The following is a 72,089-nucleotide window of genomic DNA, read 5'->3' on the forward strand; positions in this document are numbered from 1 at the left end:
GGTTGATTGTAATACTCCCATTTATGGTGTACATAAGCTTGTGTGTGTGTGTGTGTGTGTGTGTGTCTTGATAAAGATCATTTAATATTATAGAATGTAACTATTTCCTCAAAACCCTTTCAGTGGCTTTTCATATAGTGCTAAATTATATGAAAAGTCTTTGCCATGTGTACAAAATCCTACGCAGGGTAGGCCTCCATTATTACTTTGACCTCGTCTCCCACCTTATGGCACCAATTATCCCTACTCAGCTCTTTTCTCCTAATTCTGGCTCCTTTATTTGCCCCAGAGTCTTTGCTCATTCTTCCCCACTTCTTGGCATGCTTTTGACTAATATATGACTTAGTCTCTTACTTCCTTCAAATCCTTGTCTCAATGTCATCATTTCTCTAAAAACCATTATACACATACACACATACACACTCCTCTAGTCTATTTTACCTATCCTACCTTTGTATGTTTGTTTGTTTTTGTAGTGCCCCTGACACATTTGTATGCCTATTTTATGTCTTTCATCTATAGAAAGTATGTTTTACTAGGGAGAAATTTTATTTTTTCAGTTGTTGTATAACCAATGCCTAATGCAGTGTCTGGCACTCAGTAGTTGTTAAATTGTTTTTTTGGTTTTTGGATAAATAAATGGATGAACAAATGAAGGAAATCAATTTTTTAAAAAGATTTATTTATTTATTTTAGAGAGAGAGGGAGAGCAAGCCATGAGTGGGAGGGACAGAGGGAGAAGGAGAGAGAATCTCAAGCAAACTCTGCTCTGAGCATGGAGACTGATGCAGGGCTCGATTTCACGACCCTGAGATCAGGACCTGAGCTTATCAACTGAGTCACCCAGGCTCCCCGAATGAAATCAATTTTTATTTATTTTTATTTTTTTTGTTTTTTAAGATTTTATTTATTTATTTGAAGAGAGAGTCACAGCGAGAGAGGGAACACAAGCAGGGGGAGTGGCAGAGGGAGAAGCAGGCTTCCCGCCAAGCAGGGAGCCCGACGCGGGGCTCGATCCCAGGACCCTGGGATCATGACCTGAGCTGAAGGCAGACGCTTAACGACTGAGCCACCCAGGCACCCCTGAAATCAATTTTTAAAATCAAACACAAATATTATTTTTTGTGCTTGGTGTTAATGACATAAAAATCTGCTTTATTTTTTCTTAAAAGTCTTCAATTCACCTACAATTATTTTTTTTTTTTTACCATAGATTTTGTTTATAGCTCTAATAAGGTAATAATACCAGTCTGTAAAGCACAAAAACCATGCCCATACATGGTAACTAATTTAAATATCAACACATAGACCAAAACAAGAAACAAGAACTTTGGAAATCATTTCATAGGCTACAGTTACTCTCCCTAGTGACTCCTCTCCTTCCAAACCATAACAGAAAGGAAGGAAAGAAGGAAAGAAGGAAGGAAGGAAATTACATGAACTTTTAAACTGGACCTGTAGTTTAAAGGCTAACATTTTTTGGATCCCTACATCTGTCTAGGGTCTCTAGTTTGTATCACTCAATCTTAGATTGATTGTGTAGAAGCATTCAAAAAGCAATTCAGTGAATATGCAATCTTTCAGTATGTGACCCTTATAAATGAAGGCAATAATCACTAGTTATGGGAAATCCAGCCACTCTGCAATGACTGAACACAGTAATCAATTCCTTTCCAGGAATGCGATCTTGTGTAAGAAACATTACTCTTCAGTATGCACAAAATTTAGTTTATATTTCTAATAGTTTTCTTAGTCATTTGATTTTTACTTATTTGTTTCAGTACTTCCAATAATATCATATGTCACTCTCATGTATGATAAAATGGAATCTAATTAAAACACATGCTCTAATTATATCCCTTGCAAACTTGTACTTTACTTAAGGTCTATTACATAACAAAACTTTAACACCTAATGGCATATTATATAATAAAACTTCAGCACGTGAAGTTTATCTTCCAATGGACATCTGAGAATCTGTATTGGTAGATAAAATAGGGAGGGAGGGATACAGGATGATATCACCAAAACTGATGATCGAAAGATAGACCTAGTGTGTGGTATCTAGACAGCCGATGTGGTATCTAGACACCCAAGAGTGGGCATTAAGAGAACAACATTATCTGTATTTGGACCCAAGTCACCAAATATCCCAATATGGTTTATTATTTCTAGAAAATAGGCACATGACTTAATAGAGTAATAAGTAAACAATTATTAGTTGTAATAAAGGCCATGAAAAGGGATTGTTGCTGAGAAAATGAGCAGAGTGAGAATGGGAATGAGGACCGATTTCAGGGTGTATGATCAGGGATGGCCTCTCTGAAAAGGTAATGTGTAGATTGAGACCAGAAAGATTCAGTGGAGTCAGTCAGAAGAGATACAGGGGCAAGAGTTGCCCAGGCAGAGAAAAAATATGGGCGAAGTTCCCTAGCCTGGGAAGAACTTAGCATATCTGTAGAAGTAACAGTAGCTCAGAATATCAGGAGCACAATGAGCAAGAAGGAAAGAGGGCAAGGCAGGCAGAGATTTGACATTCAGTCCTCCTTACACTATGACAAGGCATTTGGGCATGATTCTGAGTCCAAAAGAGAACACCATGAGTTGTTAAAAGCAGAAGGCCATGAACAAATCTATGTTTTAAGAGTGTCACCCTGACTACTCTATGGAGAACTGATTGGAGAGGACCAACAGTACACGCGAGCCTGCTGCAGTACTCCCCCAGGGGAGAGGGTATTGGTCGCCGTGAAGGGATGTTACTTTGCAAAGTTTAAGAAAGATGGCTGCATGGAGACATATCTGGGAGGAAGAATTGATATGCTGAGTTGATAGATTCGATATGAGGTGTGTAAAAGATCGAAGTTGCTAAGCATAAAGGAAATGCTTAAAATGTGTTACTTACATATATGAATATATGATGGGGTCTCTCAGCATTCACTAAGCTTTTTGAGGCATCATACTCTATTCTTTAGATGTATTTTCTCATTTAATTCTTATAATAAGTCTTTAAGTTCTTAGATATGAAAATAGGCTCAGAGAAATTGGTACATAACTCTATCAGAAAGTAAGCTAGTAAGTCATAGAGTTTGGATTTATACCCATCTTAATCCAGAGCCCATACTTGTAATTGCTACATTATTCTATTGAATTTTTTTAGTATTAAAATTACCTTTCAAGACTTTAGATTAAACATGGCAGATCAAGCAATTTTTTTTTGCTGCCTTCCCAAACCACATTAATGTGACATCAAAATAATTTTTAAAAAGACAAACTCTCAAAGGCCCAGGTAAAGGGAGAATTGATGGTAGCAATATAGAGATGTCAACAAAATTTTAGGAAACTGAAAGCAGATGGTCCAGTTGCTAGTGTCTTGGCAGGCAGGAGGAAGTGGAAACGTAATTTCTTACAGAGGAAACAACATAAAGCAAAAGGATTTGTATTTCTAGAGAACTACAAAGGCTCAGGATATCTTTACACTGGAGAGCAGCGATCAGTTAAAAGTCTATATAGGAAGTGGTTAGGCTCTCAGGTTTCCTACCTAGTCCAAGTGTTTTAGGTATTTAATCTTCTTGACCTTGCCAGGGGTTTATATTTGGGGGATACTAAGCCCAAAGTGTTGCATAATCAAGGACATGAAAATCTCTGGAAGTGGAGGGGAGGCATTATTTAGAGAGTGATGGTAAACAATGGTGAAACCATAACTCCTGCACTTACTCAACTACCAGAATGCCATCAGCCACTCTACACATCCATGAAGAAGTCAAAGGATTGGTCCAATTAAGATTTTGTAGTGCAGTCTCCCAAATAAGCAAGTGAGGTTTGATCTGATCATCCAGTGAGGAATACCCATGGGCAGCCCATTCCCTTCACCTCTAACCTTATGCATATGTAAAAACTCCAAAGGATTGGGAATCAGAATAGATTGAAAATTAGATTATCACTGGGCTTCATAGAAACCACTAGAAGCTAGAAGACAAATAAGAAAATGTTTTTGAATATCTGAACAAAAATTATTTTCAGTCTCGAATTCGATACTCTCCTGAGCTCTCAAGTAAGTATAAGAGATAATAAAGATGGATTACATGCTACATTCGACAATGCTGAGATGACATTTATTTCTGTGGAAAGTTTGGGGCCAAATTATTGCTAGGTACATATAAAAAAATAAGTAGAAAGCAATGACTAAACTAATAGAAAAATGTTCAACAGGAAAGGAATTGATTTACTGGAATCAATAATTGTGATATAATCAGTAATGCTATTTAGCCAAACTAATAGATTTTATTATATAAATATATAATCAGACTGGGCAAGAAAGTGTCTTATCATGCATTTGGCACTTGCTTTTGTGAGAGGCAAGTCGTTGAGAAGTGCAGATAGTTTGGGAGTGTGTCTGATGAAATTTTGAAGTCCCAGATTGTTACGACATTGTATGTAAGCAGTTTAAGAAATTTATTTGTATTACTGTAATTTTGCTCTGCACAGAACAGTTCTATCTGGACATATAAGAAGTTTGAGTTAACACTGTTAAAACAGAAATAAGCTCCAAGCTAGCCATCACTCTGATAGCAAGTTCAGGATCTCAGACTTAACTAAGAAAAATATTTTATTTTATTATTATTTTTAAAAGATTTATTTATTTATTTTAGAAATAGAGAGCTAGAGTGAGCATGCAAGTGGGGGGAGGGGCAGAGGGAGAGGGAGAGAGAGAGAATCTCAAGTGGACTCCACTCTGAGCACACAGCCTGATATAGGCTTGATCTCACAACTCTGAAATCATGACATGACCCAAAATCAAGAGTCAGACGCTTAACCGACTGAGCCACCTAGGCAGTCCAAGAAAAATATTTTAAAACACCATGAGAATAATGCTTATTTGAAAAACAATAAACTTATGCCATAAATTATTTTTAGGCTTAGAGTTAGGTTGAGTTTAACATAAACAAAAAACCGATGAAAGTAGAAAACTCAGTTAATGCTAGAGTTGAATATTTGGTCACCTTAACATCTGGTCACAAGTAATACCTCTTTCCCACTCTGCATCTGCAAATGCCTAGATTAGCTTTTGAGGTATATGGAAGAGATTGCAGATATGAAAATTTTATTATTTATTAGTTTGGGAATCCATAGAAGACAGGTAATCAAAACTTATCACATATGTTCATTGCATATAGGTAAATAGTATATTTATAGTCAACAAGAAGGAAAGGAATTCAAGTAAACAGAGAGAACTATTCTTTCATTAATGTAGTTAGGGTAAAAGACTTGAATGACACATTTCTTTTTCTATTTCAGAGAAAAGTTTTAGAGAAACTAAAACTTGAAAACATTATTTCTTTTTGATTCTTTTATATCTATAAATCATTAATTATTTATGCTCCAGATAGTTTGGTGGTGAATGTGTGATTGAAAGATAAATGTTTGTATATTTTGTTATACAAAAATGTAAAGGGTGAAAATAAGGTGGATGATAATAGCTGCTTTTTATTGCCACTATTGAATATACCTATTTAATTCAGTGTGACAAGTATTTGTTGAGCTCCTACTATATGTGGGATGCTGTACTGGATGTTATTAGAGATGCAGAGATGAATATGTAATGTTGAGGGATAGAACACAGGAGAAAACTGTGATACACAAGTGACTGTAATTGAAGGCACAATATTAGAGAGAAGCAATGTGCTACATACTGTAGGGCACATAGATTTCTAAGCTGTACTCCTAAGGTTTTTGATTCAGTAAGTCTTGAGGTAGGACCCAAGAATTTGCATTTCTAACAAGTTCTCAGATGATGCTGATGTTGCTGAACCATGAACCACAGGTGAAACATCAAATTTGGTTTTCAGGGTCATGAATATCTTTTCTGAGGTGTTATTTGAAGTGTCCAACGTGATTTAATGGTTAGAATTCCTTGGCTTCAAGCCAGCCACATGATTCTGCTTATTTTCTTAAAAATAGTTGCTATTAAAACCAGGATGATTTACAGAAATGAAGGAAATGTTGAAAAGATAACTTTCAAAAGACAGGAACTAGAATAGTTCACCTATCTAAAAATCAGGAATCAATGAGCCATGATTTCGTGAAGTTTTCCTAGTGATGTCTGATATCCAACAAATTTCAATCCTGGTGTAATTCTAAGAGTAGAGCATCTCTCCAGCCTAGCTTGGAGCACTCAGGGTCTCCCTAGCTAGGGTAAGACAAGGCAGAGATCAACAGCCTTTCAAGATTCTGTCCTGGGGGGTAGAAGTAGTTCTGCAAAGTACATTTGGGATGCCATGAATAGAAAAAGGGGGAATGTATGCCAGATAAATAGTGGATGTCATTAAAATAGGTCATATTTTAATAGGCAAACCACTAGAGGATATGTTACTTCTAGACAAAGAGAATTATAGGCATGAAGGAGAGTAAGAACAGAATGTTTGGGATGTATGGAATAGTCCTTTATTTTGAAGTATAAAGAACAATTTTTTAAGTAGTGGGAAATAAGGAAAGCACATGTAGGTTGGGGATACTTGTGAAGGGTGTTGAATTCAGGGAAAAAAAAACACTGTTGATTAGTGTTGGAGAAGGTCATCCAAAATTTTTTCCACTATGTCTCTCTTACTGAGATGCCCACCCACCCCACTTAACAGCCTTTTCTTCCTCTATTGATTTTAGGTTCTGAGATTCTTTATTTAAATTTCACTCTTACCAGATTCTCCATTCTCTTGCTCTGTTCTTGTTGGAGAAGGTCATCATTATGACCAAACTGCTGTTTGACCTGGAGGCTAGATCATGCCATCAGAGGCTCCTCACCCCCCACCCCAGCCTTGAAATGTACTTGCTGCCCACCATTCCCACAGTGGGAGCTGTATCACGGATGGAGCCTTGAGAATATCTGGATGGTACACATGACTAAACCCAGTTAAAGCCTCTATCTAAACTTAATTATAAGAGTCTGGCTGGTGGCATGGAACGTACTCATCTTGCTGCCACCAAAGACAGGCCTTGTGTATAAGTTCCCTTGCTAATTAAACCTACCACCTACCCATCTGCAGTGGCCTGCCTCTTTCTTGGTCTTTCCCTGCCCTCTAAGGTTAGGGGCCAGTTTCAGATTTTACTTGGGGAACTTCTAAGGTCAAGACCCAACAATTAATGGGGCATTTTTTAGCAGATCAGTGGGAGATGTTCAGAAAGCAGGAATGTGATTCTTTCAGGGACAAAATGCAAAGCAGGAACCAACGTGGAGACTATTCCCAGATTCAGAAATCAGGTGAAAGATCTTAACTTAGGGCATTAACAACTGAAAGGGAAAAAAAAAAGGAAGATATATACTTTTAAGATAGAATCTACAGGATGGATTGGCTGTGGGGTTGAAAGAAGAGGAGGCATTAAACCTGAAGCCTATCTTAGAGAACATCAAATACTGAGTGAGTGGTTCAGTGGTTTCTAAAGTACCTTTAACCCCATCATTTTAGGAGCTTATGATTGCCATGTCTGCCAGAAGACATCTGGAGCTCTGGAGTTCTTACTGGGAAATAGTCCATTCTCACTTTTCTAATGTTTTTATGGTTATGGAAATATTTGTTGTCTCAGCATTTAATTATGGTTTTAAAGGTGCTAGTATTTGATTAATGATTTTTTTTTATTTATTTGTTTGGTTACGCTTCCTTGATCATTAATAAAAATGTACATTTTATTTTAGGCTGAAATATTATAAGCAAAGACAGTCTTTGCATGCAATTATATACATGGGTACCAAGTACAAATGCATATGATAATATTTTTGTTAAAGTTGCATAGAGGTATTATTAAAACACGAGGCTGATTGATTTATTTTGCATGATTATGGAATAGAATTTGTCTTAAGTGACCATTTTATGACACACTTTTGAATTTTTAAAAAGTATTTTCCAACATATGTAAGTGTGATTATGCAGCCTTTTATTGTAGAAGTATGTGCCTGAGAACACTGAATTAATATATTTTGTTTAATCTAGTGAAAAAAAGGCATTTGCTCTTGAGGTAATATTTGGACCCAGACTATATATAACATTGTTGTTAAATTATTTATTTCAGAGGACAGATTTTAATGTTAGAATGAAGGCAGATTAAGCAGATATTCCCAAATGTCTCAGGTATATTTGAGGATCTAAAACCAAAGCACAGGAGCTGATGTTTATCATACTGTTTTAGGTACAGAAATGTTAGGGCTGATAATATTAACTGTTTTATCAAGTCACTTAACCTTTCTGTACTGCTTTTGTTATCTGTGATACAGTAATACATGTGCCTGTAATACATGAAGAAGTCAAAACAGAGAAACAAGAAACTTCTGCATCATGAGATAGCATTCATTATAATTGTAATTAGATTTACAGTTTTTGAGGTAAAGTCCTCAGTCACAAGAGTATTATGCTGTGAAACTAAAATTCTGTGCTTAAAAATTATTAGCAGAATATTGCTATTGGCATTTGTTTTTTCAGGAAAAGCAAAAACCAATGAAGGAAAAGTCTCCTGAAAGTCAGCCAGCTGCTCGTGATATGGGTTTATAAAGTAGTCAGTTCATATTTCTTAGTTACAAATCAAGGGCAAGCTTTCGAAAGAAGTACAAAAAACTCAAGGAGCTGATACATCAGAGTTTAATCAAGTCTTTGATGCAGCATTTCTTTGAAGCTTTATGGAAGTTATTTCATCTCAGTATGATTTGTTTTTCTCTAATTCTAAACTGAGGTAGATGCAGCTTATGTTGGTGTTCTACCTGTTCTCAGGCTGGTTGTACTAAGCAGGGTGCAGTGAAAGTGGTCCTTTAGGGAAAACCTGGAAAAGACTCTCTGCATCCTTCCCACCTATTAGTTGCTGTCTCTGGACCAGATATTTCATTTCTCTGTGCTTCAGTTTCCTGACTTACATGATTTGAGATTATCTACCTCAAGGCTTTGTTGTAAAAAGGAAATATAAAGATTGAGTACAGTGCTTGTAAAATAGGAAGTGGTACATTAGAATTCACATGTGGAAATGTAGACAATGGGGAATGCACATCAAAAACTAGGCATTGGTTTGCTAATTCCCTGGAGTTTTACCCTAGTGTAATTAATAATAATAACCCAGGCAATGGGAGTGCTCTAAATTCATTATCTAATCTAATTCTCAAAGCGATTCTATGACACTGATATGGTATCTTTACTTCATTAATAAATAAACTGATTTGAGACACTAAATATTTGTCCAAACTTACTGCATTAAATGGTGGGATTGGGCTTCAAATTCATGTACTCTTAGAGATCTAGGGAGTAAGTATTGTGCTATGCAAAATCTAAGAAATCTAAGAAAATCTAATAAAAATTACCAGGGAAAATGAGTGAGGTTTGTCAGATGATAGATAAAATGAGTTAGTAAATGAAACAACTATTTGTGTGCTACTGTTTCTCTTGAGTGTGAGGCTGCAGTCTTGGTCTTTCTGATCCTTTCTTCAAGAGCTTCCTCAAATGGGAGGTGGTTTTGAAAATACATTTGTGAGCACATCATTCTTAGCAAAACACTTAATTTTCATTTCCAGGTATGAAAACTCAAAACTATCAAGTAATCCTCCTACATCTGTCAGAAGCTAATAAGTAATAAAAGAGTTCATTTTTACTTCTCTGAAAAATATGTCCCCCCCCCCCCCCGCCCCAAGAATGGAATGCATGTTACTTGAAAAGTAGTTTTCATGGAATTTTACCAGTCTTCATGTTATCATTTGAATTCCATCATCTGGCTGCACCTTCAAGATCATAAGACTTTGAAACAGTGAAAGGGACTTCTTCTGTATTAGGAAGAAAAAATGAGCTGCCTTTATCACCCTCAGCAGGAAACTGAGTTAAACTGACACTGATGATCATTTCTATTCTAGGAAAAGTCTAAATGCCTACCTAAGTATACTTGTTACTCATAAATATGGCAGATTAAAACAATAAAATCCACACATTTACATGGCACAAAGAAGCAATTATGGAAAATCATTTCAAACTCCCTTTGTTCCTTTAAATTTTATTCTAATATTCCTCTAATTCTAACCACCAGTTTAACTTTTGTCACAAGAATATTGTTTTATCTATTTTCTTTTCCTTTTTGTTATAAGGAATATACATTGCTACATCCAATCTGTTGGGAGTGGAAGGAACTAGAATAGTTTGGACAAGGTGGTAAATCTGGGCAAAAAACTGTAACTGGTGATTAGGAGGTTGTCCTGAATCAATTAATCCCATAAGTAGTTTTGGGGCACCAACCATGTGCCAGTTACAGTTGTAGGTGCTAGGGACCCAAGAATAAAAGTGTGGTACCTGCCTTATGGATTTCATAATCTAGCAATTATAGGCAACTGATTATAAAGTAAGGTGGTAAGTGATAAAGTGGGAGTGGGGATTAAGAAGGACAAGGACAATTACCATGTACTATTTAGTGCTGGTCACTGTGCTAGGTCCTAATATATGTTATTTAATATATGTTATTTAATTCATTAAGTTAGACTTAAGAGAAAACGAGGAGTTGAGGATGTTTAGATCTATGACTAGAACTCAAATCTCTCATCTTCTAAAGCATTTGCTTTTTATACCATAGCAGTGTTTACGAAACACTTCTGACTATAACAAACAGCTGGAGAATTTCTTAAAATACAGATTTATAGCCCTAGTACCAGAGGTACTGAATCAGACACTTTAGGACAGGGGCTCGAGAATCTGCGTTTTTAACAAGTACGTGTCAAGGTTTTGTTTTTCTTTTAAAAAATTATTTGTTTTTAATCAAGGAAGTTTTAGAAGCTCTAATTATCAGCCTGCTACATTCTATGTTTATTATGAAGGATAAAGAGATCATACTTGGATGAAGAAGAGAGGAATGTACATGAATGCTTTGGAAAATATATATATATATATATATTTATGTTTGGCTTTGATAGGAATTTGCTAAATGGCAAAGGGAGAACTTCTGGTAATGATTTGATTCAGAGTAGTATTTTACAGCTTGCTGTTGGTAAAGATAAAATAGATTTCCTGTCTCCCTGGGTTACCTGATCTTTAATTCACCATGATATGTCATGGATAGACAGATGGTAGATACATGGATAGATACATACTAGGTAGATAAACAGATGCATACATACATACACACTTACACATTCAACAAAATTTCTCATGATTAGCAATGTGTATATAGATGGATATATATAGATGTGTATTTTTCAAAACCATATCTGAAACTTGAACAGGATACAGCAAATGTAGATGAATATACTTTAATACAAAAATAGGTAAATTAAAATATTTCTTTTAAGTAGCAAATTTCACAAACACATTCACTTTATAGAAGTTTATTTATTATCTGTTTAAATTAAAAAATATAGTAAATGACTATAGAAAGTTTGAACATTAGGAACTTACCTATATTCTACTTATATTCATATATATTCATATATCTATATGTGTATAACTATATTCCTACCACCTTAATATAAAAATGAAATCTGAAGTATTTTCTCTTATCTATCTTTATATGTATATATTTACATTTACATTTTTTTTTGTATCCTGCTGTTAAAAATTATTATTTTTTTCTTTGTCGACTAATAAACACAGAGTGAAAGCCATCAAACAGTACCAGTAGGCTTAAAATGAGACAGCTTTATTTTTCAACCATTCTCCATATCACAAGACCAGCTTCTCAGAGACCACCACTTTCCGCTCTTGTAGCTGCTTCTTTTGTTACTTGCTGCTATATTTCCAAATAATAGGCTTACATTTCTGTGGTGGATGCTGTGATATGCTGTGCAGGTCCCCCTTCTTAAATAAAGGATTTGTTATTCAGATGTTGCACATGCCACGGGCAGACAGCCCTCAGTCAGCAGCCTTTTCCAGGAATTGCCTCAGTTAAGAGAGCTACCTCCCCTAAGATCCCAACCTCTTCCTTCATTAGTCTGCATCCACTGATTAATCTACAGGGTGGGGCCAGGAGGATAGATGGATATAGAGGTCTCATTCTCTCCACTCCTCATCTCTAACTCAGGACTGTTCCAAAGGATCATGCTACCTCCAGACTGCTCTGAATGGTCATCCCATCTACAGAGCAGAGTCAGCTGAGATGTTTGATTGTAAGTGCATTGCTGCTTAATTTTTCCCTTTGCCCAGTCCTCTTCTCGTTCCTTCCTTTCTATAGATGTTAAGCCCAAGAGCGATCCTTAGTGAGCTACAAGCTAATTTCCATCTCAAAGTCAGCTTCCCAGGGAACTCAACCTCCACCATTACTACTGATTTATTTCTATATTTTAGAAATTATGTACTGACTTGTGGCTATGATTCAGAGATACTTACTTCTTATATCATAGAAACTGCCTACCCTATGTTCTTAATTACTTTTATTCTCACGAAATTGCTATATTAGAATTCTTTTTTTTTAAGATTTTATTTATTTATTTGAGAGAGAGAGAGAGTGTGCATGTGAGAGAGAGGGCACGAGCAGGGGGGAGGGGCAGAAGGAGAGGGAGGGAGAGAGCCCAGGGAGCCCAACACGGGACTGGATCCCAGGACCCTGGAATCATGACCTGAGCCATAGGCGGACACTTAACCGACTGAGCCACCCAGGCACCCTATATTAGAATTTTCAATTGAAGATTAGGCTATATATTATTGTAACTAGGAAAGTATTGCTCACAGTTTAATCAAGCAGTATATTATAATTGATTTTTTAAATCATACAACTTTAAGAGTTAATAATTGCCTAACGTTTTCATTTATTTTTCTAATTCTTCTCAAATAATAATACAGATCTTCTCAGAGATCTGTAATCATTCAGTACTATTTTCTAAAAGCCCAAACACATCACATGATTGATCTTTTCCCTTTTAGAACACTTCAATCCAAAACACCCTACTGTTTGGACCAACTTTTTTCTGTCCAGGCCTGTTACATGTTTATTATTCTGGGGTTTCTCTTCATTATCATCTACATTTATAGGATCCCACATCTCCCTTTTTGTTTACATACGCATTTTGTTGGAGCACATCCTTCAGTAGTTTTCCTAGGAATAAGTGAAAGGGAGCTCTTTTTTCTGTCTATCCCTTTATTATCTTTTCTTTATCCTTTGTGCTCTGCATTTCTGTGATTATAAGTATTGGTCTAGATTTTTTAAATTTCTATTTATTATGCTAGACGATTTAGGAGATATTTTTTCTTTTGTCTGTTGTTTTCATACATAATTTCTTGTTTTCTACTTTATGTCTTATTAGATAACAGTAAATTATTAGTAATTTGATGTATAGTGTTATTTAGATATGGGGCTTTCTGTAGGGACTTTTTAACTTCCTAATTTTCTTTTTTCAATATCTGTATTGTTTTGTTTTATATTTTATTTTTTTGGAGATTTTCCTGACTGTTCCAAACTTGCCATTAATTTTTCAATTGACATATTTTCAGTTTCCAAGTTATTTATTATTCCTGATATTTCCCTGTATAGTAAATTGTTCTTGTTTTAGAAACAAAATTTTCCTCAATAATAGTAATTATAGTTCCTTATTAAGTTTTATTCTGCTTCCTGCATTTTCTGTTTCCTCTTATTTCTCTTTGCTTTTCATCTATTTGCTCATGTGGCTTGCCCCTTCTACCTAGTGATTTCTTTGTTGTTCATTTAAATTTAAAAGTGAGATTTAAAAAAAAAACTGCATAAAAGTTTCATGTGCCTGGCAGGGCTTATCTGCTCATGGGTTTCACTGTATGATTATGTGACTAAGTGCTCGCTTCGGCAGCACATATACTAAAAAGATTATGTGACTAAGCCTGCCTTTTGGGTGGGAATACTAAACTTTTGGCATATTTTGGTTTATGCTTTTTCCAAAGAAGAATCTTGGGATCTCTAGCCTGGCGGGGGTGGGGGGGGGGGGGGGGGGGGGGAGGGAAAGGCATGTATATTTGGCTAATAACATTCTGAGACCATAATCTTGGGGTCCGCTATTTCTTATTTGCTAATATTTTATTTAGTATTTTTTTTTCTCAATTTTATTCATGGGAGAGATTGTCCTCTAATTTTTCTTTCTTTTAATGCTCTTTTCAAGTTTGGATGTTAAAGTTGTTCTGGATTGATAGAACAACTTGTAATTTTTTTCTTTTTCTTTTTTTTATCTTTGGAATATTTTATATTAAACTATTTTTTTCCCTTCAATCACTTAAAAAATTCACTACTGAAACCATCTGGGTCTAAAGTGTTTTTGTGGAAGAGCTACTTACAGAATAAGATATAATAGATATAAGACTTAAGATTTCTGTTTTTCTTTTTGTGTCAGTTTTGGTAGGTTCATCTAAAATATGGTCAGTTCATCTAAATTTTCTTAATTTTGGTGTAAGTCATTTTAATGTTTTATTATAATTTTTTTTTTTACCGTTTCTTGGCTTGTCTCCTTTCTCACTCCTGATATTCCTGCTTTATTTCCTCTTTTTTAGTTTAACTAGATAATTTATCAGATTTATTAGTCTCTTCAGAAAACCAAATTTTGCCTTTTTGTTTCCCTATTGTGTTTGTTTTTTATTTTATTAAATTCTGTTTTTATCTTCATTATTTCTGTCCTTCAACATTCTTTGCATGTATTTTTTGAAATGAGTCCATATTCTGTATATTTTAATATCAGATAATACACTTAATTTTGGAAATTAAATAATATTCTAAATTCTGTTCTAAATAATATTCTAAATTCTCCTAGTCATGTTTATCAAAGAAGACATCCAATGGAAGGAGGTTAAGCAAATAATTTGAACTGAAAGATGAAAAAGAAATATGAGAGTTATTTCCACTTCTGGTTGAGTTTTCAAAATTCTCAAGATTCTGTCACTCTTAGCCTAAGAACTAAACAAGCTAGATAAACTATAAAATCATTAAAAAATTCTTCTGAGAGTTGAAAACACAAAGAAACTTAACTGGTCAGAATTCCAGAAAGTGGTAAGGACTACATAAGAGAGAGACATCCGCACTTCTCATTTCAGGTGGAATGATGGACAGAAAAGAATCTGTCCTAGATAAGGTTAAAGAGTAATCTGCCAAATCTTAAAAGAAGTTTTAAAGCCACAGGAAGGCTACATGACAGATTAGAATTATGGGGGGCTTCAACCACAGACTAAATCTGTACTCACTTTCTAAATTTTTCCTATCAATTCTCCCAAAGACTTGGGAGTAATATACCAAAGGCTGGGAACAAAGCAAGAGAGCTGAGATATATGTTCTTAGCCATGCAGAGATTCTTTGAGATCCAAAGCAGCTTCCCTTTGAAGGTGAGGGCATAGTAGGCATGCTGAGAGAAATTCATCCAAGGAAGTCTGGGCTCTTGGATTGAAGGCATGTCAAGAGAGCTGAGAGAAATCCATGTGAGATGCTCCAGAATTTCAGCTATGAAAGACTCAAAGTGAGGAAGGATAAATGAGAGAAACTGCACTTGAGGCAATCTGGGTCTTCACTGAATGTAAAGCATCCACATTTCCAAGGCTAGAGACAGGATAGCAGAGCAGAGAGAAATCTCCCCAAATGCAGAAAACCAAGGTGTGGACATAGAGAAAAGAGAAAAACACTGATGTAAAGGTTGGAAGACAGGCTCTAAAGGAGACAGATACCACAATATGGAAGCTAGTGGCTTAGATGTAAAGCTACAAGAGATCTCTTCAATCTCAACAGTGTTAGAGACTCCCCAAACTTTGCTGAAGGGAAAATCATGGGCTGGCTTTCAAAACATTTGAAGACAGTGTTAAATTGATTCAAGATGAAAGAGTTTGTTCTGTAATGTTCCTTTCTTTTAATGTACTTCACAGGTTTTGGTGCCAACATACAGAATGTGTTTTTAATCCTTAAAATTTGTTGAGACTTCCCTTATGGCCTAGCATAAGGTCAAGTTTTATAAACGCTCTACAAGTATCTGAAAAGAATATATATATTCTGCAGTGTTATTTTAGTGTTCTATAGTCAATTTTGTTAATTGTGTTATTAAAACCTTCTATATTTCTCTTGATATTTTGTTTGCTGGTTCTAGCAGTTACTGAGAGAAATGACTAAAAGACTCCTAACATGATCGTTCTTTCCATTTTCCTTGTATTTTTGTCAATATTGGCTTCATATATTTTGAGATAACATTACAAGGTACTTACAGATTTGGAATTGTTTTATTCCTTATGGACTGACAACTTTATCATTATGAAATGTCCTTTTTTAAAAATCTCTAATAGTGCCTCCTGTCTATTTTGTTTCACAGTAGTATGAAAACACCCGGTATCATTTATTTAGTGCTTGTATGGTTTTTCCCTTGTCTTATTTTCAACCTCTTTGTGTTCTTATATTTAAATTCTTTTGTAAGCAGCATATATTTGAGTTTACATTAGTTATCTTAGTGTTTATTTTCTGTTCATCTCATGTGTTCTTTTTTCTTTTTCTTGTTTTATTTTTTTTTAACTTTCTTTTGGATTAACCTCCATTTTCTATAATTCCATTTACCTTCTATTAGCTTGTAGGTTAGAACTTCTTTTACTATACTTTTTCCATCTGCCGCAACCTGGAAGTGGATGTTGAATTTTGAGTCATGTGATAGTTTTTTTTTTTAAAGATTTTATTTATTTATTTGACAGAGAGAGACACAGCGAGAGAGGGAACACAAGCAGGGGGAGCGGGAGAGGGAGAAGCAGGCTCTCCACGGAGCAGGGAGCCCCATGTGGGACTCAACCCCAGGACCCTGGGACCATGACCTGAACCGAAGGCAGACACTTAACGACTGAGCCACCCAGGCACCCATGTGATAGTTTTTAAGGTGTTGGTTAGGCACCCCGCCTTGGAATGTCATTATTGATAGTATTTTGGATACTCAGGTGAGATGTCAAATTTAATATCATTTGCAATAGGACTTGACAGACATGTTGTCGGAGTGCTGACAGTACTGACTCCATCTTGGCCCTCTATCTTGTTCTCCCCTCTGGTGCACAGATGGTACCACTCTGGATAACTCGTAGAGATCCTCTGGTGCTTAGATGGTGCTACTTTAGATAACTACCCTGTGACCTCACCACCATGCCCCTCGCTCTAGAAAAGCTGTGGGTTGAAGTCCAGGCTTCGCAGAGAGTGGGAGGATGATAGCTGTGGAGGATAGCTGTGTAGTGCCCTTGATCATCAATCTGCCCGCCCACCCGCCCACCCTACAACCCTTGTCAGTAAGTTACCCTGGATAAAACTGGGCGTAAATGTAGAGTGGCTTGCTTCATTTTTTGGTGTTAAAACGCCCTCTCCATCTAGAGGATATGTTACTGACCATCCTCCATCTTCTAACATGTGCTTTGCATTTTAAAGCTACAAAAGCCCCAGAATTGTTATACTAAAGTTTTGTGTCAAATTATTTAGAAAAGGGGGAAGGAAGTGAGCTAGGAAACGGTTCCTGAGGTTTCATTGTATTGCAAGGATGATATTTAGATGTAAATGGAATTTTTTTATGTTGTGTGAATTGTGGATTGTTGGTGAAAATGCAGGGAGGCGGTTAAATTCGACCATCCCCAGCTCCTTCTTTAACACCACCAATATGTCCTTGTTTAGAGTTAATCATCATTTGCTTGTGGAAATTGACCTTCAGTTCTCTCAGGTTTACAACAATCACCACAGAAGTTCTGGGGTCGTTACTTGCTGAATCAAGTCCCCAGAATAGTTGAGAGGAGCAGTACCATCAGTATCAGAGTGTGTGTGTGGGGTCTTGCAAGCAGGGAAGCTTGTCTTTCCACCTGGCAGTGCTGCGGAGTATCGGACTCTAGTGGCTTTCTGTGTGGAGTTATCTTTCACTTGCATTAAAGTAACTAATTTCTTTTTACTTTGATAGTATTTCTCAGTTAATCACATCACTGTCAGGTTGTAATAACAACCACATATTTTATTATGTGGTTTCAATCGTAACACTTCATTTTTTTAAAAACACTTCCCCCTCGTTCTCGGAGTTACTCTTGATACTTCTTACAATTCAGTCATAGCTTATTTTCATCTCTAATCTCGCTCCTCTCTCTATGCATGTAGCCATGGAAACCACCACAAAATGCCTGCATTTTACCAATCATGGTATAAATTACAGGCCATTACAATTGTTATGTTACTGTTCTGGTAAGAGTGCTGCATTTTCACCTATGAAAAGGGTTATGACTGCTATTAATTCTAAGAGGATTTTTGGTAGTTTGTGTGAGAGTAGGTCAGGAATGCTGTGGTCTTCCTTTCAATCAGTGTCACAATGAGATAAGTCATTACTGGATAGTTTTAATAGCTGCTTTTAAGGTTACCGTGAATGACTATGTCCCTAATTATGATTCTTGATTCCATTCTGATTTTCCATTAAATAACCTCACAAAACTCCCTTTAGAAATGGGATTCCACATATTTGTGAGACATTTACTTTGTGCTAGGCACTGTGCCAGGTGTTACAGGCACTAATTTCAAAGAGTAATAGAATGAAACAAATATGCAAATAAGCATAAGAGCAGAATATAGAGTATTAATTAGTCAGGGACCAATGAGGAAAATAGAAAACACTCAACGTATTTAAGATAAGGAATTTAGTACCGGGAATTGGTTTCCAGTTAATGAAAGAGAGGACAGTGAAGCCACCCAGCAACTGGGAAGAACAAACGGTGCTACCAGCCCACAGCTGGAGAGACAAAAACAAGAGGCAGTATTACTGGAGCCTAGAGACTCAGATCATTGGGTCACTGAGTGGCAGATAAGATCCAGGAGAGCCTGTGTGGCAGGTGCTAAAGCCAAGGGAAAGACACAGCAGCTGTCAGAGACAGCAGTAGCATAGAAGGAGAGGGCAGACATCTGACTTTTCTCTTCCTCCCCAGCCCCAATCTCTCACCATTGCTTTCAACTGGTCAAACCCAGTTGAGGGTCTTCTGACAGATAGCCTGGTGAATGCAAACTGCAAGGATCCCCTCTCACTAGGACAGAGAGCAAGAGAAGGTCAGGCAATGGATCCAAAGGCAAATAGACCCAGGACTGATAGTGAATGCCACAGAAGTTTCAGCAGGGGGATAGTTGAGATGAGATTACCGCAGAGTTCTTTTCACATGCTAAAATTGGTTCTCTTCTGTATTTGAATGGCATCGTCAAACACAATGATCAATTTCCACTTCATTGGAAAGGCAAAGTTTGAAAATAGGTAACAACTGCTGTAAGAGGTTGGCTTGTGAATTCGGTCTCAATCCCTTTCTGCAGACATGTTCTTCATCTTTAATCCTAGTCCCTGGGTGAAAACTGAACAGAACAAGACCTAACCATGCTCCAACTACCTCCCATACCACAACAGTTTCTTTAAGTTGGTAAAGGTAATTTGTAATATCAGGAATTGCTTCTGTTCAAAACAACAGAAAGTTGTAAAACACACACACACACACACACACACACACACACACACACACACCCAGAGTTGATCATAGGTAATTTTATAAATTTCCGTGGTTAGGTAAGTTATTTTGCATGATATGGGACTATTTATGTTAAAGAATATACTAAACTATATAATGTAAACTCTTATCAATACAAATGTAAGGACATCTATGCCCATGAGGATAGAAGCGAACAATTTGGAATATTTTTAGAAAAGATAATTACACACACCAATACATACTCAAATATGAACAACAGTCTACACTTAGATGATAGGACAACAAAATTTAATAGTTTTGGGAAGCCAGAGTCCCCAAATTTCCTAAAACTTCTTACGTTATTGTAAAATAAAAATGTTAAGATTTGCTGAACCCCAGATTCACTTCTGTTTGATACTTTAGTTTTTTTCTACTTTTTGCTTTTCCTTTCATTCATTCCTTCCCAATTATTCTAAATTAAGAGTGTATCCATTATTTGTATTTAGTTCTTTACTTTGTACCTCCTGGCCATGCCATTCTTCAGAGATTTCATCCTCTGCTGTGGATTTAATTATCATATTTGTGCTGATACTTTTCCAAGTATACATTTTTAGTTCTGAATTCACTCCTTTGTTTCTGTGCAGTGTCTCCAATGAAATGCTGCCATCTCACTCTTGGGATATTCTGCCATCATGTGGAACAAAACACTTCAGTATCAGTAAGGGTCCAGGCAGGAAACAGGTGGCATACTCAAAGGGTTAATTGAAGAGATTAAGTGAATAAACTATTTACAGTGATGTGGGCAGGAGTAAGAGAATATTTTTTTTTTTTTTTAAAGATATGTTGATACATCCAGGGACTGGCAGTAGCAAGAAATTCACCACCTCTAAGCTTGAATGTCCGGAGAGGAGTGGTTACTGGAACTTGGAGGGAACTGAAGCTAAGACAGATGTCCTGAGAAATGCTGTGGCCATGAGAGAGAAATGCAGCCCCTGATAAAACTTTGGTCCCACTTTCAGGAAGCAGTACATGGCCTCTATTTTCTCCCGTCCTCTTATTTCTGGTCCTCTCATTGGTCAAACCCAACAGGAATTCAAAGGACAAGGGAACAGAAGTGATATATATATATATATATATATATAAATATAAGATATATAAAAATATAAATAAAAACTCATGCTGATCAGTCTTGGGGAGGACAGACCAGGCCAGAGAAGAGCAGAGAGTAGGTATGGAAGCATGAATAGAAAATAATCAGCCTGAAATCTAAAACCCAACTCATTATCTTTCCCAAATCAGCCTCCTTTTCAAATTTTCTTAATTTTACTAATGTTATGCTGGAGGTGGTGGTGTGTGTGTGTGTGTGTGTTTGTTTTGTTTTGTTTTGTTTTCAACCAAAGGGAGACCCATCAAGACATCAAGCTTTTCAGATAATCTTGGATGGCAACTTCCAAGGCTACCCATCTGGTTTCCTTCTGTCTAGGTCTCCAGTAATGAGGATGAAATCTCAGGAATCACCAGCATTAGGAGACACTATAGAAAGATGAACAAAGCCTAGAGACAGAATATATAGGAGAATCAAATGCTATAGAGAGTCAAATCAAACAAAGCCTGTAGAATGTTTATTGCTCGTCTGTTTTCTGTTCACAGGGATACAGAGAATCTGATGAGCTCATGTCACATCAGATTCAGGGAATTCAGCTGGTACAGGCGGTGGGTTAACAAGACTGAGCAAGGCAATCAAAAGATGCACATGAATGGAGCCTGCAGTCATGGTTATAGGAATGGTACAAAGCATTAGACGAGAGGGGACCTTGTGAATTTTTTCACAGGAAACAAGGCAGAAACAGAGAGAACAGGGATTAGAGAGTATAAGCAGGTTGAAGTGAAGTGATCTGAACACAGAAATTGGAACATCATGCATGAAGCATCCTAGAAAGCTACTATAGAAAAACACAATTATGTGTATTCTTGGTACCATAAATGTGTGGGTTTTGAACTTACCTGGATCCTGAAATGTGTTTGACAATCCTTTCATGTCTCTCTAGGAGAGCTACTTGCAAGACTATTTCTAAAACTTTACTATTCTCTTCAGACTCCCTACTTCATCTGTGATCTTCAGTCTTTTTATCAGGGGACATTTTCTCCAAGCTCCACACTCACACAAAGCAGACTCTCAACTTGGAATTTATTCAACTCTCTAACCTGAGAGGTTATCTAATTTTTTAATATTGTCTTTTCCTCTAGTCTATAAAATAAGAGGTATTCCTTCTTGACTGACACCTCTGATCTCATTTCTTACCACCTTTTCTGATACTTTGATCCACCAATTGATGATTTTTTTCTCTCCTTTACAGTCAGCATTTACCTTCGTATTATCTTCTCATTAGCCGTGTTTAAAAATCAGCCATGTTAAAAGGATTTCACAGACCCCCACCTCTCTCTTTAGCTATCATTTTATCTTTCATTTTCTCTAGTGCCAATCTTCTTGAAAAGGTGTATTATTTTTATTGCCACCTATTTGTCACCTCAAATCCATCCCCTTATCTGCTTCAATTTGGCAATAATTATTCCACTGAATATGTTTTGCCAGAGCTCATGGTTGAATTCTGGTCTGTGACTTTAACCAGCACATCAGTCTCATGGCACCCCACTCAATGCCTTTAATGAACAACTGTCTTACTCTCTTCTCCATAGTTTGTCTTCTTTCATTAAACAGCATCTTTAATATCACAAATACATAAATTTTTTTTAAGAACAGTGCTTAGGTATCTAAACACTAGACTGGTGAATAAAGACAATTTGTAGGTACAAAGAAAGGATGAACATGTGGGTAGTTGAAAGTACTGGTGGAAAAGTAGTTTACCTCATCAGCCATGGGGTTCAGGCTGGCTAGGGAAGAAAATGGGAACAGAGGATGCTGAAAAAAGTTGGAGAAATTAGGTTGTGTGAGAGGGATGGAGGTTAGGAATTGGTCTGGATGCTTTTCATAGAAGAAAAGTTGTATTGACATAGACTATGGTAGCAGAGAGGTATGTAAACCTACCATAGGTAACCTACATACCTATGGTAGGTTTACAAATGTACCAGGAAGCAGTAGTGGGTAATGATAAACTCTAGACTGGGTACCAGGGGATTTGGTGGAAATTAAGGTGAAGAGTTTTAGTTTGAAACAGTTAAAAAATTGTGAACTTACGCATTTAGATATTGAATGGGTAGAACCTGAGGACTTTGTATTAGTCTTTGGTGATGAGAAACAAACATGAGAAAAATGGAGCAACTAAAATATAGAAGCCTGTCAACAAATACTAGTAGAGAGAAAAATTTGACAAGAATTAAAGGATTCATGATGAAACTTCTTTCTTGCCACCAACTCACAATCAGTTCTTCATTCTTTTTTACTGACATTTATCTCTACACAATTCTTTTAGCAGCTACCCACAGTACTCTTACTTGATACCTCTTTCATGTATGCTTGTTATTTCATCTTACAAATAGACTGCGATCAGGGTGCCTGGGTGCCTCAGTTGGTTAAGTGTCTGGCTTGGGTTCAGGTCATGATCTCAGGGTCCTGGGATTGAGCCCTGTGTGGGGCTCCCTCTTTGCTCCTCAGGGAGCCTGCTTCTCCCTCTCCCTCTGCCCCTTCCCACTGCTCGTGCTCTCTCTCTCTCTCAAATAAATAAAAATAAAATACTAAAAAAAAAAACCCACAAAAACCAAATAGACTGTGATCTTTTATTTAGGTGGGAAATTTGTATATTATGATTTTTTTTCAAACTCTTATGTGCCTAGGACAGTGTCCTGATCACTGTGCTGTGTTTTCCTTTAAATATTTGTTGACCAGTTCATTAAAGATGATATACTTAAATAGTCTTATCTTTGAGTAGAACTTTCTTGATTATTTAGAAAATGTTTGACAAAATATTTACTTAAGAGCAATGCCATCTCCTTTGTCTAACAAATTTAAATCATTTTTATCAGTGATGCTAATTAAACAAAATCTTTCTCAGGTAATCTATTAATTGATATATATTTATTGATGAGTTAAAATAATTGAGAAAAACAGTTTTAAATTTCACATTTGTAAGTTTTGTTTGAATTGTCACCAAAATTTTGATAAGTTTTTTTTTTTTTTGGTTATGATAGTCATGAGTCTTTGCGAAGGAAACAGCTGCAAGTGTTATGGGATGGAGGAAGGGTTTAAGAGTATATTCGGTTTCCTCTCTGGAACAAAAGGGAGAGAAATCTGTTAGCTCAGCAGAGGAAGGTTGTTTTGCAACTTGAAAAGCTTTTGATTCTCTTTTTTTTTTATTCTTTTTTTTGGGGGAAACAGCTGAAAGGCTATACTAGCAGAAATTGTGGAACCAGAGAAAGTCAAGTTTTTAAAGGTAGACTAGAAACACAACCAGGTTGGAGCCAGGCACAGGGACATTTCCAGCAGAGCAAACTGTGTACATACACACAAAATTCTGACCCCTTAATGGGCTGTCCTAGGATTCTCATCCCAGGAAGCTCTGCAAAGGAAGGATCATAGTCTTATAATTTATTGCATTTGGTCCTGAACCCAGAAATCACTCAAGCTTAGAAAGACATTTAAAAATATCTATACACAGTATTCTTTTTCATCCAGCATTTAAAAATACTAATGCGTAAATGAGCCCACATCTGCCTTAACTGCATTTTCATTTTTTTAAAGTGCTTTGTTTTGAGGATGTGAAAAATAAGACTGATTTTTAAATCCTTAGGGAGAAAATTGCTTCAAAAAGCCCATTTCATTCTTCAAGACTATTATTACGGACCAAAACATTAAAATGCCAGAGAGCTGGTGGAACAATAAAGTAAAGGTCAGTCGGCATGATACTAACTTAGTCAAAGAAAGTACTTTCCAGGTAAAAGCATTTCTGCTTTTTTTAAAAAAATGAAAATGGTAAAGAAAACAATTCATTCACATGAGGTTCATTTGATTTTCTCTAAGAAATATAGTTTATTTTTGCTGCCTGAGCTAGGAAGCCTGGAGAAATCATGGTGAGCTGCTATTTGCATTTCACAGGTTGACTGATTGACTGACTAATAGCCACGTCTTGCTCTGTAGGGGGAGAAGAAGGGGAAAAAAAGAAAAAAAAATGTAAGTGTGCCTGTGTGTCTGTGTGTGTATGTGTGTGTTTCCATGCAAGCACATGCTTGTGCAAGATCCTGTTTGTAGCAAGCCTTGTTAAAAGATTTAAAAGATAGATTTGGAAAATAAGGAATGGGCTCTGTTAGCAAGATTATGAGGCTCTGCATTTTAAATGAAACAGTGAGCATAACTTTTCACTTATTCATGCTGCAAATATTCATTAAACAACTGCTTCGTGCTTGGTAATATGCTCTGTGCTGAAGATAGAGATGAGGAAGGAGATTCTCGGTCTTCAAATTGCTTACAAGTGTGTTTTGTGTAAATATTTGGAAATTTTTTCAAGGTACTTTGGGAAGCAGGGTTAAAGGGCAGGGAAGGTTTAAATCCCCAGGATGATGGTAGCTGGAAGGCAACGTAGGGCCAGAAAGATGAGTAGAGATAGAACATGGGGAGTCTTGTAACATATGGTGAGTGATTTGGAAGTCCAAAGCATGGATTCATACAATCACTTTTCCCCCCCTTTTAAAACCTCTTTGTCTTTGCCTCTCTCAAAGTAGTGCGTTTACTTGTAATACTAAACATGACATTTTACAAAAGAAAACTGAAATATGAAACAATTCCAATTAAGATGTTTACAATTGAATCTGACACCATCAAAATAATACATTAAGCAGCACATAGGCTTTAGAAAAACATTTTAAATTGGCTATTTCTTTTGGGGTCTGAGTATTACCCAAAGTTCAGTTACTGGTACAGTGGAATGAATTTGTCTTGAAATGCATACATCTAAGAGGGAGACATAGTTGATCTATGCTTTATCAAAACCTAGAAGCTACTATGCTTCTATTAGTCACTTCCTGAAGCATGCATTTGTTTACTTAAATATATTTATTTGCATATTTTAGACTTCTACACTATTTCACATTAATAAGAACATTATAAACCATGTATTCTATGCCCTGCTTTGGAGCTTCTAGCAGGCAATACCACATCTAGCAGACACACATCTTCTTTGTTCCTTATCATTGTTCCATAATGTCTTGATTATGAGTTGTAAGGGCTGTTTCTTTGGTTAGTACATGTTACTTTCAGCAATATTTATATGCTTATATGTTTGTGTGCGTGTGTGTGTGTTTGCATGTGTATGCATGTGTATTTTGCTTTTTTACTTTTGCTTTTCCCCTAAGGGCCATTTTAATTTTTTTATTCATTTTTGCAAGAGAGAGGGAGAGCGAGCTCGAGAGCACACACGAGCAGGGGGAGCAGCAGAAGGAGAGGGAGAAGCAGACTCCCTGCTAGGAGTCTGATGCGGGACTTGATTCCAGGACCCCGGGATCATGACCTGAACTGAAGGCAGACGCTTAACTGACTGAGCCACACAGGTGCCCCCAAGGGCCATTTTAAAAAAGTATTGTGGCAGAAAGCAATTAACAAAGTAGCATGCATGTGACAATGCAGGATATTCCTTATAACTAAGGATTCTCAGCCTGACTCTCAGAGATGTCTGGGTAACCTTTGTTTTCTATCTCCTCACTGAATGCAGAAAGATCCTCAAGCTTTGTTAGCAAAGAAAATCTAATGGAAGAACATGCTTATTTCTGAGTGTCCTGCATTCTCTGTTCTTGGGTGCCATGCTCTGTATGTAACCTCAAGATTTGTGAGGATCACCTGGTCCAGATGAGGTGTCCCCCCTCAACCCACACACATGCGCAGAAAGCATACATGCATTTGGTCTCATATGTACTGTACATACAACAAGGAAAACAGTTTTCAGAAGGCTGGTTTTTAGAATGATCATGTAATACACCATCCAAGCAGGACACTTTTGAGAGACAAGGGAAACACAAGTCACAATTCTGTAGGGATATAGTTTTAAACCAGGACTGTCCTGTGTGAGCTGCAGTATCCATTTATGTTAGACTCTGATGCAAGCCTCATTCGCGATTCATTCTCCGCTATATGTTCCGTGGTGAGCATTTTGGGCTGAATGTTTGCATCTCTGCCTTTCTTGAGAAATGCTGATTTCTCATTTTATATCCTTACTAGTTGGCTTATTTCTATATCCTTTAAATAATAAACTTTGTATCTGCTTTTTCTTCTGTCAGGAGAAGCCTGCCATTGATATTTCTGGAAATGGGGTTTGTGCAGATAAAATTTGCATGTATATAAATACAAAGAATTCTGACATGGGACAAGTTGCTTAACCTCTCTCTGATTTAATTTGTCTGTAAAATTGGATGATAGTATCAATCTTAGATCTGTTATAATATTTACTTAGTACATATTAACTATACTTAGAGTTCTTGTGATAATTAACGGAATTAATGTATTTGAACTTTGAATAGCATCTGTCATGTACAATGCTTGGGATAATAATAGGAAAAATTATTCTTATCTAGTTCCTCTTTGCCTCATTCAGGTCCTAAAATCTGTCTTCTTTCCCCAGATCTACTTAGGAGATCTGAAATGACACTTACTTGTTCACATCCTCAGATTGATTTTCTCAGTTACAGTAATTTTTAGCTGAATATACCATTTTCTCCCACACTAGATTCATTATTGTTGAGATGTGTTTCTTACTTGTCTCCTCCTGCCTCAAATTCACAAACAGCACAACCTTAGGGAAGCCTGCGAGAAACACCCAAATTCATTACAGTGACTTGCTGTCTCCACAGCTGATGGTCCTGCCACTGTTCTTTTTATCTCTAAGGGATACAAGAGAAAGAAAACAGCGCCAGCAGCAACACCTGGGGTCTGGAGGCACTCAGCAAATGTTTGCTGAATTAAACTGCAGTTTTAAACTTTGTGAAATCTATCTTAGAAATAGAATTAGCAAACTCCACAATATTTTCCTTTGATGAGAGATAATTACATGGTTTCTGATGGTATAATGATGTTTTTGGTGTTGTTGACATGTAGTTTCCCATGACCTGTGGCAATGTATTGTTAGTGAAATTAATGCCAGATAGCTTTGTACACTGGCTTCATTTTTCTTTTGTCAAAGATAAAAATGAGCTTAAGCCAAAATTTTCAGTGGAATTTTAAAAAATTTTATTATATTATGTTAATCACCATACATTACATCATTAGTTTTTGATGTAGTGTTCCATGATTCATTGTTTGCATATAACACCCAGTCAGTGGGATTTTTTTTTTTTAAGATTTTATTTATTTATTTGACAGAGAGAGAGACAGCTAGAGAGGGAACACAAGCAGGGGGAGTGGGAGAGGGAGAAGCCGACTCCCCGCTGAGCAGGGAGCCCGATGTGGGGCTCGATCCCAAGACCCTGCGATCATGACCTGAGCTGAAGGCAGATGCTTAACCAACTGAGCCACCCAGGCACCCCCTTCAGTGGAATTTTTAACTGTAATATTTATAACCCCAGAAAATGTTATTGTGTACACATGGCACTAAATGCAGTTGGGATCAAATTATTTTTCTGGAATATTTGGTTTCATATGAAGTTAGAAATTTGCAAGTTCCATCAGTAAAAAATGTTAAGTGACCATTTACTATAATTTAGACATTAAGCTAAATGCTCCTAGAATAAAGACAAGTAACACGTGGGCCCTATTATTGGCATAATAAGTTTTGTCATTAAACACCCATATGATGCCTGGGTGGCAGAGTCAGTTAAGCATCTGACTCGTGGTTTCGGCTCAGGTCATCTGATCTCAGGGTTGTGAGATCTAGCCCCGCGTTGGCCTCCTCCCTCAGTGCGGAGTTGGCTTCAGTTTCTCTCTCTCCCTCTGCCTCCCTGCCCCGCCACCTGCTCTCGCTCTCTCTCTCTCAAATAAATCTTAAAAAAAAAAAAAAGGTGTCCTTAAACACCCAAGGGGAGATGGAAGATGTCAAGTAGGCAGTTAGATGAGCAAGTCCAGAGGTTACGGGAGAAACCTTGGCTGGAGTCATAAATTTAAAAGTGTTGGCTTACAGGTGACATTTAAAGTCTTTGGGACTTAATGAGCTCATGAAGGGAGAGAGGACAGATTATAAAGAAAAATTGTATAGGCCTGGGTTCTGGAATTCCGTGATGTTAGGATACAAAATTCTTACACAGTCCGAAGGAAGAGACTCCTGTGCTGGTGTCCATGTGAGGTACCAAGGCAGATCGCATTAAATATGAAAGCAGAAGTGTTATATTATCTGTAACTTACTGGAAAATGTTAGCAGAAACATGGTAAAATATGCATCTGTTGTTCAGTTTTGATCCACACCTAAGGATGGTCAGTTATTCTTGCACTACAGTGACCAGGAATATACACCCTAGGAGCAATCAGCATTTGAAAGACTCCTGAACAGCGGGCGCTATAGCAGTGACTCAGCATCTGAATCTTCCATCAGCTCCACCGGGTGTGCCACCTAGCTGATGGAGAACCGAAGTTTCCCATTACCAAAGTTTTGTTAGTGGAATGAGTACTGTTCCAGGGACATGCATTCGCTAGAAATATACAAGCAGTCCCACTCTTTATGAATCAGAAAAAATATTCTAACGAGTCCAGTAGGCTCTCCCCTTCAGAAGTGTACCCTAGGCTCAAGATTTCCATCTAATCTGTGTTCAAAATTTAGGGAGATTTCTGTCATTGTGAAGTATGTATACATTTAAAAGACTAGACAGATAGACTTCGTTTGTTAGAGGGTTATGATGAACAGGTTAAGCAAGGTGTTTGAACTTGATCTAATTGGCAATAGGAAGATAAAAGTTTTTGAGTAGAGTGAGTGACATGACATCATCAGTAGGATGGTAGATGAGGTATTGTGTTCAAAATAGATTAGCAAGAAGAGGAAAAAGCAAGGGCTTTTTAAGGACTTTTTTATAATCTAGGTACAAGATAATTTGAAAAGCATGTTAAGATTGGAAAGGGGAACACATGTAGAAGATACTGTTGAAGAAAAATCTACAGAATTTGACCATTTAATATTGAGAGAGAAGTATTTGTAAAATAATGAATTGTCATTTTTAACAGGGAGAATAAGTTAATAATCATTCAAAGAAGCAGAAATAGGGAACAGAGGAGAAGGGTTGGATTTCACGGAAGAGATAACATTAGTTTTGGACCTAAATTTGAGGTGTTGATTGTTGACGCCAAGGTGGAGATGTTCCCTTAAATTGGAGATGCAGTACTGAAGCTCAAGAAAATGGGGTTGGAGTATAGCTGGTCATATAGTTATCTACATAGAAGTGACAGTGGAAGTCATTCTAGAAGACTTTAGATATTGTGCTAAATTCTCTGAAAAATCTTAGGGCTATCAAGTCCAAAATTTAGAACTTAAATTTGGTGTCCAGAGAATACATTTTTTTTCCTATAGGTGTCTAAATAAGTGTAATTTTTTGTTATTATGAATAACCACATAGCAGGAATAAGTATTATTAAAAATAGAACCATGTATTGTTTTGTGGAAAAATAAAGGTATTGGTCATTTAGAGATACAGAATATTATTTTTCTATGATTAACGCTGAGTCCCCAATGTGTAGTCTTGTCTTTATTGGGTTTAAAATATTGAAAGAGGAATTATCTGTGAGCTCTATCGTAGGAGCTATTTAATGGTGTTACAGAGAAATATTCTAACAAAAAACTCTGTCCTAATTGTGAATCTATTTTTTTTTTCACTCATATTTAGAGCATTCTTTTGGATAAAAGGAGTAGAGTATTGCCATTGCAATCACTCCATTATGTCAGACAGCATGTAAATATCATGTTGGACAGAGCTCAGCAGAATACAAACAACTGAAGGTTACAAGTAAAGATAGCAGCCACCATTTTTAAGAGTATATGGAAAGAAAAGACTTTATGTTGTCACAAATGCCAGGATTTACTGGGCCAAATTGTCCTAGTACTCACCCAAAGCAAAGCTCACACAGAACTCTTTTAAGACTTTTTCTTAGATGAAATGATGTCTTGGGTAATCACTTCTCTTCCGTTTTGTCATCCTGGTCTCAGGGCTTTTGCCTGGGGTAAAATTTTCACTTCTTGGCCTGGAATTTTTGCGTGGAGACTTTCTTAATACCGATTCTGTTCTCATCCTGCCTTTTTTTCTGTGTGTTACCATGATTCCATTTGCTAGGTACCCATGAACCTGGGCCTACAGGTAGCTGGCTATTCATGGTCAGATTCCTGAGTCCTCTACCTATCCCAGATGGAAGTTCACCCAAGAGTAACAGTTTTCTGTAAATTGCAAGGGCACTGAAACTTACCAAGAATTTGATAGACATGGTACCAAGGAGCAAAGTTGTTAGAAAGAAACTAGAGATGAAGAAGGGGTGGAAAGAAGGATGAGCCTATATATATTTTGTACAATACACACTGCCCTATTTTATTAAATCTGGCTCAGCCTTCAGCTGATTGCTGAACCCCTTAAAATCTGAATCCCTAGGCAAAAATAAAGTAACAAGAGTAACTGCTAGGCTATTTCTAAATTATTACCAGGAAGATGGCTGGCTGCATATGGGATGACTGTCAAATAGACCTGTTGGATGTTATTTGCTGCCAGATATTCAGGGTTTATATTAAACTATGCCTTAATTTAAAATTATTGGGCAGCATTCAAGTTGGAAGCTAAACAAAGTTGCTCTTAGAACTTTCTGCATCTCTAACCTTTTAAAGACCTACCACTATACAATAAAATGTATCTATTTAATTACTTTTGTTTATTCTTTAAAAAAACCAAAAACCTTTGTTCTCTTCAAAAAACAAAGTTGGAAACCACTCTAGCAAGAAAAGCAAGAGTTAGGTGCTCACCCTCCTGAGCCACCCAGGCACCCCCATGTAAATCCTTTTAATTAATTAGTTAAAAGATTTTATTTATTAGGGAGAGAGAGCACAAGTACGGGGAGAGGCAGAGGGTGAGAGAGAAGCAGACTCCCCGCTGAGCAGAGAACCTGACAAGGGGCTCAATCCCAGGACCATAGGATCATGACCTGAGCCAAAGGCAGACACTTAGCCGACTGAGCCAACCAGGCACCCCTACATCCCTTTTAAATCGGCTATTTCTGCCAGGGTGTGTTCCATGTTATTATGTACACATTCTAGTTTATTAATTGGTCTACCAATTCTTTGACTCTTCATCTTCATTTTTATTGTTTTTGCAATGATTCAGTATTATGCTTGTCGGGGGAAAAATTATTGGGTATTTCTGTTGAAGGAAATTTAACCATAACACCTATCTGTGACGTAGATGTTAGCAACTGCCTCATTTTATTGACGAAGAGACTGAAGTGAAATGAGTGCCACCTGCTCAGAGTTACTTAGCTGGGGAGTGGCAGGGTTGGGGAGTCAAGCCTTGGTCTGACTAACTCTATACCATGTTGTCGACTAATAATTAGGATTTGACTTTTTTGGCTTAAGTCTTCTAGCATCTTATCCAGATAAAGCATTAGCTATTAATCTTCCCAGTAAGACAGCAAAGACACAGATCTTCGCTTTGTACTAAATCTTTGTTGTCATCTGGTCTTGCTTCTGTCTAGCCTCATTTCCACAAAGGTTTAAGTTTTTCAATGTATCTATTTGATTGTAATTTTCTCTTGCTCAGCGATGTTAGAGGAAATCAGCATATAAACAATCATGACATCAAGTATCCTGATACTTTTATTATAATGATATGAAAATATTTTTCATTATTTCATAGTTTATTTTACAGTGTTTTCCACCTGGGTAATATGGTGGTGAAGAATTCCTCAAGAGTGGCAGCAAAACAATGAAGCCATGTTTGTGTGAATACAGTGCCAAAGCAATTAACTAGAAGCTACAATGCCAATCATGCCTTTCTTTTTTCCCCCAAACTGTCTGGAATAACTTTTTCAATTAATCTGTGTGTTGATTTTTCTTTGTATAGGCAGTTCAATAGTCAAATATTATTTTCCTTTTTCATATCACTTATTAAAAAATGGTTCTTTCTTTTTTGAAACCAATACCTAGTTTGTCAGAAACTGCTTTGTTTCATTTTTCTAGATACATAATTACCCTGAGAAACAAAGCTGCTATCAGATGCAAATTACATTTAATCCCTTTGAGTCCTAACAAGCACATCAGTATTTTACATCTAAGGAAAAGTTCAGCCTCAGAAGACAACTACACAGATTTTGTCTCATGCATTTAGGCAAATGCCCTACACATTAAAATTACTTCATAAGTAGAATTTTGGAAAGTCATGGAATTGTCTTCCTTTAAAAAAAAAAAATTCTCATTAGGATAAATACTATTAATGTTATTGCTATTACATATATAATTTTGCTTTTGAGTGGAGCCTAGAAAATGTTGGCAAAGAAGTGCTAGGTATCAGTGCAAACCTAATGTATGATAGCTTTTAACAACCAACAGTCCAATAAGATACTCCATCAAAAGACCTTTTAAATTAACGTGTGTGTGTGTGTGTGTGTGTGTGTGTGTGTGTGTTTTGCGTTGGCAGGGAAAGATTTTTAGCCAAACCAGTGATTAATCCAGATTCTCCTGCTTTCTTTGCTTCTGTTTGCCTGTCAACAGTTCATAGACAAAAGGTGCAGAACATCACTGACTTGATGAGATGTTAACCCCCATTACTGATCCTGTACCTGAGATCATAGCTTTACAAATAACTCCTGTATTTGTCTAAACCAGAGTAATATTAAAAGAATGTTAGAAATTGAATATTTTAACTAGTAAGTTCAGAAGAGTAATTTGAGTGTTTAAATTATAATTTGCCATATAAAATGGCAGCAGAGATTGGTTTATTATAAACTAACTTTAATAGTCATTATGACAAATGTGACTTTCAGCTGAGATAGTTTGATTTAGATCAGAAATAATGCAGAATGGACCTAATCTTATGAAGGATAGAATTGTATTGTGATTATGAGTAAAATATGGAAATATGTACAACAATTCCTCAATTCTTTTCAATGAGCAGAAACCATTTAGAACGTTACTTCTAGGAATACCATATTTTATTCAATAATTGCTTTTGGTCCATGTTGTCCAATATAAAATCTGCAGTGAATTTAAAGTGTAAAGATTAATTGAAACCATTAAAAAATGGAGAACAAGTTAAGAGGAATGAAAAGATGCTTTAAAAAAAAGACAAATATACATAATTAATCGATACTATTTTTTGTGAGCATAGAGAGGAGAAAAAGCAATAAACATTTGGTTAAGAAAGGGAGGTTGGCTATTAATTTCCTATTCCAGTTGCTGTGGAACACTACATAGCCCAGAACGACTGCCCAGAACCCTTGCTATATAAAGAGGAAAATCCAGGTAATTCCCCCTATAGTGGATGATGCGGCTAGCCTCCATCTTTGAACATTATCCTTACCTCTTGTGACTTTCTCACCTGAGTTCTACCCTCTGAAAAATGCATGTCATCAGATACCATTGCTGTGAGGATATAGGCAGGTGACCAGTGTTCTATAAATCGGACGTGGAATCAGAGATTAGCAACATTAGGAGGTGGCCTTGCATGAGGAGGTGGCAAACATGATGAAGGTATCACAGTTCCCTGAATGGCAGTGGCAGATGTTTTGAAGTCCAATCCCAGATGTGGTGATTGCTGACTGAGGCATGGATGTTTCAGGCAGAGATGTTGTAAATGTGTATCGACAAGGTATGTCATGCAAGTCTGTAGCGATAATTTCAGAACTGTTCTCCAACCCTCCCAGAGAGTTCATGAGCTACATAATGTCATTTAATAAGGTTTGTTTGTTTGTTTGTTTTTGAATGGAAACTAGCCATATTGGATTTTCTTGTTGGTAAATAAGAACTAGAATAGATTCAATTCCCTCAACTCTACCCACTACCAATAGAACTTGCCCTGGAAGTTAATTAATTCCTTTCCCACCTCTCATCCCCTCAAATGTTGCTTATGCTATAGCATGTCTTAGACCAGGATTCCCAGGAATGAGTCCCTGAGATGGAAATAAGCATGCAGGACAGAGACTAGCTTTTCCTTTCTGAAATGGAAATAAGGATGTAGGATGTTTGTTAGGGGGTACTTTGAGGATTAACAGCTGTGGAAAGAAAGGGAAGGAAGCAAGATTGAACAGAGAGAGCTTCTGGGCTGGGATACAGTTTTGAAAAAGATGCCAGTGAGCCCCATGTAAAGATGGGAAGCTTGAATGGTTCTCAGAATGGTCTTCCATGTCAATCAGCCCTGGCATGTGAGTGCCCCTGGGAAGGGGGCTGACCTTGGGCAAGGTGATTCCTTTCATCTAGAGCAATTATAATGAGGATGGATGCCTGAGGAATTCCAGCAGTTGGAAGCATACATCCTTCAGGATACAGCATCCACTATGTAGCTCATATGTTTTTATTATTATTTCTTTCCACAGCTGTTGCCTCATAAGACTGAGGACTCTTGTCTCATGGAAGAATTCTCATAGTGGTAAAGCTTATAATACTTAAGCACTTGAGCTCTGATGCTGAGCGGCCTGGGTTTCAGTCATGGCTTTAATACCTACTTGGTATCATATCTCTCTTTCTTATATAATTTTTTCCATTGAATTTCCATTGATTTATTTTAATAATTATTTTTAATTAACATATAATTATTATTTAACATATAATGTATTATTTGTTTCACGGGTACAGGTCTGTGATTCATCAGTCTTACGCAACACCCAGAGCTCACCACAACACATACCCTCCCCAATGTCCATCACCCAGTCACACCTTCCCCCCACCCCCCTCCTCTCCAGCAACCCTCAGTTTGTTTCCTAAGATTAAGAGTCTCTTATGGTTTGTCTCCCTCTCTGGTTTTATCTTGTTTCATTTTTTTCCTCTCTTCTTCTATGATCCTCTGCCTTGTTTCTTAAATTCCACATATGAGGGAGATCATATGGTAATTGTCTTTCTCTGAGAGACTTATTTCTCTTGGCATAATACCCTCTAGTTCCATCCACATCATTGCAAATGGCAAGATTTCATTTTTTGATGGCTGTGTAATATTCCATTGTATATATATACCACATCTTCTTTATCCATTCATTTGTCGATGGACATCTGGGTTCTTCCCATAGTGTGGCTATTGTGGACATTGCTGCTATAAACATGGGGATGCAGGTGCCCCTTTGGATCACTACATTTGTATTTTTTGGGTAAATACCCAGTAGGGCAATTGCTGGGTCATAGGGTAGCTCTGTTTTCAACTTTTCAGGAACCTCCATACTGTTTTCCAGAGTGGCTGCACCAGCTTGCATTCCCACCAACAGTGTAGGAGGGTTTCCCTTTCTACACATCCTCGCAAACATCTGTCATTTCCTGAGTTGTTAATTTTAGCCATTCTGACTGGTGTGAGGTGATATCTCATTGAGGTTTTGATTTGGATTTCCCTGATGCCAAGGGATGTTGAGCACTTTTTCATGCGTCTGTTGGCCATTTGGATGTCTTCTTTGCAGAAATGTCTGTTCATGTCTTCTGCCCATTTCTTGATTGGATTCTTTGTTCTTTGGGTGTTGAGTTTGATAAGTTCTTTATAGATTTTGGATACTAGCCCTTTATCTGATTTGTCATTTGCAAATATCTTCTCCCATGCTGTCGGTTGTCTTTTGGTTTTGTTGACTGTTTCCTTTGCTGTGCAGAAGCTTTTTATCTTGATGAAGTCCCAATAGTTCATTTTTGCCTTTGTTTCCCTTACCTTTGGAGATGTATCTAGCAAGAAGTTGCTGTGGCTGAGGTCACAGAGGTTGCTGCCTGTGTTCTCCTCAAGGATTTTGATGGTTTCCTATCTCACATTTAGGTCTTTCATCCATTTTGAGTCTATTTTTGTGTATGGTATAAGGAAATGGTCCAGTTTCATTCTTCTGCATGTGGCTGTCCAATTTTCCCAACACCATTTGCTGAAGAGACAGTCTTTTTTTCCATTGGATATTCTTTCCTGCTTTGTTGAAGATTAGTTGACCATAAAGTTGAGGTCCATTTCTGGGTTCTCTAGTCTGTTCCATTGATCTATGTGTCTGTTTTTGTGTCAGTACCATACTGTCCTGTTGATTACAGCTTTGTAATAGAGCTTTAAGTCCGGAATTGTTATGCCACCAGCTTTGGTTTTCTTTTTCAAAATTCCTTTGGCTATTCAGAGTCTTTCCTGGTTCCATACAAATTTTAGGATTTGTTCCAGTTCTGTGAAAAAAAAGTTGATGGTGAAATGGAGGTAATAGTCCCCTACTCAGAGTGATTGTGAATTAATCTATGTAAAAGGAGTAAAGTTTTGTTTGTTTGTTTGTTTTGCATGGCATAAACTCTCAATTATGTTAGCTAAAACTTACTTTTTTTTCAAAAAGATTTTATTTATTTATTTGACAGAGAGAGAGACAGCGAGAGAGGGAACATAAGCAGTGGGAGTGGGAGAGGGAGAAGCAGGCTCTCTGCTGAGCAGGGAGCCTGATGCGGGGCTCAATCCCAGGACCCTGGGATCATGACCTGAGCCGAAGGCAGACGCTTAACAACTGAGCCACCCAGGCGCCCCTAAAACTTACTTTTGAGTGCCTAGAATCTGAAAGAGTGTGTAGCACTTATTAGGTATTTTATTTTCACTTTATAGAATGAATACATTATGCAACATGATTTAAAGACCCTGATAGCATTGCCTCTCCTGAAACATCTCTCCCTTTCAGAGAGATACGTACTAAAATGAAAAAGATTTACTAGGATTGGGGTATATTTGGTCCATGTAATATCTTATCATGTAGGCCAAGAGAAATTAATCATAATATATTCTCAGGCACCTGAGCTTAATAGGGCAGTTTTGATAAGTAAAAGGGGGAAAAAAAAAAGAATGTACAAGGAAGCATGGTTCTAAGAGAAATACTCTGGCATAAAGATACAGATGCCCAGTGGGAAATCTCCAACCCAGAAGGAGGTGGAGGTTTTGGTCAATGACCTCCTGTTATATCAGATCAGGAACTCCCTGACAATAGTGGACATGGTGTCTGGCATCTGCTCGTTATTGAAGAAATAACTAGCACATGGTTTCCTGGGGCTGGAGAGGAAATTTTTTTAGGATTTACAAGGTGTGTGCTCTCTAAACACTCATTGCTATCTAATTAGAAAGTGATTTATAAATTCCTTTTGGTAGGACACTAATTGAAATCAAGAGGGTGGCCTGCCTTTCTTTTTCTTTTTTGAAGGCACAAATGACCAGTGATTTTTGTTTGGGGTACAAGGTAGTCTTCTCTGATAAGATGCTCTGTGAGATAATGTTCATAGCTCTTTTTTGTTTCCCTTTTCAAACTTGATGGAAATGTGAAATGTTTATATTACAGAGCAAACATCCATGGCTATAATTTGTGATGCTATTATGTTTCCAACAGAGGAAAATGTTTTTCTCTGGGACTTTGGGGCACTGTATTAGGACATGAGGAAGGGTCAATATAATATGGTGACAAGAGGGAGGGGTCATTGTTCTCAAAAAACACTATGCTCATAATATTTTCCTCTCTACTTTCTGAGAATCTTCATCACCTCAAACAAAGGAAATTAAACACATGAGGACAACAGTATTTTGTTGTTGTTGAGTTTCTGATCTAATAATCATTTAAACACCTGCAGGATCCCAACACAATGCAAGGTGTTTCACTCAGGCCATGTTCTTTTAGAAATATAAACAGTTATTAAGAATAAAAACATCTGAGAAAATCATGAAAACTTCCCAGAAAAAAATCCTCACAATTACCCTCTGGGGCAGATGTTATCCTGACATTACAGAGAATGACACTGAGGCTCAGTGATATGAAAGCAATTGTTTGAGCTCATTTGGCCTCCACTTCTCCTTATCGCTAAGTGTACCATCTCAACAACTTGCTCTTATTTCAGCTTGTAGGGAAAAACCCTATCCATGATTTACCACCAGGGGATTTAACAGAAGCAGCTCCAGATTTTCCCAACTATTGGCCAGAGCACTGAGACATTTCTGATGGTGATGTTTTAGAGTCCGTCACAAGATGAACTTGAGAAGGACTTTTGTATGGGCACCATCTTCCTTCTGCATTTCTTAAGAATTGTCCTTATATGTCCCATATCAGAATCATGAATCATGTAGGGGACTTGTTTAAAGTACAGATTCCTAATTATAGGTCAATTAGATCTCAGTGAAACTGGGGGGAAAGAAAAGAAGAAAAAAATAGGTTTTAGAAAAAATAAAATACAGATTTTGGGGTCCCACCACAGACCTTCTGGTCGGAATTTATGGAAATGGAGGTGGAAATTTGCATCTGACATGCACTACAAGTCTACTTTTTTTAAGTCTACTTTGAGAAACACTGTTTTAGCCCTGGATCTTAAGGAGAGGTAGGTACTTCACAGTATTTGTGGAAAAAAAAGTAATCAAAGTGAGGTCTTTGATTAATGGCTCTGGGAAAGAGAATGAGAAACGTATCTAAAAATACTACCTTAGAATTGGAAAGGTTGATGGGTGAGAACAATAAGTTATTAAAAACGAAGAATAATTTAAGAACTAATTTTACAGATAATTGATAATGAAATGATCTGATAATAGTGCAAGTAGAGTACATAAGGGTAAGTTTTGAAGAAGCTATAATTAACAGGATTAAGGACACCAGCTGAAAAAGAATTAAATCAAGAGAAATTATAACCGAGCAGGAACAAGAAATGTACTTCCTGGAGATAAGGCAGTTTTAAGAAAGAGGTATTAGGTATTAGATTTATCTGAAAATCTGTAATTGAGTTTGGAACAATGACACTTCGGCCTTACACAGAAACCTCCATAGATGAAATCTTTCTTGGGAGGTTTATGTGTTACCTGGATTTGAGGGGTTCTCTTTTGCTTCATACAATAACAGTAAATATACATTGTCATGCTAGACATTATTTTCTAGTGTTGAACTAAAAAACATTGATAGCACTTCTACTAAATACACGTGAATTGTGATTTCTTATGCAAAATATAATTTAAATATAATGTGCAACTTTAAATAGGGTTTACATTCTTTTGATAGAACAACAGTATTACTTACTTTTCATTATTTGAATAGTTATATTTAATATATCAAATAACTTGACTAAGTGTATATGATGATAACTTACATAGTGTTACATATTAGTTTCTAGATGTTTGAAACACTTTTTGTCTGATGTAAACAATATTTAATTTGGAAATTAATATATATGTATAGTAATAAATATATGAACATATTTCTAGATTTTATACCCTAGTCCACTATTTTTACCAATATCTATTGTTTGTATTTGCTGATTTTAGAATAAAATATGCATTCTGATAATGCACATTCCCTTCCCCATAAACTTTGCTATTCTTTAATTGAAAATTTTGAGATAATGTTCAATTCACATGTAGTTGTAAGAATATCAGGAGGTCCCTGTATACTTTTCCCAATGGTAATTATTTATAATATCATAGTGTATCATACTAGGATATTGACATTGATATAATTCATCAATCTTATTCAGATTTCTCTAGTTTTATTTGTACTCACATGTGTGTATTTAGTTCTAAGCAATTTTATCACATGTGTTGGTTTGTGTATCCACCAGCACAGTAAAGACATTGAGCGGTTCCGTCTCCACAAGGATCCCTCCTGTTGCTTTTTTTGTAAACACACCCATCTCCCTCCAGTTCTCTCTCTCTTTCTCTCTTTATATATGTATAAAATATATAATTTATATATTTATATATTCTCAGGCATTTATATTTCTAGTGAAGTTGAAGATCGTTTTGAGCAAATCGCAACCCACAAAACAAAAAGTGGGAACTCTCATTGTAATTGCTTTAAACATTAAAATATTAATTTTAGGAGAATTGATAGGTCTGTGTTCTTAATCTTTCCATCCAGTGTCAATGCCCTCCAGTCAAAGACCACCAGGAACAACCTATAGTTGAGCAAGTTGTGTTTATTGTTCTTGGCAGCAAAGGAGAACACACATCATGGGGAATGACAGGGTGTCTCAGATTGTTAAAAATAATTTATGATAGGATTTAGGCTTGTGTTAGTGATGTTGAAGATGATTCAAGGAAATAGGGCTTTGCTCTGGATTGGATGCTCTAAGGAAGTAAGGGCAATTCTACAACTGGGGGATAATTATAGATCTCATCTATAAGGAAGGGAGAATGAAGGGAGTCTAGAGCTAATTGGTAAAGAAGAAGCAGACACTCATATTAACCAGGATGGAGGATGTTTAATCAGTTTTGTTATTTGGACAATATTCATGTTTTGTCTGTGTTCAGACATGATTAGGTCATGATGGTAGTAATCTTATTTTTGTATTTGTTCATTGCGGTCATAGAGTAGCCTTGTTTGATGGCATTGTTCTACAAAATTGTATATCTTCAATAGGAGAACATGTGATGGCCAGGTCAGCTTATCCAGGATTGCTTTTCTCTTTCTCATCAGGAACAGGGTAAGACTTTCCATTTGTTCAAATGTTGTTATACTTATTTTAGTAACATTTTATAGTTTTAAAATATTTTTCTATATTGATATATTTATTACTAAATATCTTTTGGGTTTTGTCATTATCAAAAGATTTTGCTCCTATTTTTATTGGTATTGATTGCTCAAATAAAGAAAACTATTGGGTGTGTATATTTATGTCATGTTTTCTATCTCAGCAAAGTCTTTTATTAATTTTGTTTTTGAAAATTTCTTATCTTGGATTTTCTATCCTCTGCACAGGATAATTTTGTCTCTTTCACTGCTTATGCTAGTTATTTAATTTTCTTGGGTATTTGCTTTTGCTTTTGTTAAAACTTTCAAGGCAGTGTTTAATATTAATAGTGAAAACATTCATCTCTGTCTTAACTGGAAGGATTTTAGTGTTTATTTAATATAATATGTACTGTTCGGTTGTGGTAAGATAGTCTTTATTGTATCTACATATTTTGTTTTTGTTAATATTTTATTTAGTACTTTTACTGGAAATGACTGCTGAATTTTATCAAATATCTTGTAATCATCTATCGATATGGTTATTTATTTTTCTTCTATTAATATGCAGAAGTAATGGACTTCCTGATAGACTTCTTGACAATGTATCCTCTTGCATTCCTGGAATAAACCCTTAGTCCTATACTTTCATTTTGATTTGTTTCTGGATTGTACTCACTGATATCTTGTGCATCATGTTGTATATGTTACCACAGAGCCTTTAGGGTGACAAGAAAAATATTCAGTCCCCAGAGTAATAGCAAAGATCTTGGCTAAATGGCCAAAAAAATATAAGAAAAAAATGTTCCAATGTGGTAGTCAGAAAAATGTGCACACACACGCAAACACAGAAAACAACCTATACCATTATATTCCTAGACCTGTCAAGAAATAAAAGCACTGATCTGTAGAAGAGTTCACTCTTGTACATGCTAGGAAAAGTGAGTGTTGCACTGCAGTTTGAGAAAGTCATCTGGCCATATCTATTTAAATAAAGATACACGTACTTTTGTTCAACAGTTTAAATTTCATTGAATCTAACATACAGATAAACAAGAGCATAATTGCTTAATAGAAGATGTGAAAATATCTTGAGTAAAGAAGGAAAGGAAAACAGTGGGAACGAAGAGAATGCCTGTCAAAAGAGGGATGGCTTTACAAATGATGGGGTGTCAGCACCGTGGAATATTATGCTATCAGTAAAAACAATGAATTAGTTCTCCACTAATTAACCTGGAGAGATTTCTAAGATGTGTTTTGGAGTGAGAAAAACAAGATGCAGAAAGGTTATGGTTGTAATCTCAATTAATAGAAAAGCAATTGCCAAATGTGTGTATGGTTATGTGCATATATTGTATCCTATATTTTAAATATCTTAATCTTCAATGAAAAATAATTTGAAATACATCTTTATTGTTTTCTTTCTTATGTGTCCAAATAAAATGCTTTCTTTCCATGTGGATACAAAATTCAGCTATTTTATCCGAGAATATGTGGTAGCTTTTAATGTATCTGGTATCTGCATACTTGTGTATAAATGACAATAAAAAGTAACAGCAAAGAAAACAAAAACAAAGGATGCCTGGGTGGCTCAGTTGGTTAAGCGTCTGCCTTTAGCTCAGATCGTGATTCCAGGGTCCTGGGATCGAGCCCCGCATCGGGCTCCCTGCTCAGTGGGGAGCCTGCTTCTCCTTCTGCCTGCTGCTCCCCCCTGCCTGTGCTCTCTCTCCCTCTCTCTGACAAATAAGTAAATAAAATCTAAAAACAAAACAAAAACAAAACCTCAAGGGCCCTGGCCTTCAGAATAATAGTTAGATAGTACAATTACAAAACTGTTTATGACTGTTTGATGTCTCCCATTTCCCAAGATTCAAAATATGAACAATTTTAATACTTCAAGATCAAATGTAAGTTCTGTGATTTGACATTAAAAAACAAGTTTAACTTTAAATGAAGGTTTCTATAGAAACACAAAGTATATCTCAACATATCAACATGTATCTAAAATTGAGGATCAAATAAAGTAAGCGGAAGTCGTACTGTAAAACATGCCTCTTGATGATTTACTGTAGTACGTGACATGCTAGCAATGAGGAGGTGAGCTGATGGAGGCTCTTTTCCAGTCCTAGTTCTGTCACAGCTGGAGGTATGTGGTTTCCTCGTTCTTCTGAAGGAATTACTTCCGCATGGTGAGCTCCTGCAACAAGAGTTAAATATGAAATGGCTTTGCTTCTTAAGTATTAATAATTCAATCATATGTAAAAGGAACTTAGTAATGCATAGTATAATTAAAGAAGTCAGAGCTTCTAAGAACTCAAGATTTTCTTGGAGATATACTCAGATGTTATCATCTTTACATGATGACAGTCCTTAGGAACAAGTGTTTATATTGACAGTGAACTTCTGCTAAAAATGAAAATATTTGTATCTGTAAGCTAATTAGTTTTTTAAATTTATGTGATCTAAAACAGCTAGCTGATTTTTTTTTTTTCCAGTAAATTGTATATTTTGATGCACTGGATGTTAGGCTTTCTTTTTTTCTCGTTCTGCCTTCCTAACTCCCTTCCTTCCTTCCTCTTTTTTTTTTCTTTTCTTCCTTCACTTCCTCCCCCAGCCTCTCTCCCCCTTCTCTTCCTTTCTTCTCTTCTTTCCCTTCCTTCCTTTCCTCTGCCCTCTTTTCTTCCTTCCTCTTCCTTCCTTTCATTCTACCACCAAAAGTTGTATAAACATTGAGGAGAGGTAGCTTTTACTTCCCTCCTAGGTTCCTATAGGAAAATAGCTTTAAAGACTTAATTTCTATTTTGCTTAGGCAAACTTACCTTGAGAAGATCAAGCAACAATTTTTGGGGGAGGGGAAGCAAGTTTCCCCTATAAACCTATAATACCTATAAACATTTACATGATATCTCTAAATATTTGCCCTGTGCAAATCAACTAGTATTCTATTATTACTAAGTACAGTTTAAAACTGTTTCTGTCAATTAGTTATTGAAGATTTCAGTGGGATGTGCAGCTAGGGGAAAAATAAGGAGGTGGGAGATAGGTACTTTTAAAAAAGGCATAAGAAAGAAAAAAAATATATAGAGAAATAATCTTTTTTTCTGATTTAGTCCTTTACTTCTTTAACAAATATTTATTAAATGCCAGGGAGTCTTCCAGGTGCTGGAGATTCAGCTGCGGTAAAAGAGAAAATGTCCCTGGAGCTTATTTGTTAGTGGAGACCTCCCCAGGTAAAGAATGAAAACAGCCCTCAGAAATGATCTTGAATGTGCTTCCAGAAAGGATATTACCCCATGGGAAATAAAAACTTCCCAATAAAATAATGCAACACTGAAGTTTCATTGTCACCAATGCCTTAGATATCTAATAGCAGAAAGGAAAGTGTAATAGAACTGAGGAAGGAAATTGTATCTAGAGATCCATACTTTAATATAATCTCTCACAGATTATTCAAAGCCACCCCTGTTTTAGTAAGCATAAAGGACCTCCGGCAATGTGAATTATTTAAATATACAAAGGTGTTGATTGTATTCTTGTCTTTCTATCTCTGCAAACAAATGAACATCAAATATCCAATAGAAATAGGCTCATACACATTTTTAGTTTAAATAATGCATTAGAGTAGAAAGCACTTATGAAGAAACAGCCAAGGCAAACTGAGATTTTTATTTCTAAAAGACTGAGGAATTAACATGTCTTCTTAAGAAATTGGATTTCAGCATTGTACCAATAAAAGCAGATGGGTCAGGAATTATCAAAACATTAAAAATCAAATGATGTAGGCAGGATGAACATTAGTTTTGTATTAATATATTGAGTTTTTGTAGTAGTAAAATCTCTAGAATGGCTACATGGCAGAAAATTCAATATTTACTGGTGTATTTTATATTTACTTGATCATAAATAAATGTCTGAAGTAGACTTGCATGCTCTCTCTCTTTAGGATTACATGTACATATATAATTCATTTTTCTAAGTATTCATTGCATTTTGTCCAGCTGTGTATTGCCTGCCTGCCATGAACTCTATTTGTGAGAAGCTTCTAATCCAGTAATACACGAGTATGTAAGACAAAGTATAAAAACAATAGAAAGTACTGCAAATAACAAGAGGTGATGGTATACATTGTTAACAGTTGCCTGACCAGAGCGATCAGAGGGGAGAGTACTGGGAAACCTTTATGGAAGAGACATGCCTAGAGTGGAGTCTTGATAGTTCCCAGATGTGGACTGAAATAAAGTACATGTAAGGCACAGTGAGCAACAGTAACAAGATTGAAGCTGGGGTGATGTGTATTGGGAGCAATGGTGAGACCAGTCTCACTAGAGTGATAGATCTTTTGTAGGTGGTAGTGAGAGAAAAGTCATGATGAATTCTGATTTCTCAGGAGGCTTGAATAGCAAGATAAGAAAGGCAAATTTCTTTTAAGTGGCAACAAGCAGCTATTGAATATCCCTGAGGATTAGGTCAAAGCAAAAGAATCTGGCAGGGGGGCGCCTCGGTGGCTCAGTCGGTTAAGTGTCTGCCTTTGGCTCAGGTCAAGATCCTGGAGTCCTAGGATCGAGCCCCACATCAGGCTTCCTGCTCAGTGGGGAGTCTACTTCTCCCTCTCCCTCTGCCCCATGCCCGACTTGTGTTCTCTCTTTCTCAAATAAATAAAATCTTAAAAACAATCTGGCAGGATATGCCAGGAGTGATTGGATGTATAAGGTATTTAGGACAGGTCACATACCATACACACACACGCACACACACACACACACAATTTAAGAAGAATGCATACTGAAAAACAAGTTTTCTCAAGACACTAAACAGTTACTTGGGCTATGGAGGAGGAAAAATTTGGAGGGAAAGTAAAAAGAACTTCACTGATTTACATTGTAGAAGAGGCTCTGTGGCCATTTTCTTGAGCCAAGTTCCTTTCATGTGGTAACATACCCTAAATTGATTTCTGGAATATGAGAGTAGAAGGTGCCTGTGGCTTACTTCCTTGGAAGAGATCTTCTAGCAGGGAGGGTTCTAAAGAATAACTATGTGGTACATCTAAGAAGATAAGGGTCTTAGACAGTTCCATCAAGTTACCTGCAGCTCAGCTTGGTTTGAAGTATGAGAATAAATTCCTATATACCTTAGAGAGGCAAGGAATTGACTATGGAAAGGAGTTCTGCATTGCAAAAAGAAATTAAGTAGCAGCAACAGAAATGCACTGAGGACAAGGTACCACATGAGGTGAGGTCTCCAAGGATAGATGATGATCAAGGACCAGATGGGCATTTCCTACTTTTGTCACTTTTGCTGTACTTATATTTTCTTCAGCTTGCATGCAAATGAAACAAATTGTGTGTGTGTGTGTGTGTGTGAGAGAGAGAGAGAGAGAGAGAGAGAGAGAGAGAGAGATGGAAGACGTAGAGAAATGTGAGGCGAAGTTATATATCTGTTGCTATAGAATAAGAATCTATTCAAAGTAGAAGTATGGCTATAGTAGAAAAACAAAGGTTAACTAATATTTTTTCCTTATACCTATAGCTCATTTGATTATGAGTTCTGGCATTGTTTTTTGGTGACTGGTAATAAGTACTCAATAAATGAATGAGGACGTATATTTTCTGCCATCCACTTTAGGCTACCATACTTGCTAAAAAATAGTAGAAAGTTATGGAATCCCTATACTTAGTTGGGTGCATAGGTCCTTTTTATTCTAAATGGAGGAAATTACCTTATGTCTTCCCTAACCTTGCACCCTCACTCTATCTAGTCCATTATTTTTTAGTGCATAACATATTTTCCCTTGAAAATCCTGCTGAGTTGAAAACCTATAGCTACTTGGAATTTTTTCCAATGTATAAAAATGAATAGAAGTTTCTTTAATATACAAAATTAACAGAGATTTTTATTTAACACTTAATGACTAAGGCAGGCATATTAACCTACCTCCATAGCCATATATTGAAAATACACAAACTTTCAGAGTTAATAAAACATGTGAATGTGTATTTCAGCATTACATTTGGAAATATATGATTATTTTAAGCATTCTACAATGTTGACCAGAGATGTGAAAATTGATGTCTTCATTCTTAACAGTTGGTAGTTTTCACAGCATGATACCATGCTAATGGAACCTTGACTTGCACAGTGAAGTGGAAACCAATAACTCTGTGCTGAGGGTATAATATATGGGTGATTTATTATGTAAGTGTGCATTCAAGTGTAGACATATTTACATAAATATGAAATATTCTTTAAGTGTACTTTGGAACATGTGAAAGCAAATACAGATTTATTATGGTTTTAACATATTTAAAAAATATAACATTTTGATTTTTTTCTGGTTTTAGAATTAATTAGTATTTATTGGAGAATTGGAAAAGTGAAGAAATATATAAGATACAAATAACCATAATCTCATGATCCAAATGCTTTGTTTTATTTCTTATGGTCTATTTTCAGTGCAGAAACATTGATCTGGCCAGAGTTGGATATAGACAAAACCCTTCAAAATTTCATTTTTCTACTTTGTTTAAGCTCTAGCCCACATAATGCAAGGAATGAGTTTGTCTTCATAGAAAACTGGTCCTTTACCAGCCTCCATTTTCCCTCATTTCTCACTCCAGATTCAAACCTTCTATGCAAATAAATCTGCTTCAGAAATTATTATAGTTGTTTAATACAGTTTTATATACAGTTAAAATATATACAGTCTTTGTTTTGTTATAACAACTCATCTGTTTTTCTTAAAAGCGAATGCAGTGGGTGCCTGGGTGGCTCAGTCGGTTAAACATCTGCCTTCAGCTCAGGTCATGATCCCAGGATGGTTCTGGAATCGAGTCCCTCATTGGGCTCCCTGCTTAGTGGGGAGTATGCTTCTCCCTCTGCCTGCCGCTCCCCCTGCTTGTTCCCTCTCGTGTGTGCTCTTTCTCTCTCAAATAAATAAAATCTTTAAAAAAATAATGAAAACGAACGCAGCATTACAAAATCTAAATCCTAGAAATGTAAAGATCCATAGCCATGTTTCTCTCTCTCCAGTTTGATGTTTTCTTCTTATAGCACATGTGACATTGGTAAGCTTTTATGATTTATAAATACCTAGAGGTTTCTCTGACTTCTGTGTCAAGAAAAGCACCTCATATACAGTGGCACTCACTAAATATGAATTGACTGCATCACCTTGTTGGGATATAGGTAGAGTGATTGTTGGTGTCTTTTATGAGCCATGAGTTCATTACCAATTGATGTACCACAGACTGTGTAACACTGATCAGCTGAGTATCTAATACTGTTGTAGCTATGGCTGTTTTATGAAATTCTTTATGAATTTCCCCCATTTTTATTTATGACTGTGTTCCAAGTGGTCTGTTATCCTTTTATTCCTCATCCAAAAATCAGAAAGAATATTTCTACTGAGATTTTCCACTGGTATGCATAAGCAACTATGTTGCTTAAAACTATTTCTTTCAGTTAATGCAACATTGAACTGTAGAAGTTCCTAGAGTGAAATAAAATGGCTCTCCTTAGACTGACAAAAATACCCTGAGGCACTCTGCTTATTTAAATAGAATGTTCTTCAGCAAAGGTTGCTCCATCAACAATTAGTGTCTTCTTCATAACTCCTAAATTATTCATTAATGCAAATCTAAAATCTAATCACTTTATTCTCTAGCAAAGTTGAAGGAAGAAAATTAATGGTATTTATTTAAAAAAAAAAACAGTCTCTAGTTCTTTTGCTCTTAATGTGTTTGAATAATGAAAAATATAATTTTGATATGCAAGATTTCTATTGCAATTTAATTTTTTGAATAACAAAAGAAATATGAAGATAGGATTTTACTGGTTTCTTTTACTTTTGAGAGAGTCCTAACTGATAAACTGCATCTCCTGTACATGAATTTCTCTTTGCTGGCAGCAGAAATTCTGGTAATAGTTTCATATCTATTCTGCACTTGTACATTGAATAGTTTATGGCACATCTTTAACCTGCATCTCTCTTCTTTCCCGGCCACAGAGCTTCATAAACAGAATAAAAATAAGGCTGCAGGTCTGTACTTATTACTGTAGAAATATGACTACCACCTCAGGGCACTTTCTCCAAGCTTACCTTCTGGCCAGTGCTATACCTTTTTGTGTCCTTGGTTTCCTTTGGTGAGGAAGAAAAATCAGACATTGATGATGGTTTTAACTATATAAAACAATGTGTGTGTGTGTGTGTGTGTGTGTGTGTGTGTGTGTTGAAAATCTTATAGAACGTCTGTTTAGAAAGCCGATCATGTTCACCTTGGTCTTCTTGGTCTGAAGCTTAAAAACAATTTTACAGTGTCTCTCTGCTAATTGCATACAAATTATTGGCAGTTATTATGATTATTCTTTTTTGTCAAATCTTATTCCTGCTCTCTTACTGCTTTTGTTTTCCTTTAGCTATGATGCCACAATTCATTTAGGTTCATCTTGTCCTATAGCATATTTTCCTGTAAGCTGTGTTGAAATCTTTTATGGAAGGATGTGGAGTATAAATGAAAACAGAGAGACAGAAACTCCTATGTTGTATATACTGTGCACCTCTGCTCTGCTGACAGAATGATAGCTGTCAGGGCCAGCTTATAAACTTTTCCCTTCAGTAGGAGGAAACTGTGAGTCGAGAGTAAGACAAAACAAAGCCCTCCACTTTTCACCTATAGAGAATATGCATTATTCAGGTGTGGGAGAGAAAATTTCATTTAAAGGTGAAATAACACAGATCATGAATAACAAGACTACTTCCTGATATTCTGTCATCTGTGTATAGCCAAGACAAGGAAGTCTTTATACTTTAAACATACAAATTACAAGAGGAGGTGATAGGGTGATTTGTAACACTTATGTAAATTATTCCTGGTCATGTGACTCAGGCCTAGCCAGTTTGAGAATTAACATTTCAGCTGCCCCAGTGCTTGGCTCAGGAATAGGTACATGACCTATTCAGAACCAGTGAGAATCAATTTGTGTAGGAGACCCAGTATTGACAGAAGCAAGACCCACGTCTGCACTCTTCAGTAAAATGAGTAATAATTTCCTTGTCCAGAATTTAAGCAGTAAACATTTATTGGTTCTCCGTTTAAAAAGAAAAATGCACCAGATCAGGGTCACTGTGATATTCATGATGACTTAGTAATTGAGTAAAGCATTCTCTACTACCTACTTGATGCAATGCTTGGGGAAAGTAATCACGGACCTCAGGCATGTCCATGTAAATCATGGATTATATAATCTTTAAAGAGGCAATTTACATAGTCTACAAAATGAACAACAACATGCCCCAGGATTTGTGAATTTTATGACTTGCACAAAAGCCAGGTCCAAATGATTAATTTTAGAACTTAGATAAAACTTATTCTAATGATTGATTCAATTTTTTTATGTGAAAATACAACTTGGTGGGGAAAGGCAGGTCATATGAAACTGATGTTGTCCTGACATTTTAACAGAAACCAAGAATCTCCGTTTTTAAAAGTAATATTTGGATTTCCATATTTTTATAAAAGAAGTTAGCGTTTTGATGTATATACACTCAATTTGAACAACGTAGATGAATTCTCAACCTTTTCTTTTCAGAGAGTAGTGAAGTTTTTTGAGATTTGACAAGAAAGAAATTTTTAATAGTGAATTATAGCTAAAAATAGATTTGTGTTAAAACAATTTTTATTGACCATTTCAGGGTCTAAAAAATACATTAAGCTCTTAATTGCATGGCATTTGTTAGTAAGGGGTTGGAACATAATTGTTAGTGAGCTTTCAGAAGTGTTTCTTCGAGATAATGTTTGAATAATCTGTTGCCAAAATTTGAATAATTTATGCACGAACCAGTGTAGACTTATAATTGCAATCACAATGTTCAGTTCAGTAGCAACGAGTTGCATTTGAAGTTGGTTGCCGATTACAGTGTATAGCTTAGGTTCTGCTTTTCATTTCATTTTTAACAAAGGATTCTGAGTAAAGGGAGATGGCTGAGAGCTTGACAAAAGTTCCCAAGTGAAGTTTTAAAGAGTTTCTTTCTAAAGATTTTTACTTCATTTTATAATTTGTAACGGTCAAAGTCTAAAATCCAATCTTGCTTGCTTCTGTGCCATAGAGATAAAGCAAGGGACTGAAGTGCCCCTGGTTGGACAGAAAAGACTTTTTTACTTTTATTCTGAAGGAGCAGCTACTCTCATCAATAATTTCCCGAAGTGATAGTCCTGGAGTGTAAACAATATTTTATACGGATGACAGTGGAACAGAATATGTTATTGCTGAAATTTGTGTACTTCACTGTGGAGAATGGATTAACCCTGTGTAACACCGCATCAAATACATTATTTTCTGAATTTAATGAAAGGGTTAAGAGTTTTTACACGATGGAAGTTTGACTCAAAAAGAAACAATGTAATAATTTTATTTTCACAAATATACAAAAAATTCATATCACAGCATATTCTAAGCAATTAATGCTATTAATCTTAGTATTTTGCCAACCAATTCAAATTAATTTTGTAATGTGACACTGAATTTTTCTTTCTTGAAAAATTTGAAAACGCTACTGAAGGGTTGACAGTTTTAGAGGGCTAATTTTCTTTATTTAAAAATTTGTCAGTGGGTTATGAATTACTTTTATATCTTCTGAACTCAACAAAAACATTTAAAAAGTTTTAATTGGTTTGATCAAAATTAAAAGTTTTACCTATCTTTAGAGATCAAGCATGTCCACAGAAATCATTTGTTACTAGAAACTTTGAGATTTATTTTCACTCTTACAGTCTAGTATCTACAGATTTCTTCCTCCAAATTTTGTCTACTTTTGCTACAATATAAGAATATTTCTTAATTTTACCACTCACAGATATTCTCAAATGGGGTATTGACTAGGAAACTGAGAAACAGCAAATGAATCACAAAGGCTGAATTGTGTAATTCTTGCATCTCAGATATTGTAACATACATTGAGTTGTAGATTCACAGACTTAAACATTAGAAAGGAACTTGAGCTCATTCAGTTCTGTCTCCTGCTTCTAAGTGGGGCAAAACAGTACAGAAATATTGTAGGCACGTTTCAGTAAAAAAAAATCTTAAAATCAGATCAAATTATATAGCCTTTTAAAATAATTTTTTTTCTCTTTACATAAGCCATATACTCAGGAATATAATTTATTTCTGCTATCATGTAGATCAATTCTCATTTGCTACTTTCTAATTTCTAAATTTACTTTTGAGAGCATCAAAAGAGTATTAAAGATGAGCTAATTAAGTATGAAGCCCCCTATTAAGATTATGGAGAAATTAAAAAAACCAAAGGTATAACTAAAGATCTATTTTATTCTATATCTTGTTGAGTTAAAATAAATTTTTATTTTTAGGTATCTTCCAAAGAAGGTGAATATTGTGTTTTTACTTATTTTGACTTTTCCTTTCAAATATGAATGAAAAAAGAGACAAGATTTGGTTATCACAATTATACCTTATTAAGCAAGTTTCAGAACTAATGTATAGTTTGAAGTGTAGATAATGATTATTCTTATGAAAATATGCACTGAAAAATTCAAATCCAGTTGATAAAATTTGTTTAAAATTGTTTAAACAAATTTGTTTCAAATTTGTTTAAAATGATCAACAGAGATGAATCTCTTTGACCATAGTAATTTATAATTGGCTAATTACAGGTGGCACAAGGTAGATTTTATAAAGAAATGATTTTGATGGAACAACATAATGTAATCAACATTACAAGATGACATGCTTTCCCTAGTTAAGAGAAAACTTGCTTTTCACATTTATTATAGAGGAGTAGTGGAGAGGGAGGAGCATGAACCCTACATTTGGACTGCTCTGCCATTTAGTACGTGTGTGGACTTGGGCAGGTCACTTGGGGAAGTCTTTGTTTCCTCATCAGGAAAAAGTAGCTGCCTGAGAAGATGACAGTTTTGTTTTGTTTTTTTAATGTAAAGAATGTAAAATAGGACCTGGCACATGGTTAGCGCTCTGTAGTAGTTGAGATTATTTATGGTTTATATGTAAGTAGATTGCATTTATTTTAGGTGAATTTATTTTTTTAAGTAGTGTTCTCTACTTGGGAACATTTTGAGAAATAACAATTTTGATAAAACTTTATAAAAAATTGTAGTCTTAGGTCTTTCACGAATTTAGATGGTTCTTTTTTTCCCCCCAAATTACTTTGAATCAGTAAGGTTTTCCTTTGTAAAATATCATTTCATGATTGGGAGTACAAAAGGGAAGAAAGCACTTTCTATCAAGAGCTTTATATATTCCATATATTCATTTATTTTCATTCATTAATTATTATAGAGTATCCACAATGAAACAATTATATACAGTGTAAATACATGTACATATATTCTATCTAATAATTAAACATATCTAATATATCTCTATTATATAATTAGAACTCTCTCTCTATATATACATATATATATATATATATATATAGTTCGAACTGTATCTATCATCTGTCTGTCATCTATCTATAATTTAAATCCTCTGAAAAGGTTTGTGAGGTTTTTCATATTCTCCTTTTATTATAATAGATGAAATAGGAGCATGAACTAGATTAGGTTAACTAATGTATGATAACCCAGATTCCTCTACTCTGAAACACATGCTTTTCCCAGAAATACCATATTGTTCATAGATGGCAAATTTAGGCAAGTGATGTGTGCTATAACAAAGGATTTGACTTAATGTGGTAAGACCAAAGTGTCAAGAATGTTAGAGTTTGTATTTATGTTAAATGACTCAAATATCTATCTAAAAAAAATAGCAAATGACCTCAACAGTTGACAGTGTTTTACTATTTATTAATAATTTTGGTGAGGTTGTAAGGTTTCTGAGTCAATGTTTACTAGCTATGCTGTATTGTTTTTTGTTTTTAATTTTATTTTATCATGCTGTATTGTAAATCCAAATTACAATGCTCAAATGCATTAGATCATTTAGGAATGCTTGAAGAGTGCTTTAACATCTGGTGAAGAAGAAATAGGCCATTCTACATGAAATACTCGTTACTAAGGGACAGTTTATTAATGTCTTTTTTTTTTTTAAAGATTTTTCATTTATTTATTTGACAGAGAGAGACACAGTGAGAGAGGGAACACAAGCAGGGGGAGTGGGAGAGGGAGAAGCAGGCTTCCCGCTGAGCAGGGAGCCCGATGCAGGGCCCGAACCCAGGATCCTGGGATCATGACCTGAGCCGAAGGCAGACGCTTAACGACTGAGCCACCCAGGCGCCCCAGTTTATTGTAATTCTCTGGGTTAAACAAATAAAAAATTTCATCTAAATTATTTGTAAAATAGGATGTCATGCCTTAAAGGGTCTTCCCATCCTCAATTGAAGGATTTTTCAGGAGATCTAACTGGTGAATTTATAGGCTTATGTCTGTAACAGATCATTCATAGAACGATATTCTAAGGATATTTTAGGTATTTCTCTAATGCAATATTTTTCTTTTCTAAGATGATCTAATTGACATTTCTGTCAGGACTGAAAAGAGACTAGAAAACACAACTTCCTGAAGCAGTGTCTTTTTGAATTTAGTTCCAGATAGAATTTAGTTCCATTAAGCTCTTTTGTTGTATGCCTTTAAAAATCTTCTTTGAAGATGATAAACATATTAGCCAAGAACTTACTTGATTGAAAAATGCTGGGCAATACATAGATGTAATTCTAAAGAATATTTATATTAATATATATTGTTTTCCTAAAAATAGAACAATATCCATTGTGATTTTAAAATGGATTATTTTGAATTATGGGCTGTTGCTTCTGAGACATGTAATCGTTTTACATAAGCCTTACATCTTAGCAGAACATTCACGCATGTGCCTCATATAAAATAGGGTAGTGGTAATCAACTGCTGTTATCCCAGAGTGGAGGAAGTTTGCATAATGATTAAAAACATGAGATTTAGGGTCAGTCACTTTCTAGCTCCATGACCTGTACCAAGTGACTTGCCTTTTCTAAAGCCTCAGTTTATCTTTTGTGAAATGAGACTCCTGATAACTATGTGCACAATTATTCAGTAAAGGTTAGTGATTATTATGAAAATCAAAGGTAACATTTCCTTATGCATCATGGCAGGAGATACAAATAGCTGATTTTCTAATTCTCAATTCCTAATATCACTGTTATTGACCACATAAACCACTGAAGAGTAGTACAGTATTTAATCTTAATAGAAGAACTTTGATGTAAACTTTTATAAAAAAACTCATAAAGCTGTTTCTTTACAACTGGGCCTAATATTTACATAGTTCTGTTCACACAGGGATCCAGAATGCATATCCACAGAACTATTAGGGTCTCAATTGGGAATGTCTAAAAAGATTTTAGCAACAGGTGCAAAACAGCTGCAGTTCTATTTCAATAATAACAGTGGATGGATTTATTCTCTGTGGGCTTTCTTTTATTCATTCTGAACTGACATAACATTTAGGACACAAAGGAAATTTAATAATCAAAAATCACATTTTCATGGGTGAGGAAGACTTGAGCATTGAGAATTATTTGGCATATGCAGTAATAATTAACTGTCAAAGCCTAGTTTATTCTTTAAGATCACCCTGAATTGCAATATTAGCATTAGCATTGAGCAGTAGGATGAATATGTGCCAAAATGTACAAATTAGTTTCCTTAATAAAAAACAATGCTTTGTGTAAAATTTGATTCAGATACTATTTAAAACTTTTTTATTCAAAACAAGTTGACTTAGATACTATTTAAAACTTTTTTATTCCAAACAAGAGGTTGAGTGATTTCCATATTGTTACTATTGATAAGTCTTGTCATTTTTGATTTTTTAAAAAAATTGTTTCTTGGTTCTAAAAGATGCTACAAATGTGAGATTTTATTTAATTTGCATCCATATGAGATATAATTACAGTGAATTGCAAAAGTATTTGCAGAGAGTTTATATTATAAGCTTCTGGAAAGTAGAGAAGCTGCAGAAGAAGTAAAATGAAAGAGTTGCCTAAAGAGTGTTCAGTGTTATTTAAGCCATGAAACGGCTTAAATAACTTCTAGGTGGCAAATTTTGTGGACTTAAGATGGCTACTGGACTCAATAATAACACAAACAGGAAAGATGTTCCTTTTTGGGAGATGAAAGATAATATCAGTTTTAGACAAACTGCATTTCAGATACTGGTGGGGTATCCAAGAGGGATTTCAGTGTGGTGTGGGCTCTTCTATCTGTTTTCATTCTGCTGGCCAGCCCATCCAATGAGTCTGTATTTCATCTCATGCATCAGTCATGTCTAATATCCTCAAATACTTTTTCATTAAAACCACATGCCCTTCATGTTTATAAGATTCTTTATTGTCTCTCATAATAATTGTGCTTTAAATTCTGGAGCTTTCTGTTTCATTAGCCCTGCTTCCTTTGGTATAGTTCTGCTTTTTGCTTTTATTTCATAATGCTAAATACTAGGGATGTCTCTGATTTTGTGGATGTGAGCGTTGTTTCACTCCTCCTGAGTATGTCATCCTCCTGAGAATGTGCTTGACATGTGCATTTGGGAGAGGAAGAAATTCTGTAGCATGGGCCCAGGCTCTTTGCCCTGGGTTGGGAGAGCGAATGTGACATGTATACAGGTGTAATGTTTCTTCTTTTCCTTAGTTTGACATCATATGTTTGCCCGCTTGTTGTTTTCTAGGGTTTATTCAATTGATCTGGCTGGCTGAGCAGATGTTACCTTTCTTGTTCAAACCCAGCTATAAGAATTTTCTAAAATTTTGAGCTTGGTTAAATTGGAATGCTTATTCAAGATAGAAGAAAACCGTTATTTCTTTTTAAAGTATGATGTGTATCTTTGAAAGGATTTCCGGTTGAGATGTGTCCTTTGAGAAATAGGATATAGTGAGCTAGGTAGACACTGTAGGTTCAGATTTCATGGTCTTCTTGCTAGGGCTGGTCTCAGAAAGAGCTGTAAAGGGACGTATTCATTTTGTTTGTTTCCCTACTTCTTTCAGTGTCATTATCGTCTCTCTGACACTTCATCCTATCCTAACCAGAGAAATAGCCACTGACTATTCAGTTCTTCATTAAGGACTTAGCCAAGCCCAAATCCTTTGAGATCCCACTGCAGAGGGAGTATTTTAATCCACAGGAGCCACCAATCGCAGTGCAATGAAAGGTCTTCTCCCCTATATCAATAGTTTATTAGAAACTATATTTCCTTTAATAGGAAATAGAAAAAGTAAGATTTAAAAGACAGGTTTGGTAAATCTGGACTAAAAATAGTATGCAGTAATGCTTCACATTTTCTTGGATCTGATGCGGTCATCATTGAAAAACATCTTATATATTAGTGTATATATATATATATATATATATATATATATAGTTTTTCAAAGATAAATGATATGGCCAAAATTTTCAATAATAAGGATGAAATTATCAAAATTATCTATATTTTTCCATGCTTGATCTAATTCATTTGTTATTTCTTTTTGTTACTATTATGTATTTGTCTTAGTTACCCTAATGAATCATTTATGTCTGTCTATGTGTATCTATCTTGTATTTATCGTGACACCTGTGATTGATACCAATAACAAAATAAAGATAAAAATACTATCAGTCTATTATATCATGGAATATTAATGTACTGATATGATATGGAACTTTGATCACAATTAAAAATAGTGAAATATTTTAAAAGACAAATCAAACCGTAAATGACAAGAACATTTGTAAGTGTCATAAAGTCAATCGTACTTTGATTTCATTTCTGAGAAATTGCTTCATGGTGAGTTGTGTGATCCTAGGACATGTGCTTATATCTGTAAACCCGCATGATTTTTGATAAATATAAATTAGCTCTCTAGTTCTAATCTGTGCTGATGGAACACAAAATATTGTCTTTGAATTTAGTAATATATTTTGTAAATAACTCTCCCAAACTGAAATGTTTTTCAATTTTGGATAATTTGCTTTTTGACAATTTATAGGAGATCCACTTACTGAAGTGTTAGGAAAAAAATGGCAACATAAGACTATGGAATACAGACTGGATTCCTGACTTGTAATTGACTCCATTTCATAGATATCAATAAAACCATCTATGTGATAGACATTTATTGGTAACACTGTCAGGGTCCCCTAGGGAAACAAAGATCAATTAAAACACTGTCTTCCTAGCTTTATGTAGTGAAAACATATACACAATAAACTGATAGACTTGTTATCTATGATTTGGGGTATTGTTTAACCATGATCTAGAACTCCTATATTTAACTGTCCAATTCCAAATTATGATGGTCCTCTGTACTCTTAAGATGCCTTCTACTTTTAGATGTAATATCTTCTTTAAAAATTACTGGAAATATTACCATTTAATTTATTTAGCATTAAGCCCTTTTTAAGACTTGAGACAAATGATACTTTTAAAATTATACATGTATGCCTGAGGCTTCAGGTTCTGAAATCTAATAAAATATGTTTAATGCTAAATAATTTAAAAACAAAAATCATTCACAGATTAATTAGAGGCTCAAGCTAATTATTCTGTACATTTTATTACTCCTGGCAGACAAATTGCTACCAAGTCAGCCTGTTCTAGCTGAACAGCTATTGTAAACCCTCACAATCTGGCTTTATATAATGGAGACTGTCACATTCACTGGTAATAGTATTTCTGCTTTGTTGGTTAATGAAGCTGTGACACTTCAGAGCCAGCAACTCGTTTTTGGTCATAAATATGCCTTTGACCTCCCTATATATGGAAACAACATAGATCTTGAAAGAATAAAAAGATGGTTTAGATACTTAAAACATTTGATTTGGTACATCTCTGTGTTTGATGTGTTTGAGTTTGAGAAAAAAGAATATATTAACATAATTTTTTAAAAAGAAATTTTTTTGGTGGAGAAAATAGGGAAATAGCTATGGTACTTAATCAAGGTGAGCTCCTTGAGATTCATTAAATCTGATGCATTGGTTAATTGAGAAGTCAGTTGTATTAATAGTTTGACTGTCGTTCCAAATGATGGCAGAGATGAGAGTTAGTTGAGATAAAGTGGCTAAATCTGCAAGGTAAAGATGGAACTACGGGGAAGCCCAAAGAGAGCTCAGGCAGGGGAAATCCAACAGAAAAATGGAAGGGAAAATAAAGTAGGGAGGGCAAGGCTCTTGTTTTTTCCTTTGTCTGAAATGCCTCTTGTCTCCTTGCCTCCCTGGTAAACACCTATTTGTCCATTAAGACTCAGCTGAAATCACTTAGTCTCATTTTCTGCCCCCTCCCCCCAACTCTCATTTCTCTTCTGTATTCCCACTGCACTTGGCACAAACCACTATTTCTAACCTTACCAGAATGTTTTAGAGTTATTAGTTTATTTAGCAATCTCTGTCTTGAGATCACAGGAAAGGTGCCTTTTTTAATGCATTTTCAGCACCCAGAAAAATGCCCAATGTGATACACAGTAGTTGTCAAATAAATAACTTGTTTGTATTTCTCTAGGAAAGATGGTGGCTGGACTTTGAAAAATCCCAAAAGGTCCTCTGGATGTTTTTAATTCTTGCCAGTAAACTGGCGTTAGAATTATTAGACAAGTTGTAGTGCTTTTTGCTGATAAAAGGATAATATAGGGAGAGACCTGAAGCCTTTGAAAGAGTGTGGGATTAGAATTGCTTACAAGTGTGGTGCTTATGGCCAGCAATAAGGCACAGTTAATAGGCACACTTGTGTTCCTATAGGTGTTTGCAGAAAGGACTAATAAAGGGAAGTTGTACAGAAAAGGCAAAAGACCTTACTCTTAAACCTTAATCCTAAATCTCACATACAAGGAGGAATGAAACTTGTGGAAACTGTTCCAGGAATTTGTAGAAACTAAGGGCTAATTGTGCAAATGTAAGATTGCTTAGAGGCTCTAGCCGGGGAGTGCAGCTACTCATATACCTTTGACTGGAGGACCTTCCTCTCTATCAGGGAAGGCCATCTTCTTCCACCCAGCATACAGCTTATGCACATGTGAAGTTCAAAGTATCGCAGGATCTTGTGGAGGAAGAAGAAAATGAAAAGTAAAGTACCATGTTAGAGAACAAAAAGAGAAGAGAGGAAAAACATTAGGCCAAAGAATCTGCATAACAAGCATGTGTCTCTCCCCACAGAATTCGGGGCTGGGCTTTATAGAGAGATCATTATAGCATGTCTATAGATCAAAAGAAGTCAGAAGGCTGGAAGGAGTAAGGAAACGTTCTTTATGTAACAAAACAGCAGCTGGGGCTTGGCGGCTCCTATGAAGTAGCTGAAGCATGTCTGACCTGGCCAGTTAGTGACTGTGTTGTGGGTATTATCATGTCCATTTTGCAGATGAGGAAAGGGAGGCAGAGAAATGTGAAGTAATTTACTATGTATAAGTTTGTTCCTAGGCAGTATGGCTTCAGAGTTGGTGTTGTTAATCACTGTGCTACGTCAGAAATCAAGGTAGTTTTCATAATAAGGAAGCAGAGTTAGAAAACCTAGCTTAATCACTCATCAAAATTAGCTTCCTAGTACATATCTCATAAATTGAACTTACCCACTCTGACACTGGCTGAGTTGAACAGACACAGCCTTTTTCCTAGAGGCTTAACCTATCCACCAAATCATTCCACACAGGTAAATAGACAATACAAGCATGTGGAGGGCAGGGTGGTCTGAATGAGAGACCGAGGCTGAGCAGGTGTGCTCAGCTTTTTCTCACAAGTTTGCCAATTAGGTGAGTAATTATTCAATTGAGAAGTATAATGGGATGGAGGCCGTACTTTCGGAAGGAGTGGGAATTCCCACTGCTTCATGGACATACTCCTAGGAAGCACTTAGATATGGTGGGTTGTAATACGCAATCAAAACATGGAAATGCAAAAATATATTTTATTGAATTCTGAAATAGGAGGCTGAATAATGGGAGGTTCGTCACATTGGACCTTAGAGGCCACAGACCTGTTTTGAATTCCAGATCTACCGCTTATTAGCTGTGTAGTCTTACGGAATTTATTTTCTTTCTCCTCAAGCCTTAGTTTGGATTCTTATCAACCTTATTATATAAAAAATGATATTTTATATAAAAGAATTCATCTATGAAACTACATAGTCCATACCTAAACCTTTCAGATGAAGAACTGAGAAGTGGTTTTCTCATTGGGGTACCAGTTGTTCCTCAGTAACATTTCTCTGGATTCAGAAGCAAGGCCTGAATGCTTCTTGTCAATGTGTGATGTTGACGAAGTGGATTCTTCTAATTAACTCAAGATGGCAATCTCCCAAAGCTGTCTGTTTTCAAGATTGTAGGTATTTCATTTTCATTCTGCTGTGATAAAGAGGAATGTGATGAAGATGATCGGAATTACCTCCCATTATGAGCTTGTTAATTTGTCTGCTGTAATTTTCTAAGCGTTTTCTTGGAACACATCCAGAAATTTATAAAAGAGATCATCTTCCGTTTCATACGGCTACAGACTGTGAAACAATAAGTAATTTGAGATAATAAGTATTGTAGCTTATGTAAACATACATAAATACAACACATGCTGGAAAATGCACAATGCAAGTGCACCAAGACTAGATGAAATATATTTTTTAGCAGAGGTTATTCTTGTATGAGATGAGATAAATATGGAAATATGCTAAGATGTTAGTATACTCCATAAATCATTTGTTCAATTAATATTTATTAAGCACCTACTGTGTATCAGGTACTGCTCTAAGCAGTAAGCTAGAGGGACAAAACCCCTGTTCTGCAGTTGTTTATATTATAAGATCACAAATTTGTTGAACCTTGACAAGTCTTTTCCCCCTAGGTTATTTTCCCTCCAAGTTTATTCACTTAAACATATCTATTTAAAAAATTAGTCATAGTCACTGTTTCCATAGTGATAGTAAAAGCTGGTTTGCTTAAATTCTATCCATTACTAATTTTTAGTATATGACACCAACTTGATTCACCAAAAGGAAAGTTTATGACTATTCCTGTCATGGGATGACTATTACATGTGATCTGTACTCAGGATGTGATACTTTATTACTAAAGTAGCATAAAATTTACTTCAGTAAGTTTCAAGTATTAAATATATATCATTGTAATGTTTACATGATAATGCTTCATAAGTCAAAATATGTGATATACTCAAAAGTTTCATTTTTCAGTCATCTGAATTAACCCTACACCTATTGAGCTCCTATTCGGTATAAGGTCTTTTTTTCTTTATCTTCATTATTCTTTAATACTTACTCTCCTTTATTTTTCTATTCTTCTGCTTTTCTAACTCATTATTCAGGAAAACTTCTTCTGGCTCAGCTTTTGTTCCAAACTCCTTTCCAACACTTTATATTGTCTTACATGAAATATGATTACTTTGAGTAAGCCCCACTGGAGTTGCTCCTTATAAAAGCAATTTATATGGTCATAAATACATCATTTAAGTTTAAGTACCCAGCCTGAGCAACTCCTGCGGCTCCCCTGGGATTTAGAGCTCACTCAGAGCCCTGTATGTCAGAAGCCTGGAATCAAACATTATAGTGTATAAAAGTGTCTACCCACACCGACCTTTATTTATCCCTCACATTGTTTTAATACTAGTTGAGTACATGGGTGCCAGAAACTTTATTTTTTATTTATTTTTTTTTCGGCTTTGTCTTGTTATCTTTTTTTAAAATTTTTTTATTGTTATGTTAATCCCCATACATTACATCATTAGTTTTAGATGTAGTGTTCCATGATTCATTGTTTGTGCATAACACCCAGTGCTCCATGCAGAACGTGCCTTCCTCAATACCCATCACCAGGCTAACTCATCCTCCCACCCCCCTCCCCTCTAGAACCCTCAGTTTGTTTTTCATAGTCCTTCGTCTCTCATGGTTCGTCTACCCCTCCGATTTCCCCGCCTTCATTCTTCCCCTCCTGCTATCTTCTTCTTTTTTTTTTTCCTTAACATATATTGCATTATTTGTTTCAGAGGTACAGATCTGAGATTCAACAGTCTTGCACAATTCACAGCGCTTACCAGAGCACATACCCTCCCCAGTGTCTATCACCCAGCCACCCCATCCCTCCCACCCCACCCCCCACTCCAGCAACCCTCAGTTTGTTTCCTGAGATTAAGAATTCCTCATATCAGTGAGGTCATATGATACATGTCTTTCTCTGTTTGACTTATTTCGCTCAGCATAATACCCTCCAGTTCCATCCACGTCGTTGCAAATGGCAAGATCTCATTCCTTTTGATGGCTGCATAATATTCCATTGTATATATATATACCACATCTTCTTTATCCATTCATCTGTCGATGGACATCTTGGCTCTTTCCACAGTTTGGCTATTGTGGACATTGCTGCTATAAACATCGGGGTGCATGTACCCTTTCGGATCCCCACATTTGTATCTTTGGGGTAAATACCCAGTAGTGCAATTGCTGGATCATATGGTAGCTCTATTTTCAACTTTTTGAGGAACCTCCATACTGTTTTGCAGAGTGGCTGCACCAGCTTGCATTCCCACCAACAGTGTAGGAGGGTTCCCCTTTCTCCTCATCCCCGCCAACATCTGTCATTTCCTGAGTTGTTAATTTTAGCCATTCTGACTGGTGTGAGGTGGTATCTCATTGAGGTTTTGATTTGGATTTCCCTGATGCCGAGCGATATTGAGCACTTTTTCATGTGTCTGTTGGCCCTTTGGATGTCTTCTTTGGAAAAATGTCTGTTCATGTCTTCTGCCCAAGAAACTTTATTTTTTACTGAAACATTTATTTCAGTCATCTACATATTCACAGCATTAACATCAAAATATGAGTTGTGCTATTGTTTTCAGGAGAAACAATTACAAACTTATGATGCAAAGAGGAATAATGCCGAGTTCACACATTATTACACTGTAAAAACCAACACTATCCTGTACAGCAAGAACATAGATTATCTTAAAGTTCGCTGGTTGCCTTTCATAATTGTTTTTCCATCTTTGAAGAAATATGAAATAGAGATTTTAAGCAAGAACCATAAAATAAGACTAAAGATATTATAAAAATAACTTAAAGTCACCTTGGCTATTTTTGTATAAATGCATAAATTTCAACTGAGGAAAGACTCATAAAATATTCTGAAAGCAAGTAACGGAGCTTTTTATAGTACCAATGATTATGTTGATTTCTGGCAGCTATCAATTATAACTGATGTCCACTATAATCTTGATTGATGTTTAATGTCAATCATTTCCAATTATTTTGGTTTAACAATGGAAAAGTTCTTATGGAAATGTGTATACCTAGTTGACAACTCCTTTTGCAGTTTCCTTAATTGAGGATCTGCTTTTTGACATGTCTCTTTTAGTATTTTCTTTATATCCTGCTCTCTATTCTCCCCCCCTCTATTCAAGCCCCATTTCAACTTCTTCATATAAAGTATACACAGGGAGAACTTGACATTTCAGGCCTAAGAAAATTATCTAACTGCTATCGACAAGTACATGACACTAGTATTTGACCTAGAAAACTGGATTTTTAAGTTTTGAATACTCATACTTTTCTATATGTACATATATACCTATGTATGATATATAAATATATGTACATATATATGTATGTGTATATATGTGTGTGTATTTATGGGAGAGTAGAGAGATTACAAGGGTTATGGGGGAACTAATTTCTGTCTTTAAAAAAATTTGATGAGATATCATTTACATTTTTCTACATGATTATTCAATGATTATGGCCATAACATGTTTTTATTGCCTTGGAAACACAGGTGGCAATTTTAAGTGTCTATCACCTGTGACAACTCACAATATGTTTTATATTGCCAACACATTTATTTGTATGTTGATTTGAGATAAATATTATTGGAAACCCTGATGAAGAAACATTAAAAAATTCTGAAAGAGAGAGAGAGAGAGAGAAAGAGAAAAGGAAAGAAGGAAGGAAGGAAGGAAGGAAAGAAAGAAGAAAAGACAAGAAAGAAATCTAATTACCTTAACTAACCCTGGCTTTGATACATTTGAAGTCTTCAGTGTTAATCTGGATGCAGTTGGAACTGGTTGGAATTTTCATTGTGACGCAAGTAAAGAATTAAATCTTTTTCTTCTATGTGGTGTGGCATATTTGGATTTTATTTATCTATTTATTTGTTTATTTATTTTTGATTTAAGTTTGAGCCTTTATCTCTTAAATCTCTAATCACCAGATAAGCTTTACTGTAGCAACAAACTACTCCAAAGCCTCAGGGGCTTATGACACAAATGTGTATTTTTGTTTGCACTACATGATCCTTGAGGGAAGGCTCTGACTTTGTTCCACACTGCCCACACTCTGCTCCCATTAAAGATCAGCCACTATCTTGAACATTTATAGTTCCTATGGTAGAGAGGAAAAAGAATATAGTGCATTGGTTCTTACAGCTTCTGCTCAGAAATGTTACCCATCACTTTTAGTCATGTTTCATTGTCCTAAGGAACTCATGTGGCCAGGCTTGATTTAACTGGTGTGGAGAATTGTAATAATCCCCCAGGGAGGGCAGTGAAGAATATCTGTGATCAAAATATAATCTACAGTGTTTTTTTTATTTTTTTCTTCCATCCAGAGGCAAAAATAAAATAGAGGGCTTGGGAATTTTCCCATTGACCAAGGTATCTATTTTAGGACGGTAAGGAGAAAAAAAAAAAAAAAAAGATGTGCCCCAAGGATCATCAGAGCTCTTTAGCTGTCTAACTAACTCACAGTCAACCCATTTTCAGACAGCAGGAGAAATTTATGCAGTAATACAAATGCATTGTTGCTGCCCATTGTGTACTCTCCATAACTTTCATGAACTTTCCACAGTAGTGGGTGGGGATTTGGAAATTCTCTCTCTTTTGACCTTGGAAATATAACTAATCTGAATGACAATGTCATTCAGCTTTGCTAGAGGAGCAAATAAACTCTAAAATCTCAAGGCTTAATACTGTAAAGGTTTGTTTCTTGCTCAGACAAAATGTGATGCATTCAGAATGTCTGTCTTAGGCTGGTTAACCCAGTAAGCAAACTGAGAGGATTTGTGTCCAGTGCTGTTTCAGTGGAGGGAATCCTTGGAATCATCACATGGGGGTGAAGTAAGAAAGTAGGATTAGGCAGAAGGAAGAGTTGAACTATAATGCAGTCTTTTTTTTTTTTTTTAAGTTTTTATTTAAATTCCAGTTAGTTAACATACAGTGTTATATTAGTTTCAGGTGTACGATATAGTGATTCAGTACTTCCATACATCACCCTGTGCTCGTCACAAGTGCACTCCGTAATCCCCATCATCTATTTAACCCATCACCCTGTGCTCATCACAACAAGTGCACTCCTTAATCCCCATCACCTATTTAACCCATCTCCCATCCACCTCCCCTCTGGTAACCATCAATTTATTCTCTGTAGTTAAGAGGCTGTTTCTTGGTTTGCCTCTCTTTTTTTCCCCCTTTGCTCATTTGTTTCTTAAATTCCACATGAGTGAAATCATATGGTATTTGTCTTTCTCTGTCTGACTTATTTCACTTAGCATAATACTCTCTAGCTCCATCCACGTTGTTGCAAATGGCAAGATTTCATTCTTTTTTATGGTTGAGTAATATTCCATTGTATGTATATGTATATGTGTGTGTGTGTGTGTATGGGTATATATATATATATATATATATACACATACACCACATCTTCTTTATCCATTCATCAGGTGATAGACATTTGGGCTCTTTCCATAATTGGCTATTGTTGATAATGCTGCTATAAAAGTTGGGCTGCATGTGCCCCTTCGAGTCGGTATTTTTGTATCCTTTGGGTAAATACCTAGTAGTGTAGTTGCTAGATCATAGGGTAGCTCTATTTTAACTTTTTTGAGGAAACTCCATACTGTTTTCCCGGGTGGATGCACCGGTTTGCATTCCCTCCAACAGTGTAAGAGGGTTTCCCTTTTTCTGCATCCTTAGCAGCACCTGTTGTTTCTTGTCTTGTTGATTTTAGCCATTCTGAGAAGTGTGAGGGGATATCTCATTGTAATTTTGATGTCTCATTGTATCAAAAGATGCTCAAAAGATCAGTGATGTTGAGCATCTTTTCATGTGTCTGTTGGCCATCTGTATGTCTTCTTTGGAAAAATGTCAATTCATGTCTTCTGCCCATTTTTAATTAGATTATTCATTTTTTTGAGTGTTGAGTTTTATAAGTTTTTAAAAAAGATTTATTTACTTTAGAGAGAAAGAGAGAGAGAGAGAAAGCATGAAGTGAGGAGGGCAAAAGGAGAGAATCTTTAAGCACAGAGCCTGATGCAGGGCTTGATCTCATGACACATGAAATCATGACCTGAGTGGAAACCAAACTGGGAGCTTAATCAACTGAGCCAACCAGGTGCCCCTACTAGTTTTTTTCTTTCTTTCTTTTTTTTAAAATAAGTTTTGGATACTAACCCCTTATCAGATATGCTATTTGTAAATATCTTCTTCCATTCCATAGGTTGCCTTTTAGTTTTGTTGTTTCCTTTGCTGTGCAGAAACTTTTTATTTTGATGAAAATGCAATAGTTCATTTTTGTAATGCAGTCTTACCAGAGATCTCAGTCAATCTTACTAGAATATCTGGTGCTGGGCTATTTTTTTTTTTTAGTGTTGTCTTACATGGGGAAGCGAGCCAAGCTGTTATACTTCTATATTGACCAGTTATTACACAAGCAGGGTGGAGGGGTAGAGGAAGAGGGAGAAGCAAGCTCCCTGCAGAGCAGGGATCCGGATGCAGAACTTGATCCTAGGACCCTGGGATCATGACTTGAGCCGAAGGCAGGTGCTTAACCGACTGAACCACCCAGGTGCCCCTACTTCTTCATTTCCAAAGAGTGGGAGAAGGGCATTTACTTCTATCTTTTTGAGGTAGGGGTACAATGAATCTACTTATTTGGGATGTAGTAAGATCACTCTCCAAACAGCAGGATGTAAAATTGTGCTCATTAGAGCATAAAATAAGCTTTTTGTATTTTTGTTTCGTGTTAAAAAGAGAGGGTTAATTCAAATGGATTTAGAATGTTAATTATTTTTCATCAGTATTTTTTAGGCTTTTAAAATAGTGAATAAATATATGTTGTTCTTAATTTAAATTGACATTCACTATGTGACTTCTAGAATAGTGTGTAGATGATCTTTGTGTCCCTCCAGGGAGCTAGAGAGTCTGTTAAAACATTTCTGATGAGGCATATTGGCTTTATTTGGTGATATGAGTTAAATTCCTTTCACAAAAAGGGCTAAACATATCATATATGTATTTCATTTAATATACCAAGAATGGTGATATTAGTTTAAGGTTATGGGTCATTTAATGGAATTTAATGGAATTTAAAGGTCATTTAATGGAATATTAATAGCATTTTTACTCTTTCAGTACAGATATTTATAATTTACCGACCTTGGCTTTATTCAGCTTTCTTTTTTCTTGAGCCAACTTCCATAGCTCTCCTTCCTCTAAAACCCTTTCCTTTTGCCTCTTGAAATCCTCATTCTGCAGGCCAAAATTTTATATTCTTCCCTAAATCTTCCTATCTTAACTGAATCTTACATAGCTCCAATAGTCTGCATTTTTTTAAAGTCTTTTAATTGATGTTACTCATTATCATGCAAGCCAAATACCTCAATATTGGGGGTGGGGGTAGTGTCCTCACCACCCTCATCACCCAGCTTCTGTGATTTCTTTCTTTCTGAACCTCTTGTTATACAACAATGGCAGCAACAACCACATTTCTTTGAAGCTGAATCAATGTCAGTTAGCAATACATCTCACTCCCTTTTCTCATTTTAACACCGTTTGACCTCCAGACCACTCCCTGTCACTCTGAGGACTTTGGTGTCCCCTCTGCAGTGTTTCTCTCTGAGTGGTATCTGTCATTGTCCAGTAGGAGATCAATCCCATATTTGGACTTCTCCAGAGGATTACAGTACTGTAGCCATATCTGTTGACTATCTTTTTTCTTTTTAATTTTTTAAAAAGATTTTTATTTATTTGAGAAGAATGAGCATGAGTGGGGGGAGGAGAAGAGGGAGAGAGACAAGCAGACTTCCCACTGAGCACGGAACCTGACGTGGGGCTGGACGCGGGGCTGGACGCGGGGCTGGACACGGGCTGGACACGGGGCTCAACAGGGGGCTCTATCCCAGGACCCTGGCGTCATGACCTGAGCTGAAGTCAGATGCTTAACCGACTGAGCCACCCAGGAACCCTTGTTGACTATCTTTTACTCCCCTTAAGCTATATACTCCCAAGATCCACATCGGGCATTTTCCTTACCCATCATTATATCAATTCTAAGTTCTTATCTTAAAATATTCCTCTTTATATGTATAAGCAGCTATGTTTTCAACTCTCTCACATCAAAGGAGAATGTGTCGTATTGGAAGAATGTAAACTTTCAAATTGGTCAGACTTGAGTTTGGATTTCAGTTTTGTATTTTTTTTTTTAAAGATTTTATTTATTTATTTGACAGAGAGAGAGCACAAGCAGGCGGAGTGGCAGGCAGAGGGAGAGGGAGAAGCAGGCTCCCCACGGAGCAGGGAGCCCGATGCGGGGCTCGATCCCAGGACCCTGGGATCATGACCTGAGCCGAAGGCAGACGCTTAACGACTGAGCCACCCAGGCGCTCCAAGTTTTGTATTTTTTAACAGTGTGATTCTTGGTAGCTTATTTAATCAAATTTGGTTTAGTTAAGATATGCCAATCAAGTTTTAAACCTAGCTAAACACTTGCTTCATATTCCTTACCTCCTTATTGCATCGAATATAAAGGAACACATGTTCCTACCTTTTAAACGTTAAAGCTCACTTTCTTGTTCCTTCCATCATTCCTTGGATTCAGAAGAAAAAGACAGGAGGCTCTTAGCTGGAGTGCATGCCATACAATTCCACATGGTAAGAAATTAAAGTATCCTATGTGTTGCAGGAGCCCAAGGTACTGACTTTTCCTCCTTTGGTCAGTATAGAATCATCGCTAGCAGAATTATTGTTAAGAACTAGATGATTAATTGTTAAGTGTGAAGTCCCTAGAATATACTAGGTGACCAATAAATGTATTACTATTGTTTATTCCCACTACAAAGGTTGTTGCTTAACCTTTTGAAATGTTAGGCCCTCTACTCTCTCCTGGCTATCAGCACAGTTCTTGCTTCCTTCCTTCTTCAGCACAGATCCTATGGTCCATTACCTCAGTAATTCTCTTGCCAAAACCACCAACATCCTTGCCTTCTTGTCTTTTTCTCCCATCCTCCTGTCTCAACCAATTATCTACATTTTTCTGGCTTTCTAATGACTGCTGGAAAAGTGACATAATAATGCAAATTTCCACCATGATAAATCTATCATCTCTGGTGTTAGCTGTGTATTAACCTTGGGCTACTTAAAATGTTATTTTCTATTTTGCTAGGCATTCTGTTTATCCATTTTCTGCAGCAGTTTTTAAAAACCATCCCTACTGTTGTGTTACACTATTCCATCCCCCTTTCAGAATATGACTTAGCTTAGAGAGCTCTCCTCTTCCTGCCATCCCACCTTAAAATGACACAAATTCATATCCGTATATTTCCCCTTACATTCTGTCTGTACTCAAATAATCCTTTTTCCTACTATTTAAGGCAGGAGTGAATTCGTGTATTAAATGGACTCTGCTTCATCAGTAATCATTTTTTTTTCTCCAGTGTCTTCAAGTTTTCTTCTCTAGTAGCCTCTTCCCATTTGAAATATAAAGTCCTTTTTGCCAACAAACCCCTTTCTTTACCTCATGCCTGACTGTGTGTCCACTGTATCTCCTTCCTTCAGTGTGCATTCTTTCCCTTTTCTCCACTTCTTCACTTTCCATTCATACCTAAACTTTTGAAATTTTACTTCTGCCCCATCCACTTCAATGAATCCATATCTACTAATGGTATATGTTGTTAAATACAGTAGACACATCTGTGTCTGTGTCATCTTTGCCTTATGTTTGCATTTTTTAATATTTATCACTCCTCCTTCTAAAAAAATTATTTTCTCTTGGATTCCATAATCCCTGGTTCTCTTGACTTTCTTCCAGTGTCTCTCAGTGTCCTACGCTGTGTCCTTTCTCCTAATACTGGCATCATTTTCTTCTCTTATATCCTTTGTACAAATAAAACCCAAACTCCCCTAAGCATGACATTTACAAGCTCTACCCTCTCTCTCTCTCTCTCTTCCTGCCTCTCTTTGTCCCTGTCAAGTCTTCAACTCCTTCATGCTTTAATCATGCTAAACACACTGTTGTCTTTTCCCGCTTGTTCTTTGCCCATCCTTTCCCTCTGTTTGCAGTACTTCTCCTCTCCTCTTTGTCTTCGTTATGTCATACTGGTTTTTCATTCTGACTTTCCTGACATCTCCAGCATGGGTCTGGCTCCTTGCTTTGTGTTTGAAAGCTGCTGTGCTTCCTCATGACTGGACTCACCACATTGCACTGTAATTGTCCATCTACTTGCCAGTCCCCACACCTCCATCTGTGTGGGTACGGATGATCTTATTCCTCGTTGTGACTCAAGTTCCCAGCAAAGTGACTGAAAGGTGTTCAATACATCATTCAGAATGAATTGGTTAGTCATAATTCTTAATCATATCTGACTAAACCAAATTAAGTGCCTGTTTTTTTTATGTGTGAAATATAAGGTTTCTTATCACTGTGGACAATGGGGTTCTACCTTCTAATATAGAATATACCTTTGATAAATTTTTATTTATCATCCTGGCTATCATAGGCAATCTTTCCTTGTCAATGAAATAAAATATATATTCTCTATCCTCCTTCTCCAAACTTCACTGTCTAGGGGGCACTACTACCATTTTAGCAGCCCATAAAGAAAGCATCTTTTACTCAGTCCCATCTCTTCTAAAATCTTGCTATTATTTTTTTCTACAAAATCTTCAAATGCTGGTTCTTTTCTACTTTGAATTTCTGCTTGTGCCATCTCTCATCTGAAATATTGCAAGTTTCTCCTCTAATTGCATGTCTCTAATGTCTCTAGATCTGCACCACTGCTGTCAATCTTCAGTATCAGCATGTGAGTTTTCTCATTGACCCAGACCCTCTCTCCACACTCAGATTTTTTTTTTTTTTAATCAGGTTTTGTTAATGGCCTGGCATTTTGAGAACTTGCTTACTACACTCTCAGGAAGAACTGGATCATATGTAAATTGACTTTTTTTATGAGGTCATTTGCTGTAGATAAAGTAGATAGTAAAACCTCAAAAAATCCAGGATTCTCATT

The sequence above is a fragment of the Phoca vitulina genome, unplaced genomic scaffold, assembly GCF_004348235.1.
Source record: "Phoca vitulina isolate PV1807 unplaced genomic scaffold, GSC_HSeal_1.0 scaffold1, whole genome shotgun sequence".
Taxonomy (NCBI): Eukaryota; Metazoa; Chordata; class Mammalia; order Carnivora; family Phocidae; genus Phoca; species Phoca vitulina.